This window comes from Spinacia oleracea, chromosome 2 (assembly GCF_020520425.1).
Source record: "Spinacia oleracea cultivar Varoflay chromosome 2, BTI_SOV_V1, whole genome shotgun sequence".
NCBI lineage: Eukaryota > Viridiplantae > Streptophyta > Magnoliopsida > Caryophyllales > Amaranthaceae > Spinacia > Spinacia oleracea.
The window spans coordinates 43,054,899-43,126,987 of NC_079488.1; the positions used below are offsets into that span (position 1 = coordinate 43,054,899).

General features: G+C 37.9%; 4 protein-coding genes across 7 annotated transcripts; 2 read left to right on the forward strand and 2 right to left on the reverse strand.

The window, feature by feature from the left end:
* Positions 1-25,439: 25,439 nt before the first annotated feature.
* LOC130467836 (uncharacterized) lies at positions 25,440-44,580 on the reverse strand. Of its 4 annotated transcripts, none has more exons than XM_056836746.1 (12): positions 43,964-44,580; positions 43,621-43,690; positions 40,441-40,611; positions 34,984-35,041; positions 32,599-33,608; positions 32,271-32,515; positions 31,740-31,952; positions 31,565-31,657; positions 28,608-28,709; positions 28,052-28,480; positions 27,883-27,957; positions 25,440-25,578 (listed from the first exon to the last, which is right to left on the reverse strand). In XM_056836746.1, the coding sequence occupies exons 5-11, from the start codon at positions 33,596-33,598 to the stop codon at positions 27,910-27,912; spliced, it is 2,130 nt and encodes a 709-aa protein (XP_056692724.1). In that variant the 5' UTR covers positions 33,599-33,608; positions 34,984-35,041; positions 40,441-40,611; positions 43,621-43,690; positions 43,964-44,580; the 3' UTR covers positions 25,440-25,578; positions 27,883-27,909. The 4 variants fall into 4 exon arrangements, with proteins under 4 accessions (XP_056692724.1, XP_056692722.1, XP_056692723.1 ...); XM_056836744.1 differs by having other exon boundaries at positions 43,617-43,690; XM_056836745.1 differs by having other exon boundaries at positions 43,617-43,703.
* Positions 25,776-26,816, forward strand: LOC130467837 (probable inorganic phosphate transporter 1-12). Its single transcript, XM_056836748.1, has 2 exons — positions 25,776-26,348; positions 26,481-26,816. Exons 1-2 carry the CDS (start codon positions 26,070-26,072, stop codon positions 26,565-26,567), a joined length of 366 nt encoding a protein of 121 aa, XP_056692726.1. The 5' UTR covers positions 25,776-26,069; the 3' UTR covers positions 26,568-26,816.
* Positions 26,984-27,413, forward strand: LOC130467379 (uncharacterized). Its single transcript, XM_056835879.1, has 2 exons — positions 26,984-27,056; positions 27,112-27,413. Exons 1-2 carry the CDS (start codon positions 26,984-26,986, stop codon positions 27,411-27,413), a joined length of 375 nt encoding a protein of 124 aa, XP_056691857.1.
* LOC130467380 (uncharacterized) lies at positions 35,713-39,584 on the reverse strand. The gene is made up of 3 exons (XM_056835880.1): positions 36,823-39,584; positions 36,638-36,743; positions 35,713-36,560 (listed from the first exon to the last, which is right to left on the reverse strand). Exons 1-3 carry the CDS (start codon positions 39,582-39,584, stop codon positions 36,051-36,053), a joined length of 3,378 nt encoding a protein of 1,125 aa, XP_056691858.1. The 3' UTR covers positions 35,713-36,050.
* Positions 44,581-72,089: the final 27,509 nt, after the last annotated feature.

Consider the following 72,089-nt stretch of genomic DNA (forward strand, 5'->3'; position numbering starts at 1 on the left):
TGTACCCTTTCTTATAGTCTTAAGAATTGACTTCTCTAGTGCTGACTTTTATACTTTGTTAGACATATCCAATTTCACTCCAACAAGGTTCTAACAATTTAATTTATGTTGAATATTTTTGCTTCAAGTAGATGATATTACCAGAAGCTTCTAAAGTTCTCTAAGCATCGATCTATTCGAATGTCTAGGGACTAGACTCATTCGAGAATTAAATGGACAAAGATATTAGGTTGTTAACCATTGGTAAAGCTGAGCTTTTAAACTTAATGCTTTATGATCTCAAAACTACATTGTATTTTGAATTCATAAGCACCGATCGGTTTGCCATTCGACTTTGATACTCGAAAACAACCATAAAAGTCGCTATAAGAAACGTACAATTAAATTGCTCAATTTCTCTCATTTTCCGTAAATCATTCTTGGATTCACTACCAATGGAGGAAATTTACTGTTACCCTTCTAAAAGGATTTACTGCAGTGCAAGATATTTAATTATAATAATCAAACATACATTGAAGAATGCAAAGTCTAAAAATTTATCATGAGTAATAACTTGGACATTAAAGAAATCATGCAATTGAAACAAGTCATTGACATTTTATTCAAATTATTGTTCGGCAGGTGTGAATAAAATGAATCCAAGATCCTTAAATCATTGAAGAATTAAGCACATTATGTATTTAGACTCAATTCTAAAATATTTTAGGTAAGAAAATCCTTTGCTAATAGTCTAGAAACTACTCTTGGTTGATAGGTACGTCTTAGAACTTATTAGGTAAACCTATCTCATTTGCCACGACATAAATGGACTCCTTACTTATATCGTTGAGTTTCACCAAAACTAACATGTACTCACAATTATTTGTGTACCTTACCCCTTTAGGATCAATAAGTAACACCTCGCTATGGCGGAAAACTATTACTAAGATTGATGTAAAGGTTATCCAAATAAGTGTTATTTTGGCATGGCACCTTTTAACTCAATTTTAAAGTTTGGAACCTAAGGCTCTTACTATGTTGGTTAGATTTTAAGTGAATTAAAATCCTTAATCATGCAACATAATCAAGCCATAATCTCATGCATAATTAAGACATATTTAAAGCAAAAAAAAACTTAAAGCATGCATAAGATATAAATGTGACCTAGTATGGCCCGACTTCATCTTGAAGCTTCAACTTCAAACTCCGTCTTGAAAATGGATTGGAAACTCCTTCTTGAATTTCACCATGGGAGGTGCCATTTTCTTTAAATAGGATAAGCTATAATTTAAACTAATTACAACTATTTGATGGTATGCAGACCATATTTAAATTAAAAACTTTGGTGCATTAGACCAATTTTACATTCAAATAAATGGTACGTAGACCATATTTTCTATCCTGTTTGGGTCATACTAGTCACTTTCCATAACCTGCAAAACATTATATTTACAATATACCATTCACCCATTCATTTAACAATGAATGGCCCACATAGCTGGTTAGTAGAACATATTATGCATCACATAAATATTGATTCTAGCCTAACCACAACCTCGGTTGTGAAGGAAATAATGCTATTGGTCAAAGTTTGCATTTAATGCATTTAATTATAAGTCTAATAAATGTGGTTCATTATTAATTAACAAGTTAATAATTCAGTGAGATCAAGTGATCTGAATGCCTAGTTAGAGGCCGCATCAGTTCAAGTGGAATTAATAATATTAATCCACGGATTACTCTTGACTTAACCCGTAGGGTCACACAACTAGTGTGAACTGATCAAGTTTTTTTTTTGGTGCAAATGAGCCACAAGGGCGGGGATGAGAATCGATCCCAGGATCACCTGGAACCGGGAAGGAAGCTCTAACCAACTGAGCTATCCATCACTCTCATTTGATCAAGTATTCAAGTGAACATAATATTCATTAAGTACTCTATTTATCTCATTCGGAAATGATGGATCTTGGTTCCAGTGGGATCTAAAACCATCAAAAGGAAAAGAAAGAATATTTTCCGGAAATGAAGATATTACCGGAAACAAAAATATGGTTCATGATGGAAATATAAATATTATTCAAGTCGAAGATATTGCCAGAAACGGAAATATGGTTCGTATCGGAAAATATTAATGGAAATAGAACTATTCCCGGAATCGGAAATATTGTCGGAAACATAAATATTATCGGAATCGGAAATATTTTCAAAAGCGGAAATATTGTCGGAATCGGAAATATTATCGGAAACGTGAATATTGTTCGAATCGGAAATAAATTCCAGAATCGGAAAACGAATCAGAAGCACGGCAAGCAACATGCCGGCAAGCGAGCCAACCAATCACTCGAATATTAGTTGGTGTGCAACTCTTAATTCTTTATCCAATGATTAATTGTAGTGCGACGTAATTTCTTGATTACCTATCTTATACGTTTACTATTCTGGGCAGGAGTTAAGCATAGCAGTTACTATAAATAGCGGCTACTAAAAATGGAAATATGGTTTCGGGATTGTCAGTAAGTCACGGGCTATTTGTCACATACTAGGAAAGCTTAGTCAAGCGATGTTTGGTTTCATCTGAAGGAAATAATGCCCTTGGTCCAAGTATGCATTCTATGTTAAGTCTAATAAATGCGGTTCAATATTAATTAACAAGTTAATAATTCAGTGAGATCAAGTGAGTTGAATGCCTAGCTAGAGGCCGCTTCAGTTCAAGTGGAATTAATGATATTAATCCACAGCTTACTCTTGACTGAACCCGTAGGGTCACACAAATAGTACGTAAACGGATCAAGTATTTAATGGCATTAAATACTCTATCTATGGATATTCGGAATCGGCGGATCTTGGTTTCAGTGGGAGATGAGATCGTCACAAGCAAGAAATGAATACTCCGGAAACGATGATATTGCCGGAAACGGAAATATGGATCGTATCGGAAATATAAATATTATCCAAGTCGTAGATGTTGCCGGAAACGGAAACATGGTACGTATCGGAAAATATTATCGGAAATGGAAATATTGCCGGAATCGGAAATATTGCCGGAAACGGAAATATTGTCAGAATCGGAAATATTATCGGAATCGGAAAATAATTCCGAAAACGGAAATATTAAATATTTGTTCGAAACGGAAATTAATTCTGGAATCGGAAATATTAAATATTGTTCGTATCAGAAATGAATTCCGGAATCGGGAATTTAATCGGAAGCGTATCGTACGAATTAGCATCGGACGATGCCCGCTAGACGAAGGCCCAGCACGAAGCCAGGCCATCGCCCAACGAGCCGCACGCAGCAACGCACGCCTCGACCAGGCCCAGTGCAAGGCCAGGCCCAGCCAAGGGCGCGCGCGCGCGCCGCACCGCACATGGGCTGTGCGTCTGTCGTGGGCCGCAAGGCCTGCGCGGGTGCACGGCTTGTACGATGCGTGTGCGGGAAATCCTAATCCTATTAGGATTTGTGCAAAGATTAAAATTCTAATCCTATTAGATATGCTTTGTTATTTAGAGTCCTAATAAAGTTCTAATTAGCAAATCCACATCCTAGTAGGATTACAATTCCTTTTCCATACTCCTATAAATAAGTGCCTAGGGTCACAATTTATGGGTACGATTGAAGTATTCAAAGGGTAAGTTTTTGAAATAAAATTAGCCATACACTTGCAAACACTAGCCAAAAATCCTAGCAACCTTAAGTGCGATTCTAGTTGGTCTAACTTGAGGCGGATCCGGACGTACTGTGGACTATCTACGGAGGTACGACATTTGGATTCCAAAAGACTTGTTCTTGTTCGGTTCGGGCGCATCTAGGGAAGGCACGCTACAACATGTATGCATCAATTCTATGCTAAATGATTATGTGAATATAATATGCTTTCCTGGCTTTATGGTTTTTCCGCATGATTTATGAATTTTCATATGTATCATAACCTAACATCATCATCAAACACACCGCTTTGGGCCTAGGGACAAATGTAGGCGTCTATTTTTAGCCTTCACTTTGATTGAGTCTGGGTAAGACGATGATCTAAGTATTGGTAGACGAGATGAGTCTGGAATTTAGTCTGGTTAGGACCAAATTTATGCGAGGGTCTCACGAGCCCCCGACAATTTTGTCAATTATGCTCTCGGCAATTTTATACATGGAGGGTGTTCACAAACATACGTGTCCCTTGGGTGGAGGTGCCTTGTTCCGAACTCCCCTCTTAGTCAAGGACCCTTTTGACACCCTAAATCGTCCATTGCATGCATCATCCAAAACTTAGACCGACCTTAGGTTTAGAACTCTGCATGTCGCATTCATATTCATGTTAGTGTTACAACGTGATTATTTATGCATATTGTGCGAGTGTCTTTGCACGTGTAAATGACTAACCACAAGTTCTATCTTTTTCGAAAACGTTTAGCTTCTAACTAGGAAACCCAAACCTGAAAATCCCCTAAAATAATACAAACACCAAATTCTAGAACGGGTTGAAAATCCCAAAAATATACAAATTCCAAGTTATATGTAGGGTTGAAACTCCCCTGAAATATTTATAGTTCAAATCCTCCAAATCAAATCTGGTTGAAATTCCCTTGATATATTCCTAGTTCAAATAAAAAATTCTATGCCTGGTTAAAATTCCTCTAAAATATTCCTAATTTTAATTTGGGTCTAAATCCCTTAAAATAGTCATACTTCAAATACAAAATTCTTTAAATATATCAAATAGTCCTAGTTGAAGTCTTCACTTTACAAAAGGATTAAGCCAAAGGGTTGTAAATCCCAATACAAGTACAAATTCCAATAGGTTGAAATTCCTCTTTAATATTTTCAATGGGTTGCAAATCCCGATACAAGTAAAAATTTCAATGGCTAGAAATTCCTCTAAATATTTCCAACAAGATGCAAATCCCGATAAGGCAGCATGCACGCCAAGGCTTCGTGAGCGCCAAGGCTGCGTGGACGGAAAGGCCAACCTTGTGCACCAAGCCACAAGTTCATACGGATGTCATCAACTTAAGCGCCAAGTTTACATGGGCCATAAGTCGTTTGTTTTCCTAAATCCTGCATAATTTGAATTATAGGATGAATCTAATAGTTATTTAGTATTTGATTATTCCTAGAATACTAAGTAGTTGCGTTTAACTAGAATCCTAATGGGTTTAGTTAATAAACTAATAGTAGGAATAAACTTCTCTATTTCAGCTCTATAAATATAAGGTTCATGATCACATATTTGAACAAATTTTTATAAGACATTAAATTCAAGAGAGGTTATTATTTACCTATCACATATTGTGAGTTCCCGAGTGTATAAAACCTTAGAGAATATTCTAGTTGGTTGAACCTAAGGCGGATCCAAATATGTTGTGGATTATCTAAGGAGGGGAGACATTTGGAGCTATTTACTTGTTCTTGTTAGGTTCGGGAGCAGCTAAGAAAGGCACGCATCACATAGTATGTATACTAAATTATGCTAATAGACTATGTGGAAATTAATTTGGATTCCTGGCTTTATGTTTTTTTCCGCATGAATTATATTGTTCGTAACCTTACAGTGGTATCACGAGCCTCTAATTAATTCCATAATCAATTATCGTTAACATGGATTAAATTTTATAAATTTGCAAAGAATGAAAGGGGTGAATTAATTTGGTGTAATTAATTGCAAATTCATGCAATTATTTTAATTATTGGTTCACATGATTTTCGGCGGCTTTTTCAATAATGATCTGAATCGTATGTTTTTATAGTGTATTAAAATTTTGACAAAATCACTATTTACCCAGAATTCCCAAATTCGAAACCTAACTATGACTTTTCGGAAGCTTTAGTTTTTCGAATGCAAAATTGTAATTTTTATGATGTTAAATTAAATATTTGCTAATCTTGTATGTAAATATTGAATTAATAATTGACCTACTGCTTATGATTAACAATTTAAAGGACTAAATTCGTTAATTATGCAACCTAATTTGTAATTATAATTAATTTGTTGAATTTCAAATAATTTGGAATTTGTTTTGATTTTCATAATTAATTGATAACTTAATTGGGATTCTATGATTAAAAACACCATAAAATTTGTGAAAATTGGAATTTTAAAATTTTTACGAACCTAGACTTTAGTCCCTAAATATCATGTAAACGAAAACTGTTTTAATTAATAAGTTTTTGATTTTTCGCCTAAATTTATGAAATTAATATGAATTATTATTTTGTCATTTAAAATTATAAAAGTTTAGATTTTTCTGTAAAACGTTCAAAAACTTGCATGCACGAAGCAACTGAAAGCCAAGTGTTACCCTTAAGGGATGTTGCAATGGTACTGGCATGCGACGACAAGCAAGGGAGCTTGTCGCCCATGCGGTGCTATGGAAACTAGCAAGGCACATGCGCGCGCGCTGGTTACGGCATGTGCAGTGTGTGCGGTGTGCGAGTGAGCGAGCAAGGCGAAAGGGGTAGCGCACGCACAAGACCAACGAGCGTTGCCCTCGTGCCACGCGCGCACGCCTAGCAGTGTTTGCGCGCCCAAAGAGCGCTAGTGCGAAACAGCGAGCGCTGGCCTAGGCGAGGCTATGCAATGGCCATGTGCCTTGCGCCCATGTGCCTTGCCTTGTCCCAATGGTTTGTTTTAATTTTTCGTAGAGCGACGAATTTAATTGATTTTAATTTCGTGCTTATAATTTTTCTCGGAATTTAATTTTGTTACTTTAATTATTATAATTTATTTTATACTAATTATTTAATAAAACCTTGATAAAATTATAATTAATTAATTTTAATCCACTTAAAAATAATTAAGGGATTTAAAATTATTTAATATAAGCTTTAAATTTTAGTTAAATTTGTAGTTTCCGGTTGAAATAGGAAATACATTTTATGTTTAAAATTGGTAAAGCATATAGTTCTTGGTTTGAGTGGGATCTTTTATTCATATTTATTAAACTCTTGATTAGGTCATTATTCCTTTAAGGTTAACAACTTGATTAAAACTAATAAGGTCAAATAATTTGTAGATTTTAGCTTTGATTAGTTGTTGCAAATGTTTATGTGATGCATATTTTCCTGCTAACTTGATAAGTAGGCCATTCATTGATAAATGAATGGGTGAATGGTATATTGCAAATATATTGTTTTGCAGGTTGTAGAAAGTGACTAGTATGGGCCAAATAGGATAGTAAATATGGTCTGCGTACCATTAATTTGAATGTAAATACGGTCTAATGCACCATTGTTTTTTTTATTTAAATATGTCTACGTAACATTAATTTGTTGTAATTAGTTTAATTATTGCAAGTCTTATTTGGAGAAAATGGCGCCTCCAATGGTGAAATTCGAGAACAAAGTTTCCAATACATTTCATGACAAAGTTTGAAGTTGAAGCTTCAAGATGAGGTCGGCCCATACTAGATCACACTTAAATCTTATGCATATTTTAAGACATTTATTGTTTTAAATATGTCTTGATATTATGCATGACATTGGGGCTTGATTATGTTGCATGATTAAGGATTTTAGTTCACTTAAAAACTAACCAACATAGTAAGAGCCTTAAGTTTCAAACTTTAAAATTGAGTTAAAATGTGTCATTCCAAGATAACACTTCTCACCTTTACATCAATCTAGTAATAGTTTTCCTCCAAAGCAAGGTGTTACTTATTGATTTTAAAGGCGCAAGGTACACATTAGTTGTGAGTACATGTTCATTTTGGTCGAACTCAACAATATAAGTAAGGAGTCCTTTTATGTCGTGGCAAATGGGATAGGTTTACCTAATAAGTTCTTAGACGTACCTATCAACCAGGAGTAGATTCTAGACTATTAGAAAAGGGTTTGCGTACCTAAAATATTTTAGAATGATTTTGAGGATCTTGGATTCATTTTATTCACACCTACCAGAACACAAAAACTCGAATAAAATTCTTAATAAAGTTTGAATTATGCATGTTTGCTAGAATTTAAATTTATTAAGAGCATGTATGAATGGTTATTTAATTGTATAATTCTTTGAAAACAAAAATCATTCAACATTCGATCATTTCTCGAAAAGGAGAAGTTGAACAGGAAAAACTTCCTTGACTGGCAAAGGAACTTGCAAATAGTTCTAATGCAGGAAGAAAAGGAGTGTGTCCTAGAAGAGGCGATGCCCGAAGCCGCTGATGACGGGGTTGAAGGAAATAATGCCCTTGGTCCAAGTATGAATTTAATGGTAAGTCTAATAAATGCGGTTCAGTGTTAATTATACAAGTTAATAATTCAGTGAGATCAAGTGAACTGTATGCCAAGCTAGAGGCCGCTTCAGTTCAAGTGGATTAATAATCCACAGCTTACTCTTGACTGAACCCGTAGGGTCACACAAATAGTACGTAAACGGATCAAGTATTTAATGGAATTAAATACTCCATCTATGGTTATTCGGAATCGACGGATCTGGGTTCCAGTGGGAGCTGAGATCGTCAAAGGAAAATTATGAATACTCCAGAAACGATGATATTGCCGGAAACGGAAATATGGATCGTATCGGAAATATAAATATTATCCAAGTCGTAGATGTTGCCGGAAACGGAAACATGGTACGTATCAGAAAATATTACCGGGAATGGAAATATTGCCAGAATCTGAAATATTGCCGAAAACGGAAATATTGTCGGAATCGGAAATATTACCGGAATCGGAAAATAATTCCGGAAACGGAAATATTAAATATTTGTTCGAAACGGAAATTTATTTCGGAATCGGAAATATTAAATATTGTTCGTATCGGAAATGAATTTTGGAATCGAAAAATTAATCGGAAGCGCGAGGTACGAAATAAAACATCGGACGAGCTTGCTAGACGCAAGGCCCAGCACGAAGCTAGGCCCAACGCCTAGCGAAGCCCGCGCGGCACAAGCACATAGACGCAGCCCGCTGCGACCAAGCAAGCAAGCCCAGCCGAGCGAGAAGCAAGGCCAGGCCCGCGAGCAAGGCCAGCAAGCTGGCGCGCCCTTCGTGGGATGCGATGAGCTGCTGGGCCGAGCTCAGCGCACGCGCACAGCGCCCTTCGTGGGCTATGCGTGTGGGTTTGTGTACAAAGCCTTGATCGATTAGGATTCGTTTAGATTAAATTCCTAAATCTACAAGAAATTAGGTGATTGAATTTAAGTTAAATTCAGATCAGCTAAATTGATTCCTAGTAGGATTCTAGAATCCGATTTCCCTGCCCTATAAATAGGTGATCATATTCATAATTTATGAATAATCTAATTCAAGTATTCATATAAGTTTTCGGCTTAAAACTCAGATTTTTATTTGCTATAAAATCCGAAAATTACATAGAACCTTAGGTGCAATTCTACTTAATTAAATCTAAGGCGGATCCGAGCGTGCTGTGGACTATCTTCGGAGGGACGACATTTGGAGTCTTAGAATTGTTCTTGTTTGGTTCGGGCGCAGCTAGGGAGGGCACGCTACAAAGTGTATGTGTCCTAAATTATGCTAATTGTTATGTGGCAATTAATTTGGATTCCTGGCTTTATGGTTTTTCCGCATGATTTATATTCAGTTATATGTATCATAACCTAACAGTGGTATCACAAGCCTCTAATTAATTCCATAATAATTAGTTAACATGGTTAAATTTATGAATTTGCAATGAATTAAAGGGATTTTTTGTAATTAATTGCAAATTCGTGCGATTATTTATTTATATGTTCGCAGAATTTTCGGCAGTTTAATCAATAATGGTCGATATCGTATAATTTTATAGTGTATTTCGCAAGTAAACGGCGTTTTAAAATTTTGACTAAAGTCAAATATTTGATGCCGAATCCAGAATTCCCAAATTCGAAGCATAATTATGACTTTTTGGAGGTTTTAGTTTTTCGAACGCAAAATTTGTAATTCTTGATTGACCTACTCTATATGTTTAACAAATTTTTAATTCCCAATTCTTGTTGATAAATCTTGAATTTTTTATTGACCTACTCTATATGTTTAACAAATTTATATGCCTAAGCTTGTTAATTATACAACCTAATTTGTAATTGTAATTAATTTGTTGAAATTCGAATAATTTAGAATTTGATTTGATTTTCATAATTAATTGACAATTTAATTAGGTATCCATGATTAAAAACCACCATAAAATTGTTAATTTTTGATAAATTTTAAATTTTTATGACCTAGATTTGAATCCATGATAATCGGAAATTAATTAAATAATAAATTTTTGATTTTTCGCCCTAAATTTATGAAATTAATATGATTTATTAATTTGTCTATAAGTTCGAATTAAAAGTTTTATTTTTTATATAATTTGCTCATGAACGTTGCACGCACAAAGCAATGGAAGCTACGTGTTACCCTTAAGGGGTGTTGTATAGTGCGGGCATGCGACGACGAGCAAGGGAGCTCGTCGCCCATGCGGTACGAATGCAACGAGCAACGAGCGTGGCGCGCGTGCAAGGGAGTGATGCCTGGGCGTGTGTGCTGCGCGCATGGGCGACGGGCGATGGGGGCAAGGCACAAGCCAAGCGAGCAGACGCGTGTGGGCAGCGATGGATGTTGCGCCTGAAGGAAATATGTCCTTCACCCAAGGTGAATTAAGTCTAATACCAAGGTTCAGATTAATTGCGAACAATTAATTCAGTGAGATCAAGTGATCGGAACAGCTAGCTGGAGCAATGCTTCCGATCAGTGAGTTCTAATGGATATTGAACTCACAACTTACTCTTGACTGAACCTACAAGGTCACATCAATGACACGTAACAGATCACCGGATTAAATGAATCGGAAATTCATTTAATAGCTTTTCGGGATTTAAGTTGGAAACGTATTATACGATACGACCTTGCATCGGAATCGTATATCGTATCGCGTATATTCGTAAGCTAGGCGAAACGAATAAATCGTACCGTACGACGGTGATTCGTCGTATACGAAACGATAAATAAATGTATCGGAAATATATTTAATCGCGAATACAAGGAGCGGCCCACGAGCCGAGTGCACGGAGCACTCGAGGCCCATGGGCGGGCGCATAGGCGAGCAAGCAAAGCAACGCAGCAGCAGCGAGGCCCTTGTGGTGCGGAGCTGTGCGCGTGCATGCGGGACGAGACCACGACACAGCAGCACCGCGGCCCATGGCCCACTGGCTGTGCGTGTCCGTGTGTTTTGGCTTGCGGGCTTGATAGCCGGCCTTGCCTCTTGGCTTGGTCGGTTAGTAAGGTTATGTAAATAACCTTGCAACCTAATTTCCAACTTAACACAATCACAATTCAGATTACACACAACCCTAGGAGAAAACAGAGAACCCTAATTCTCTCTGTGCCTCCATAGTGTGTTCATCCCAAAAGCAAATCTCTTGATCAATTGTCTAAGCTACGATAATCAAAACGGATCTGAACGTGTCGGTGAACCAAGTAGAGGAACGACAAGTGGAGTTCTTTGTTCGTGTTCATTGACAGATTATTGTGGAAAACACGCTTCGAATGTAAGTTTGCTTAATCTGTGCTTTATTCATGTTTCCTGGCTTTGGGGATTGTTCCTCACATGTTATTATGTTTAACTGTATTCCCCTACAGCGCCACAGCGCGTGTTGAGCAAGGCGGGCTGCGCGCATGCGTGGCTGGGCTGGCTGCGTATGCGTGTGGCCTGCTCGTGCATTGCCATGCGATCATTCGAGGGGCATTGATGCCTCGTGCATTCGATGGGGCATGGGCGCAAGCCCATGGCCTCGTCTTGATCTGATTGATGCGCTTTGAATTTAATTTTGAATTTTCAGTTCGGAAACGATTTTAATTAACTTTAAAATTCGTAATTAAAATTTTTTTTCTTCTCGGAATTTAATTTTGAATAATCTAATTATTATAAATTTTAATTTATACTAATTATTTTACTAAAATTAAAACCTTTAATAAATCTAAATTTATTTATTTAATTCAACTAAAAATAAATTAAAGGATTCAATTATTAATTTATATGAGCTTTAAATTTTAATTAAATTTGTATGTTTCCGGTTAGACTAGAAAATACAATTTTATGTTTAAAATTAGTAAAGCATGTAAATTTATTTTGTTTAAGTGGGAGCTTTTAGTCATAAACTCTTGATTAGGACTACATTCCTTTAAGGTTAAAACAACTTGATTAGAATTAATAAGGATTGAATAATTGGTAGATTATTGAAACCCTTGATTAATTGCTGCAAATGTTTATGTGATGCATAATATGTTCTACTAACCAGCTATGTGGGCCATTCATGATAATGAATGCGTGAATGGTATATATTGTATATGTACTGTTTTGCAGGTTATTGAAAAGTGACTAGTATGGCCCAAATAGGATAGAAAATATGGTCAGCGTACCATTAATTTGAATGTAAAATTGGTCTAATGCACCAAAGTTTTTTTTAATTTTAAAATGGTCTGCGTACCATCAAATAGTTGTAATTAGTTTAATTATAGCTTATCCTATTTGAAGAAAATGGCGCCTCACATGGTGAAATTCAAGCCGGAGTTTCCAATCCATTTTTAAGACAGAGTTTGAAGTTCAAGCTTTAAGATGAAGTCGGGCCATACTAGATCACATTTATATCTTACGCGTGTTTTAAGTTATTTATTGCTTTAAATATGTCTTAATTATGCATGAGATTATGGCTTGATTTTGTTGCATGATTAAGGATTTTAGTTCACTTAAAATCTAACCAACATAGTAAGAGCCTTAAGTTCCAAACTTTAAAATTGAGTTAAAAGGTGCCATGCCAAAATAACACTTACTTGGATAAACCTTTACATCAATCTTAGTAATAGTTTTCCGCCTAAGCGAGGTGTTACTTATAGATCCTAAAGGGGTAAGGTACACAAATAATTGTGAGTACATGTTAGTTTTGGTGAAACTCAACGATATAAGTAAGGAGTCCATTTATGTCGTGGCAAATGAGATAGGTTTACCTAATAAGTTCTTAGACGTACCTATCAACCAAGAGTAGTTTCTAGACTATTAGCAAAGGCTTTGCTTACCTAAAATATTTTAGAATTGAGTCTAAATACATAATGTGCTTAATTCATCAATGATTTAAGGATCTTGGAATCATTTTATTCACACCTGCCGGAACACATAACTTGAATAAAATGCTTAATAAATGATAAATTATGCATGTTTGCTAGAATTTAAGTTTATTAAGAGAAACTTTGAATGGTTATTTATTTGTTTATTCTTTTCGATTGTAGTTTTTACTATGGCAAAAAACAATTCATTCAACATCCGATCAATTCTCGAAAAGGAGAAGTTGAACGGGAAAAAATTCCTTGACTGGCAAAGGAACTTGCAAATAGTTCTTATGTAGGAAGAAAAGGAGTATGTCCTGGAAGAGGCGATCCCCGAAGCCGCAGGCGACGGGGTCACTCATGCAGCCCTCAATCGTTGGATTGATGCCAACAAGGATGTGGAATTTCTAATGCTTGCAACCTTGAGTGCAGATCTACAGAAAACGTTCATCAACTCAGATGCTTTCACGGTCATTAGTGAGCTAAAGAACATGTTCCAAGATCTGGCTCGAGTCGAAAGATTCGAGACTCATAGGCAAATTCTTGAGACTAACCTTAAGAAAGGCGAGCCCGTAAGTCCACATGTTCTCAAAATGATTGGACTCATTGAGAATATGAGTCGGCTGGATCAGCAGTTCTCTCAAGAAGTGGCTGTAGACACCATCCTCCATTCTCTTCATAATGGGTATGATCAGTTCAAGCTGAACTACATTATGAATAGTCTGGACAAAACGCTCACTGTGCTTCACGGTATGCTGAAGACCACTGAAAAGACGCTCAAAAGTGATAAGCAAGATGTGCTTATGGTGCGTGGGGGCAAGTTCAAGTAATCTGGCAAGAAGAGGAATGCTAAGAAAGGTGGCAAGAAGGCCAGCCCGACTAAGAAACCTGGCGGCACCAAGTCTGAAAAGAAGAAGGTGAGCCAACCCACTTCTGAATCTGAATGCTTCTACTACAAGAAGAAGGGGCATTGGAAGAGAGATTGCTTGAAGCTTAAGGAAGATCAGAAGAACGGAACAGTCGTTTCATCTTCAGGTATTTTCGTTATAGACTGTATACTTGCTAATTCAACTTCTTAGGTATTAGATACAGGTTGTGGCTCACACTTATGTTCCAATTCACAGGGACTAAGAAGAAGTAGAAGGTTAAGCAAGGGTGAAGTCGACCTACGAGTGGGAAATGGAGCACGGATTGCTGCATTAGCTGTAGGAACTTATTATTTGTCCTATGGGCTAGTATTGGAATTGGAAGATTGTTTCCATGTTCCAAGTCTTACTAAAACCATCATTTCTGTTTCTTGCTTAGATGCTAAGGGATTTTTCTTTTTAATAAAAGACAATAGTTGCTCGTTTTATTGTAAAGAGATGTTTTATGGATCTGCTAGATTAGTCAATGGACTTTATTTATTAGATCACGACAAACAAGTTTATAACATAAATACCAAAAAGGCCAAAAAGAATGATTCAGATCTCACCTATCTGTGGCATTGTCGATTAGGCCATATTAACTTGAAACGCATAGAAAGACTTCAAAAGGAAGGAATTCTAGAACCATTTTACTTAGAGGATTATGGTAAGTGTGAATCATGTTTACTTGGCAAAATGACAAAGCAACCTTTCTCTAACGTTGGAGAAAGAGCAACTGAACTACTGGGTTTAATCCATACAGATGTATGTGGACCAATGAGTACAAATGCTAAAGGTGGTTTCAGCTACTATATCACTTTCACTGATGACTTCAGTAGATATGGTTATGTCTACCTGATGAAGCATAAGTCTGAATCCTTTGACAAATTCAAGAAATTTCATTAGGCAAGAAGATTAAGGCACTGCGGTCTGATAGAGGCGGTGAATATCTGAGCTATGAATATTATGACCATCTGAAAGAACGTGGGATTCTATCAGAATTTACTCCTCCTGGAACACCTCAATGGAACGGTGTGTCGTAACGGAGGAATAGAACCTTGCTATACATGGTTTGATCAATGATGGGTCAGGCCGAACTTCCAATAGAATTTTGGGGACATGCACTAAACACAGCTGCACTCACTATAAATAGAGCTCCGTCTAAAGCTGTTGAAAAGACCCCATATGAGTTATGGTTTGGAAAGCCTCCAAAAGTGTATTTTCTTAAGATTTGGGGTTGTGAAGTATACGTCAAACGATTAATTTCAGACAAACTTCAACCGAAATCTGACAAATGTATCCTTGTGGGCTATCCAAAGGAGACAAAGGGGTATTACTTCTACAATACATCTGAGAACAAGGTGTTTGTTGCTCGAGATGGTATCTTTTTGGAAAGAGATCACATTTCCAAAATGACAAGTGGGAGAAAAGTAGACCTCGAAGAAATTCGAGTCGAACAACAAACTCTAGAGAATGCTGAAGATGACATTCGGGATGAAACTCAGAGATCTTTAGAAGTATCTGGTGAGAATCAAGGACCATCTATAAATGTAACCCCGTGTAGATCGCAGAGATATAGATCTCAACTGGAAAGGTACTTAGGTATTTTGACGAACGAGAGCTATGAAGTTCTATTACTTGAAAGTGATGAACCTGCGACATACAAACAAGCTATGACGAGCCCTAGATCCAAGCAATGGCAAGAAGCCATGCAATCTGAATTAGACTCCATGTCTGAAAACCAAGTTTGGGATTTGATCGATTTGCCAGATGGCTACCAAGCCATAGGAAGCAAATGGGTTTTCAAACTAAAAAAAGGACAAGGATGGGAAACTTGAAGTTTTCAAAGCTACATTTATTGCAAAAGGTTACAGGCAAGTCCACGGTGTGGATTATGATGAAACCTTTTCACAAGTTGCAATGCTAAAGTCTATTCGGATAATGTTAGCAATCGCTGCATATTACGATTATGAAATATGGCAGATGGATGTCAAAACCACTTTCTTAAACGGCGTTTTAACAGAAACTGTGTTTATGACACAGCCTGAGGGTTTTGAGGATCCAAAGAATTCTAAAAAGGTATGCAAGCTTAAGAAATCAATCTACGGATTGAAGCAAGCATCAAGGAGCTGGAATATACTTTTTGATGAAGCAGTTAGTGACTTTGGTTTCATCAAGAACGCAGAAGAATCTTGTGTATACAAGAAGGTCAATGGGAGCAAAATTTCTTTTCTAGTATTATATGTCGACGACATATTACTTATCGGAAATGACATTCCTATGTTGAACTCTGTCAAGATTTGGCTTGGGAAATGTTTTTCGATGAAGGATCTAGGAGAAGCACCGTACATACTGGGCATCAAGATTTACAGAGATGAATCTAAGAAGATGATTGGACTCAGTCAAAGCACTTATATCAATAAGGTGCTTGAAAGGTTCAATATGGCAGACTCCAAGCGAGGCTACCTACCCATGTCTCATGGAATGACTCTAAGCAAGACTCAGTGCCCAAAAACACTTGATGATCGTAGACGAATGAGTGGGATTCCATATGCATCATTGATTGGTTCAATAATGTATACTATGATATGTACACGCCCGGATGTTGCGTACGTACTCAGTGCTACGAGCAGATACCAGTCAGACCCAGGAGAGGCACATTGGACTGCTGCCATGAATATTCTAAAGTACCTGAAAAGGCACAAAGATGACTTCCTGGTCTATGGTGGAGATGATGAATTAATTGTTAAAGGCTATACGGACGCAAGTTTCCAAACCGACAAAGATGATTACAGATCACAATCTTGGTTTGTCTTCTGCCTCAACGGAGGTGCACTAAGCTGGAAAAGTCCTAAGCAAAGCACCATTGCGAATTCTACAACTGAAGTGGAGTCCATTCTTGCACATGAAGTAGCAAAGGAAGCTATATGGCTACGGAAGTTTATAGGTGAACTTGGTGTAGTCCCCTCCATTAAAGAACCAATAGCTCTGTATTGTGATAATAATGGAGCTATTGCACAGGCAAAGGAGCCTAGACACCACCAGAGAGTCAAGCATGTACTTCGTAGATTTCACCTTCTATGAGAGTTCGTTGAAAGAAAAGAAGTCGAGATAAGCAAGATTGGAACTGATGACAACATCTCAGATCCGTTGACTAAACCTCTGCCGCAAGCGAAGCACAACTCGCACACTGCAGCTATGGGATTCAAGCATGTTGGAGAATGGCCTTAATGTCCTTATTAAATGTTTTAAAGTTTTAGAGTTTAATACTTTGTAAAACGTTATTGGTTAACCATTCATATAAATGAATAAAATTCATTTTTGCATTTAATTTATGGTTTAGTAAATGATGAGTCCCTTCAATTTGACGATACATTCAAGATAGACTGTCAGGACCAGTCCTGTGACTAAGAAATGTGTATCAAGTTAACTTGAATGTCAAAAGTTAAAAATAGTCCCTGGTCGGAGTTTTCTATAAAGATGGACGCATAGAAAACGCTAGACGACTGGAATGCAAGATGACTAGTAGTTCTGTTTCTTGAACTATGTGGACATGGAAATGTCGCAATCATTTGCATAGATACTGTAGACACCTACTTTTGTCCCCATTCCCGCAAGGGAAAGGTTCGATGATGAAAGCATAAAAACTCCACTTGACAACGCATCTCCTATAAAATAAACGAATCTCGATTTCCCATTTCATTTCACCCGAAACCTGCTTTTTATGGAAACCTGCTAAAAATGGTAACTGCCGTAAAAGGTAGCTTCCTAAAAGTGGCAAATCATAAAAGATAGAAACCTGTCAGAATTAGGTGTTGCGTTCCAACATAAATCCTAAATGAGATAGAAAACTGCGAGAATCCTATTCCTAATAGGATTCGGAAATAAGAGTTACGTATTAATTAAAATCCTAACGAGCCTAGAGTTCGTAACGGGCCCAGACGCATTCCGTCACAAAATTGATACGCGCTAAAAGACTCGAATTAATCTCAAACTTTACGGATTTTAGGAAACCGAATCTGACTAAGCAAAACTGCCCAGACCCTATTTTCAAGGCCTGGCTCTGGGCGCCGAAATCTTCGGCGCCCAGGCCTGGGCGCTGAAAGTACCTGGGTACGTGTTTTTTCCTAATTCTTTGCGGATTAGAACTCTGCAATTCTATCTTTCCACGAACTCTTCCCTATAAATAGGCCCCTAGTTTCGACGTGAAATAACACACAACAACACATAATATATTCTGAGTATTGACTCTAAACCCCTTAGCCTAACCCTCTCGTTGCGAAACTGTTCACGCGTTCTGTCGCAATCGATCCATAAATCGAACAGAACGTATCCTGTCCCATAATTGAGATTCGTTAAATAAAAAGGAGAAATAGCAAAGTCAAAGTGGTTAGTTTTCTGAAAACCGTGACGCACCTCTCAAGGGTGCGTCATAATGTGTCCCTTTTCGATGATTTAGCTGCTTTCCTCGCCCTTTTTATGAACTGTTAAACTAACCTAATATGATTGTTCTATCACGCCTAACAAATACAATATTTTTGGGAAATCGGATTATCATGCTAGGTCCCTTAATGCTATTTAAATCAGATAATCACGATCGAATTAGTATTATATGTTGCATATTGCTAAAATCAATTCAGATTAGTTTAATAGTTCACGCATGTCCCTTCAATTATTTATGCTGAGCTAGTAAGGATATCCTGCCTCTGGAGTTATCGACGAGCGAATTACTCCTCTCGGTAGTTACAGTCCCCCGAACCCTCAATCTCTACCTTGCGGGTGTATATTGAGAGATCCCCACACCAGGGATCACAAGGGAACCTACGGCTGTCGTGGTCAAACATAATTGCACTCCCTTTATGTCACGATAACCGGGTTTTGTCAGTTTTTCTCATTGTTGTTAAAAACTGAATGGCGACTCCTATATTACTAGTCAATTGGGTGTATACTCACAGGAAATCCAATTACACTTGATTGAATAAAAAGAATCGTCACACCCACGAGGGACAAGGTCACGCATTAGCCTCGCGCTTTTTCGACCCCCTCACAGATACCTACTTTGGGAAGACTAGTATCGGACAGACCTATGAAACTTTACTGTAAGAGATGAAAATTTGTCATAAGTAAATTTCATTAAAATTATTAGACACTAATCCTCAATACCTGAGTGATTTGAGACTACTTCTTTGGGAACTGGTTACTTCGACGTTGTCAACCGTCGCACCGTAAAAGGAGGCTATAAAGGCAACGCTCGGGTAATCACCTATCAAACGAAGTCTAATCTCAAGATCGCAAGATTGGGATTTTCCTCCCATAAATCGGGATGAGATGCTGAAAGTTGTACAAGGCCACTTGAAGAGCTAGAAACTGTAAAATGCATGGCCGTGCTCAGATGAATCATAGGCTATGATTATCTGTTTATTTGATCAGTTGAATTCTGAAACCGAGAAACACCTCTGGACATAATAAGGATGACAACTCTTACCTTATGTTCAAGAGCAAGCATCAAGCGACAAAGGAATTAGGAAATGCACACTTGTCCCTAAGGACAAATGGGAGACTGAAGGAAATAATGCCCTTGGTCCAAGTATGCATTTAATGGTAAGTCTAATAAATGCGGTTCAGTGTTAATTATACAAGTTAATAATTCAGTGAGATCAAGTGAACTGTATGCCTAGCTAGAGGCCGCTTCAGTTCAAGTGGATTAATAATCCACAGCTTACTCTTGACTGAACCCGTAGGGTCACACAAATAGTACGTAAACGTATCAAGTATTTAATGGAATTAAATACTCCATCTATGGATATTCGGAATCGACGGAACTTGGTTCCAGCGGGAGCTGAGATCGTCAAAGGAAAATTATGAATACTCCGGAAACGATGATATTGCCGGAAACGGAAATATGGATCGTATCGGAAATATAAATATTATCCAAGTCGTAGATGTTGCCGGAAACGGAAACATGGTACGTATCGGAAAATATTATCGGAAATGGAAAATAGCCAGAATCTAAAATATTGCCGGACACGGAAATATTGTCGGAATCGGAAATATTATCGAATCGGAAAATAATTCCGGAAACGGAAATATTAAATATTTGTTCGAAACGGAATTTATTCCGGAATCGGAAATATTAAATATTGTTCGTATCGGAAATAAATTTCGGAATCGGAAAATTAATCGGAAGCGCGACGTACGAAATAAAACATCGGACGAGCTTGCTAGACGCAAGGCCCAGCACGAAGCTAGGCCCAACGCCTTGTGAATCCCGCGCGCACAAGCACATAGGCGCAGCCCGCTGCGAACAAGCAAGCAAGCCCAGCCAAGCAAGAAGCAAGACCAGGCCCTCGAGCAAGGCCAGCAAGCTGGCGCGCCCTTCGTGGGCTGTGATCAGCTGCAGGGCCGAGCTCAGCGCGCGCGCACAGCGCCCTTCGTGGGATGTGCGTGTGTGTTTGTGTTTATGTACGAAGCCTTGATCGATTAGGATTCGTTTAGATTAAATTCCTAAATCTACTATAGAAATTAGGTGATTGAATTTAAGTTAAATTGAGATTAGCTAAACTGATTCCTAGTAGGATTCTAGAATCCGATTTCCCTACCCTATAAATAGGTGATCATATTCACAATTTATGAATAATCTAATTCAAGTATTCATATAAGTTTTAGGCTTAATACTCAGATTTTTATTTGCTATTAAATCCGAAAATTACATAGAACCTTAGGTGCAATTCTAGTTAATTAAATCTAAGGCGGATTCGAGCGTGCTGTGGACTATCTACGAAGGGACGACATTTGGAGTCTTAGACTTGTTCTTGTTCTTGTTCTTGTTCGGGCGCAGCTAGAGAGGGCACTCTACAAAGTGTATGTGTCCTAAATTATGCTAATTGTTATGTGGCAATTAATTTGGATTCCTGACTTTATGGTTTTTCCGCATGATTTATATTCAGTTATATGTTTCATAACCTAACAGGGGTCACCCAGGCAGCCCTCGATCGTTGGATTGATGTCAACAAGGATGTTAAATGTCTAATTCTTGCAACCATGAGTGAAAATCTACGAAAAATGTTCATCAACTCAGATGCTTTCACGATCATTAGTGAGTTGAAGAATATGTTCCAAGATCTGGCTCGAGCCGAAAGATACCAAGCTCTTGACACCGAGCTCAGGAAAGGCGAACCCGTAAGTCCACATGTTCTCAATATAATTGGATTAATTGAGAATATGGGTAGGCTAGATCAGCAGTTCTCTCAAGAAATGAATGTAGACACCATCCTCCATTCTCTTCAAAGCGGGTATGATCAGTTCAAACTGAATTATAGCGTGAATAATCTTGACAAAATGCTCACTGAGCTTCAAGGTATGTTGAACACCGTTGAAAAGACGCTCAAAAGTGATAAGCAAGATGTGCTTATGGTGCGTGATGAAAGTTCCAGAAATCTGGTAAGAAGAGGAATGCTAAGAAAGGTGGCAAGAAAGCCAGCCCATCTAAGCAAACTGGCAACGCTAACTCTGAAAAGAAGAAGGTAAGATAACCCACTTCTAAATCTGAATGTTTCTACTGTAAGAAGGGGCATTGGAAGAGACATTTCTTGAAGCTAAAGGAAGATCAGAAGAACGGAATTGTCGTTCCATCTTCAGGTATTTTCGTTATAGACCGTAAACTTGCTATTCAACTTCTTGGATATTAGATACAGGTTGTGGCTCACACTTATGTTCCAATACATAGGGACTAAGAAGAATTAAAAGATTAATCAAGAGTAAAGTTGACCTACGAGTGGGAAATGGAGCAAGGATTGTTGCATTAGCTATAGGGACTTATTAATTGTCGTTACCCTCTAGGCTAGTTTTGGAAATGGAAGAGTGTTTCCATGTTCCAAGTATTACTAAAAACATCATTTCTGTTTCTTGCTTGGATGCTAAGGGATTTAACTTTTAAATAAAAGACAATAGTTGTTTGTTTTATTTTAAAGAGATGTTTTATGGATCTGCAAAATTAGTCAATGGAATTTATGTGCTAGATCACGAAAAAGAAGTTTATAACTTAAATACCAAAATGGCCAAAACAAATGATTCAGATCTCACTTATTTGTGGCATTTCGATTAGGCCATATTAGCATGAAACGCATGGAAAAGATTCAGAAAGAAGGAATTCTACAGCCATTTCACTTAGAGGATTTTGGCAAATGTGAATCATGCTTACTTGGCAAAATGACAAAGCAACCTTTCTCTAAACTTGGAGAAATAGAAAGTGATCTATTGGATTAATCCATACAGATGTATGTGGACCAATGAGTTCAAATGCTAGAGGTAGTTTCAACTACTTTATCACTTTCACTGATGACTTCAGTAGATATGGTTATGTCTACCTAATGAAGCATAAGTCTGAGTCATTTGAAAAATTTAAGGAATTTCAAGTGAAGTAGAGAATTAACTAGGCAAGAAGATTAAAGCACTGCGGTCTTATAGAGGCGGTGAATATCTAAGCTACGAATTTGATAACCATCTGAAATGTTGGGTTATGACAAATATAAAACATATATATTTCATGCGGAAAAACCATAAAGCTAGGAATCCAAATTAATTGCCACATAGCAATTAGCATAATTTAGGATGCATACATTTATAGCGTGCCCTCCCTAGCTGCTCCCGAACCGAACAAGAACAAGTTTAGGACTCCAAGTGTAGCCCCTCCATAGATAGTCCACAGCACGTTCGGATCCGCCTTAGATTCAATTAACTAGAATTTAGCCTAAGGTTTTATGTTTATTAGATTATAATTTTTGGAAAATTATTAACTCTAATTTTTAACTTAAAACTATATGAATACTTTTTGATATATTATAAATTATGATTGCCATCACCTATTTATTGGGTAGGATCATCGGAACTAGAAACCTACTAGGATTTAATTAACCTAATCTTATTAGAATTAGATACTAATTAAATCTATTAAGTTAGTGTTTAATTCAACAACTAACTCTAGTAGTTTTAGGAAAATAATAATTAATCGAATTAATCCTAAACGCTTAAGGATTTAATGCATGCACGAACTCAACGCACACACATGCACAGCCCACGAAGGGCGCTGGACACGCGTGCGCGGAGAGCTCGGCCCAGCAGCGCAGCAGCCCACGCTTTGGCGTGCCAGCCTGATGGCCTCGCTGGGCCTGGCCTTGCGTGTTGCTTGGCTGGGCCATGCGGTGCTTGCGGGCTGATTGCTTGCCTTGTTGCGCGCGGGCTTTTCTAGGCGCAGGCCTCGCTTCGTGCTGGGCCTTGCGTCTTGCAAGCTCGTCCGATGTTTATTTCGTACGACGCGCTTCCGATTAATTTTCCGATTCCGGTATTCATTTCCGATTAGAACAATATTTAATATTTCTGATTCCGGAATTAATTTCCGTTTCGAACAAATATTTAATATTTCCGATTCCGGATTTTTTTTCCAATTCCGATAATATTTCCGATTCCGACAATATTTCCGTTTCCGGCAATATTTCTGATTCCGACAATATTTCCATTTCCGATAATATTTTCTGATACGTACCATGTTTCCGTTTCCAGCAGCATCTACGACTTGGATAATATTTATATTTTCGATACGATCCATATTTTCGTTTCCGGCAATATCATCATATCCGGAGTATTAATAATGTGCCTTTTGACGATTTCAGCTCCCACTGGAACCGAGATCCGTCGATTCCGAATATCCATAAATGGAGTGTTTAATTCACTACTATTTGTGTGACCCTACGGGTTCAGTCAAGAGTAAGCTGTGGATTAATATTATTAATTCCACTTGAAATGAAGCGGCCTCTAGCTAGGCATACATTTCACTTGATCTCACTGAATTATTAACTTGTATAATTAATTAATACTAAACCGCATTTATTAGACTTAGCCTTCAATTCATACTTGGACCAAGGGCATTATTTCCTTCATGAAAGATTGTGGAATCTTGTCAGAAGTGACTCCTCCAAGAACACCTCAATGCAATGGTGTGTCGGAACGGAGAAGCAGAACCTTGCTAGACATGATTCGATCAATGATGGGTCAGGCCGAACTTCCAATAGAAATTTGGGGACATTCACTAAACAGAGCTGTAGTCACACTAAATAGAGCTCCGTTTAAAGCTGTCGAAAAGACTCCATATGATTTATTGTTTGGAAAGCCTCCAAAAGTGTATTTTCTTAAGATTTGTGGTTGTGAAGAATACGTCAAACGATTAATATTAAACAAACTTCAACCAAAATCTGACAAATGTGTCCTTCTATGATACCCAAAGGAAACAAAGAGGTATTACTTCTACAATACGTATGAGAACAAGGTGTTTGTTCCTTGAGATAGTATCTTTTTGGAAAGACAACACATTTCCAAAATTATAAGTGGGAGAAAAGTAGACCTTTAAGAAATACGAGTAGAACAACAAACTCTGGAGAATGATCACGATGACATTCACGTTGAAACTCAGAGATCTTTAGAAGTATCTGGTGAGAATCAAGAACCAACTAGAATTGTGACTCGCGTATATGGCAAAGGTATAGGTCTCAAACAGAAATATACGTATGTATTTTGATGAACGAGAGCCATGAAGTTCTATTACTGGAAAACGATGAGCGTGCGACCTACAAACAAGCTATGATGAGCCTTAGATCCAAGCAATGGCTGGAAGCCATGCAATCTGAATTAGACTCCATGTCTGAAAATCAAGTTTAGGATTTGGTCGATTTGTTAGATGGCTACCAAGCCATAGGCAGCAAATGGGTTTTCAAGTTGAAAAAGGACACTACAAAAAAACGCGGCACATTGTGACGCTTTTTGGGACAAATTGTGACGCTCTACAGTGTCGCTATTTCACATAGCGACGCTTTGGGAGAGGGTCGCTATTTTCATTGCCGCTATTTACCGACGCTTTAGAGCGTCACAATTTGCAAAATATCGACATATTTCTCCGTCGCTATTTGGGATATAGTGACTCTTTAGAGAGTCGCAATATTTAGACTGTATAAAGCGTCACTATTTGCACGTGTATAGACACATTTTTCCGCCACTATAAACCACATAGAGACGCTTTAGACACCCGAAATATATAGACTCTTATTAGAGTCACTATATGTTCACTTTCGTGCGAGGTCCCCCCATTCCCTCCAAAATAATTTAGACCCTTTGGAGCGTCACAATTTGCATCATATTATTTTTCATATATACATAATAATTTAGACGCTTTGGAGCGTCACAATTTGCATCATATTTTTTTCATATATATATATATATATATATAAATCTAAAATCATGAATTATCTATAAAAATATATATCGACCATAGATAATTAATCATAATCAAATACATTAACTTACTACGTACGTACACTATATATCTTAAAGCAACATATTAACTTGCTATGATTCATATATACTTAAGTAGTTAATTTAGGAAAAGTGATAAAAATCATCTATACATTAAATTAATTCGCAGAGTCTAGTCAAACTGAAATAAAAGCGATATTTTAAAACAAATAACTTTCTAACTAGCATTATCATTTTTTCTACAAGATAGTCCAAAACTAAATAAAAACAACTTCCTGACTACGAACAAGTAAACATATCGTTATGCTAGCTTAGCTTCAAGATAACTTGTTCATCTCTTGATCTACATTTACTATTACCACTTGAATCATCAATAATCTGCAAAGAAAATTTAATGTCAAATATAGTATGATGAACATTCCATAAAATCAAGGGAAAATTAACAGTAATCCTAACCAGCTTGATCCTAACTACTAGTCGTCTTCTCAAAATAATATCAACTATTAATCAAGGGAAAAATGCATGACTATTAGAAATATAGACATGAACAATGAATATATATATATATATATATATATATTATTGGTAAATTAGTTAACTTAATTACCAAAGGTAGAAACCCAAACAACAACCAACAGAAAACAACAAGGGAAACAAAAGCTAAGGGAGCACAGCCCGCACCCAAGCAAAAACAAAAAACACTAAAACATTCTACAACGACACCAGCCAAACTCGCAAAATTTGAGTTATAAAAGGTCATTTTTTACAAATTTGCAATGCTTGTATAATAACACTTTAAACATTAACATTTGATTTTTGCCTTGTTTTTTCCCTGTATGAATTAAAGGTTAGTTCCTACTTCCTAATCAATGGCGAAGAGACAAAAGTTAAAAGTGCTAAGTGTACTTGACGTAGCAAAGACACAATGGTACCACTTGAAAGTTTTCATGATTCTTGGTATGGGCTTCTTTACTAATGTCTATGAGCTTTTCTCCATATCTGTGGTGACCAAAATCTTAGGCCGTCTCTATTACACTGAGCCAAATCCAACTAGCCCAGGGTTTATACCCATGAATGTGGCCTTGTGTGGTACCTTTGCTGGGCAACTCATCTTTGGGTGGTTAGGTGACAAGTTAGGAAGGAAAAAGGTATATAGTCTTACCTTAGTCATAATGGCTTTCTTATCCTTAGCCTCTGATGTTCATTAACTTGCTGCTTAAACTGTGACTTTCTTTAATTATCACGCTTGCCCATTTGAAAACCAAAAAAAAAAAAACAAGACACCAGCCCAACAAGCTACACAGCAGAACCAGACTGAACAACACAAGGTTTGCACAAAAGAACTGCACAACAGCAAGCCAGCCTGAGCAGAACAGTATGCCTGACTGACTGCAAACCTGCAAAACTACGCAACACCAAGACTGAGCAGTAGCAGCAGCTACAACAGCAGGACCTCAAGAACTTTCAGTTTTCAGATTCAGTAGCAGTAGCAGGACCTCAACATCAGGACCTCAACAACAGTAGCAGTAGCAGCAGATTCAGTTTTCTCATGTTATCAAAGCTGTAGATTCTTAATCTTTCGAGTTTAGTTCCTCTTGTCAGTTATAGATTTAGATTAAGACCCAAAGAACTTTCTTTTTTCCTTTGATATAATATTCAGGCGTGATGAGAAGCAAAGCAAGTGATGCTTACAAGTACAATAGCTAAAGAATTTGTACTTGGTATTCATTTATTGGTAATTGGTATTCATTTCTTATGATTTTCTTTTTACTGGTGATTTTAGATGGATGAGGAAATGCTAGAGGAGGAAGTTGGGGAAACAGAAGAAGAGACAAGTACCAAGAATATGTGGGAAAGTGTGGAAACTCTCACTAAATATTATAAGGAGGCTGTTTAACTGGGGATTATCAGACCATTATAGAATAGAGATCGCTGTTTACCGACTAGAAACAGAAAAGAACGAGTTGGTTGAGAAATTATCAACTTTGACAGAAGAGATAACTTCTGGAAAGGATAGATTTATCCGCCTGCAAGCTGACTTTGATAACTTTAGAAGGAGATCAGGTAAAGAGAGACTATCAGTTCGAAGCGATGCACAGGGAGAAGTAATTGAGAGTCTTCTTCCAATGGTGGACAACTTTGAGAGGGCGAAGCAACAGTTACAACCAGAAACGGATAAGGAAAAACAGATTGATACGATTTTTCTAAGATAGTACTATGAGTGAACAGACCAAAAACGAAACAGACTATAGAAGTCAATCAAACAGAAAACAAGCTTATACTATGAGCAATTTCTATGGCAACTAAAACTTTTTATAGTAGTTGATTTCAGACTTATCTCTCACTCATGGTCAGAGTTTGAATGAGGTTTTATTAGGAGAGTAAGTCGGAGTCGCTGCTGTCTTGGATTGACATTTAACACTGTGTTTTCTTTACGCGTTACAGAAGGAGCATCATAAATTAACTAACAGAAACCATAGTTTGTTAACAACCCAGACCTAACACCAAACTCGTGTTTCAGCTAATATCAACATAATACCTTATTATGATAATACTAAATCTAAACATCTACCTTCTAATCTCACCATCATCCATAAATAATCGACAACTATAAAGCTTGTTTCAGCTATAAGTTTATCTATAAAGCATGAAATGCAGTTAATTAATTCCATATGAAATTACCTTGCATTTGGCAATAGTGTCAAAGTCTCATTTCTCGGCCTGGTTGTCACCATTGCCACCAGAATCATCAGTAATCTACAAAAAGCATTTTAATATGTAAATTAGATATGCCACATTTCAGGTAATGATACATGATGCTCAATCAGAATAATTTCCAGAAATAACTAACCATATTTATTGCTGATTCCGCACCATCTAAAAGGTTCGATGAAACATTCCCTTTGCGTACTTCCTTCAAAACTTGTCCCAAAAAAGAAGCAATCATTTTAAATGATTGTGTTGTTTCTTCAAACTTGGTGTTTAGAACTTGATTTTGTTGCGCAAGGTCCTCATTTTGCTTCTTGACAACTGATATTTCACCTTTCATGTTCTCCACTTCCATAGCATTGTTGTTAACATAGCTTGACCCTTCTTTCCTCAGCAAACCTTCCACTCCAAAGATGTCGCTTTGCTTCACTCCAAATCCATAATTCAGAGGACGTTTAGGTACTTCACCTTTATACATGAGCTCATTAAAGACTGCATTCTCAATTTCAATTACGGGCTTTGAAGAAGAGGAACTCGCAAGATTTTCTTGGACCTTTTTGTTGGCATCCTCCTGTTATATAATATGAAAAGATCACTCAAAATCTATTAACCAAGAATACTATGTACAAGCAAAGAAAAAAATAAATAGACTTCAAGAGACAAGATTGATTTATAGAATTAGCTCAATGCAATGATACCACAAATTGATGAGGAAGTGTGCCCTCTTTAAAGCTTCCATCTTCTTTGGCGTAAACTGATTTGAAAAATGCCAATTCGCTAAACACTCCTTTCTTCTCTTTCTGCAATTTCAGGAAAAAAATAAATTGAAAACTGAAATTTTGAAGTTCTTAAACCGACTATCACTATATTTGTTTAACACTTTGAGTTGTTATCCCCGTAGTAGGGTTGCTGGGTGCATTGCCACTTTGCAAGGGGTGACAGAGTCGGCAACAGAGGCAGTGACATCAGCAAGCTCTCTGCTAATTGTGTCAGGCTAAGGGGAATTCAGGAGTACGTTTCCGTGTAGATGCAGGGAAGATAATAAACAGAAGAAATATCAGCCAATAGTTGCTTTATACCTGTATTCAGTTTGTTTTGTTTCTGTAACAAGTGGCAAATATTAGTTCTAGTTATTAAGATATTAGGTAAATAAGTTTTTGCAAACTTGTTTGCAGGTACATTTTCTTTGCATTGTTTTTAGTTTATCTTACATGATCCAATAATTAAAATCAATATGGACATTGATGAATCCCATGATCCCAGCTGGCCTCTATGCTTTTGACAGAGGACTAATAGATAATCTATCGATTCTTATAATCTGATAATGTAAACATTGACAGATAATTTGACTACTAAGTGAGTAAATAAAATGAAAACCCAGACCAATTGGACGACTTCGACGCTGTCCCACGGGCACCATAGGGTTCCGATTTCCCCTCATAAGAAGGAGAAGGAGAAGGAAAAGCCTAACTCTTTGAAGGTTGTGAGGGCAGCGCCGAAGGCAGAGTCGAATACCGATGCTAAGAGTGGAGTTCAGAAGTTTAGGGTCAAGCTGTTGCCTGAAAGTGGTGGCCAAGAGTGTCATGGATGTTCTCTGTATGGTATGTTGTTCTTGCAGCCGTTTACATACGTTTTATTCTGTTATTGTTGTGTTTATTGATTTTGGCTTCTGTATATCCTTTAGCGAGCTTGGATTTCCTGTTGGTTTTCAGTTCTAGAACAATGTATTGTCATCATGAAGGGGATTAGAATTTCCTGGAACATATATGGTTTCCTGAATGAATACTTTATTGGTTTCGAGTCAGATGTTTGGGAAAGAACCGGATTAGTTGGTTGTTAACTTTTTATGTCAGCTAGAATTTAGCTAAATTAGTGAGTTTTAGTGCTGAATGGCTTGATCAATTATCAAAAGTTCTAGAACAATGTATGTCATCATGAAGGGGATTAGAATTTCCTGGAACATATATGGTTTGCTGAATGAATACTTAATTGGTTTCGAGTGAGATGTTTAGGAAAGAACCATATTAGTTAGTTGGTTGTTAACTTTTGATGTCAGCTAGAATTTAGCTAAATTAGTGAGTTTTAGTGCTGAATGGCTTGACCAATTATCAAAAACTCATTTTAAAGGATCAAAGACATTATTTCGGGAATAAATTATATGGTGGACTGGTGGTGGTGAGGTGAAGCTTTGTTATTTTGGTTGAAATGTTAATAGAGAAAGGAATGTTGTTGGTTGTTTGTTGATTGGATAGGTTTGAATTTGTGTAATTGATTTACTCTTGAATTAGTCATGTTTAGGCTGTTGTGCTTGATTAATCTCAAATTAGAAATAATAATGGTGTTGATTTGCAACATTTGCAGCTCACAAGGCCGCACTTCACATCATCTCTAATTTTATTTACATTATGCTATGCTCTTATTAATGCTGGTTTTGATGTCTCAGCCTTACTTCAATAGCTGGGAATATCATCAACTGAAACAAGTGAGAAAGTTGGGACATTTTCACTTGCATATGCAGCTCACAAGGCCGCATCTCCGATAAAGTTTCTGCCTACAGTTGCCCTAACTCCATTGTTGATTCCTGGATTTCAAGAAAGTAGATAAAGATAACTAATCCCAGAATATATGACTACTCTGTATATGACTTTTCTTCCATTTGTGTAATACCAGAATATGTTATTGGATACGTAGCAGAATCAACTCTTTGTCATTTCATTGTGAATTTGCATTTTAGTGTGTTCAGAGCAAATGCAAGAACCATTAATTGCTGGCCTATCTCAAACATAGATCTCCATAACAATTTATCTGTTAACAGCTACTTACTTGATCTGTTCTCACTAAGACCAACAATGTAATTTACAGGCTACACCTACAGACTAACAGCTAAACATGTTTCGTTCACAATTAATTGATTATCATTGCAGGGTTTTTGTTGTAAAAATGCAGATCGAATAATGATTAGTTATGCTTAATTATGCATAATTTTTATTCTTTGTTATTGACTTTTAGTTAGAACTTTGTGAACAATTTTTTATCGCCTTAAGTTTATGGGGATAATGTAATAGAATGAAATACTGCCTTTGTTGTTTAAATTGAATAGTTTTTGCAGCTTCATGCACTGCAGATGGACTTCATTGCCTCTGCTTTCTGATTTTTTCTACTTTAAACTTGGAGTAGCCACGCACACCCGCTCCCATCCCCAGACCACCCTCCAGAATCATACTTCTTAGTTCCTGTTAAAAAGTTGACTCTATTTGACAGTAATAGTGTCAGGTAACCCCGTTTCCTGATCCTAAAAGCTCTAAGTTCATGAGAATCTAGGACAACTATCTCCAAAACGTTTGAAGAGTCACATAATGTATACTTCTGCAACATGGTTTATAACAGAAACGGAAAGTAGGAAGATTTTCCCAGCTGCTGCTTTCAATTCCATTTGCCCGCATAGCCAACTTTTCTACATTTCTCTACTTTAACATTAGAAAACTAAAGAATGTCCTTATGTGTGAGATTAGATATGCATATACGAGTAAATATTACTCTTATTTGTTTATGAATTTTAGACTTTTATATCACTCTTATTTGTTTATGAATTTTAGACTTAGCACCTATAGCAATTGAAATGCTACAAACCAAATAGCTAGGTTGAAAAGCATACCATATCAACTCTTCGATTAGCAAAGCTTGTAGCACCACTGTTGTGCTTATTGCCTTGTAAAGCTCGAGCATTTTTTCCCATTTCAGATTTTTCCTAGTTTCATGAAACCAATGTTAGCATATATAGGTGAAACAAATAAAACTTACTAAATTTAGGATATTTTGGGGTCACAAACCATGGCCTCTGGTAAAAGCCAATAATCTACCAATTCCGTCCAACTCCTAGTGGACACTCCATCAGGCACGTTGGCATAGTTCTCTTCTCGAGATTTATTCACTGGATCGAAAAAATCCCTCTTCAATTTGTATCGATGATTGTTCCATGGTTTGTCAATACGCATCACTAGTGCCTTGTTAACTAGAGGTCCATCAGGTAACACAAAATGTTTCTTCAAAAAAAAAAGGAAAAATTAAGTTACAATGTTAACAAAATAATTTGCCTAGCTAGTTCTGATCAGATCAGATCAGACTGATCTGTCTGATCTGATCAGCACTGATCTGATCAGAACTAGCTAGGTGAACTTAGTGATTCTACAGAAACTTAACCCGGGGTCGGAACCCCCATGACCAAATAAAAACCTGAAAAACGGGCAACTGATTGATGAACACAGATGGAAACAGAATAAATTTAAAGCTAATTACACAGTTAACCAAGCTAAAATAAAACTACAATTAACATAAGTGTTAAGAACAATAAATCCACATACCCGAATCATTGTAACAACATTAGTTTTTAACTGATTGTTCACAGCACGCCAACTTGGGACTCCCACTGGACAAAGTGAATCATTTTTTGCAATATCTCCAAGGAAGCTCACAAGGATCTTCCCACCTTTTCGAATAGGTTGGTTGAATTCATTGAGCTTGACAATGTATCTGAACCCCTTTGCATCATGCCAAACGTCTCGAGGCAGAACTGGTCCCTTTACCAGATGTCGTATTCCATCAGCATCTGTCACAGGAGCTAAATCAGACTAAAAAATCACCAAGATCGATAATTTACAGTTTGCATATTTGATGTAGAGACATGTTTACCTATAGCTATAGCCTCCACCTTCTCATCAAACTCCCTCGATTCTGGCCAATTTGGAATAATGATTCGATGTCGAAGTGTTGCTTTCTTCACAGCAGTATCACTTCCTTCTCCTTGATCAAATTCATTTTCACTCTCAGAAGCCGATTCTTCAAATTCGTCCCAGTTGTAGTTTGGCATAACTTCACTCTCAACCTGATTGGATGGAGGAGATCGCAGAGGTTGAAATGCATTCTCACTCACATGCATGTATGTTGGAGGCAACTGACCTTCTTGCTTCCCGGTTCTCTTTTTCATTGCCATGGTGTCTGGTGGTGTAGGAGATTGTGACATCACATGTTTTGTTGCTCCCAAAGGTGCAACAAATGCTCTTTTCTCTAAATGTGGTTTGACACTTGTAAAAGAAGATACCGGCTGTTGTGTAGCTTTTTGAGGCTGTTGTGTAGCTTTGTGAAGCTGATGGGTAGTTTTTTGAGGCTGATTGGTAGCTGTTTGAGGCTGTTGGGAAGCTTTGAAAGGCTGCAAAGAAGGCTGCAAGGTAGCTTTGAAAGGCTGCAACACAGGCTGCATAGTAGGCTGGTGTGGATTCGGTGTTGACGCTTTTTGTGTTGCAATTTCAGTCAGATTGGGAAACGTAGGTCCTTTATACCATCTACTTTGTGTTGTTCCTGTAAGAGTGGGCGGAATTGGTTGTTGTAATGGGTTAGAGGATGGTTTTGTCTGGGTAAAGGATGGTTTTGATAATGCCTTCAGTTGTGGCTTTGAAACCATGGAAGTAGGCCGAGGCAAGGATGATTGTGGTGCAACCATGGTTTTTTTAGCAGCTACTGGTTGCTTAATGGGTTGTGATACCGTCCCAAATGTCTGTGACACTCCAAGTGTTGGAGGACTGAACGGTCCCCAGTTTTGGGTGGATGGATCAGAAGATTTTGGGGACTTGGATGCAGCAATGCTCGACCCTTCGTCAATAGCTACCAATGTTCTTTTAGTCCTGTAACTCATATTTTAGTTCCTGTTCAGAAAGTAAGAAACACAATCAGCCATGAATAAAAAGGTCATTAAACCAACTCAATTTCTACAAGAATGAATCACTAAATAGGATAATAGGTATTCACTCAAAGTGACAATCATACACGTTAAATCAGTTTAACATTTTCACATAAACAAGAATTACAATGAGCAGAAAACTCCGTAAATATAGAAGCAAAGTGCAAATCTGATTGAGAAAAAGAAATTCATCCTGGCTCTAATTGGTCGTTAGCTCACTAAGTGATCTAGAGTCTAGAATATACAAGTCATAGACTCAAAAGTCTGAAACCTTCAAGGAACTTGAAAACTTTATATTGGAAGGCCTTTTGCTCCGTTCATCCCTTTATTAAGTTTCATTATAACCTGTCACATTACAAGCATAAGCACGAAACAAGATAGAGAAGGCAAACCAGAAAGGAAACAACTAACGGAAATGCACTGAAGATATTATCAGAAAGTGAAGATATTAGCACTATGGAAACAACCAACCTCCAGGTGGCTACCAAATCTCCCTGGAGGTCGAATTAGCACTATGGCCCCTACGAATGTGGATGCGAATGAGTGTGTAGCAGCTTGGTGGAATGAGGAGGGTGATGGATGGCATTTGGAGGGATTGATCTCACATCTTTGGGTGCACGAACAGGAAGCTATCAAGATAATGAGGGTAGCAAGAATTTTGTTTATCTCCCTTGAACTCAAATTATCCCTTTATTGGTTTTAACATGTATTTTGTTTCTGCAGAGATACTTGAAATTTGAAGAATCTGCAGGTGACCCTGCGCGTGTTCAGATTCTATATGAACGTGCTATCACTGAGTTTCCTATATCTAGTGATTTGTGGACTGACTATGCACGCTATATAGAAAAGAAGCTCAAGGTACTTTCTCAATTTCTGATTTTAACTGTTTTGGTTGAGAAATCTGCTAGCTAGCTTATTGTCAGTTGCCAAAAAACAATTTTTTCAGTTCTGATGGATCAAAGAGATGATCTCATAGCTGGCACACTTCCTTTTTTTTTGGTGTAGTTTAGACTGAAGTTATAAGCAATATTTTAGTTGGCCTACACTCATTTACTACACTTTTGCTCTACAGTTATGAGGGAAAGGGCAAGATGAACCTGCTACACCCTCCTTTTCTGAGATTCAGACTACAGTGAAAACTCTCAATTTTTATATTATCATGGCACCAGGAAAAAGCTAAAGAACAATCTAAAACAAGTCATCAAACAAATCAGGAAGCTGTAAACCAGCAAAACAACATCAAGCAACAGTTGCATGTCTGACATGTATTAACAAAATGATTTGGCTACCTTATTAGTTATTCCCCATTCTGTTTTGAAAAGAAAGGAGGGGAACCATACCTAGAATAAAGATCTTTGCTGCTTGATTCAGAGAGCCTAAATCAGTAATATCCTGAGCCTGTAGTTTTAAGAAAATGATTATCAAGAGAGTTATACATTCCATAGGAGAGAAAACAGGCGATAAAAGGATCAATATTACAATACAAATGAGCTTAGAGAAGCTTGAAAAAAGCTAGCTATAATTATATAAAGTCGGTGGTCACATATGATTCTCAAAGTCAAAAGACATAGAAAGAGGATCCAATGGGTGATCCAGCAGCTTAGTATAGTAGTAAATGGCAGCTTTGAAGAGGTGGATGCACATTGTTAATTGTTAACATGAATGCAGAACACAAACATCTAAGGGAGAATCAAGCCTAAATTGCAGAACTCGAAACAGACAGAAACATAAATGAAGAAGTAAAGAGGTAACGTGTTGATACTTGTGTAATATTGGAAACTACTGGAGTGATGTTTACTGTTATAAACAATGAAATCTAGTGAATTGTTTTTAGCAATATTTTACATTGGAGTCATTTCATGATTAACTCACAGCATTTCACTAATCTTACAGATTCAAAACCGGTTTGTCTGTGTGGTTCTCCTTAGATAGCCAGGCATAATATTTTGGCAACTCTGACAGATACGCTTTGTCAAAGGGGGGTAAAACTTTCAGAACCAAGACAGATGCATACAAACAAGAATCAATCTTTTCCCAATAAACCTTATTGTTTAGTTATAATGGACCAACCCACCCCTGACACACATTTTCTTGTGTACCACAGGCGCAACAAAAAAGGGAAGAAAAGCAACAACAACACTGCAACAACAATGAACCAAATCAAATACAAAAGGGGGAAATCACAAAAAATAAAGATAAATTGCCCCCTTTTCACGGAATAACGGTATAAAAATATCTGTATCACCATCAAAGAAACTAGTAGTAGGGTACTTGGACATTAGTAGACAATAAAATAAGTGAGTATAGATTAAGTATATAACTCATTATTCAACCAGATTAAACAATATGACTCACAATGTCATGAACAAATACAAATCCAAAGCAAAACAATAAAAAATAAGCATGATCAATTGGTCCCACCCTCTTCCTCTACTGGTAAAGAATCCCCTAAATCAAACACATCTCTAGGCTTGTTCTTAACAACATGCAACCATCCCTTTTGTATCTCATCTTCTATGTAAAAAACTTGTTTTGCTTGAGATGAGAATACAAATGGATCATCTTGCAACAATCGTCCAGAATGCATCAATTTAGAGAAATTGACACATACTCCGCCATTTGGATATGCTTTTACACCCCTATGAATGTCTACCCAATCACAACGAAACAATACAACTTTGTAATCTCCGTAATAATCTAATTCATAGATATGTTTCACTTTTCCATAGTAGGCATCTCCATCCGCTTCGACCATAATTCCAGAATTTTGTGTCAAAAGACGAGAATCGCGATCCGTGGAAAGGAATTTGTATCCATTGATTATGTATCCTTTTAATTTTCTACCATAAGAATGCAAACCACCCGCCAAAGCTTTTCTTAGTTTCCCATCTTCGGTGGTTGCATCTATGTAATGTACCTACGATGATACATCATTAAATCAAATACATTTTTTTTAAAAGAAGTATGTATTCACATTAAAAGAACTTAAGTAACCTTATTTTGCAGCCACCCTCCAAACTCATTGATGATCCAGTTACTTTCATCACTCTCCGTGACAGGATTTTGTAAGTTCATTTGACGTTTCTCGGTTAAAAATTCACTTCATGGAAGAAGAACAAAATTAAAAATCATCTATTATAACAATTGATAATTCAAAAGAAAACCAACATAATACTTACTCCAGATCCCCTTTTATCTCATCAGAGTGAAGCAAAATGTAGCGATGAGCTTGTTTTAAGCTTTTGTCATCAAGGCGAATGCTGACCTCCTTCCCAATAACTCGACCACCAGAATTAAACAAGTAATCATTGGGATTTGGAATGTCATCATCCATCCTTTTAGGTATGTTGAAAATGGTCTTAACACCTTGAAGATATCTCGAACAAAACCTAATTGTCTCCTCTAAAAGGAAGCCTTCTGCAATAGATCCTTCAGGTTGGGCTTTATTGGTTACATGTGATTTCAAATGGGACAAGTACCTTTCAAATAAAACATTTGTACTTAATATATGATAAATGTGAAATATTAAATAAAAAGAATATAATTTAGACGTGTAAGATATTAACCTTTCAATGGGATACATCCATCTGTATTGCACTGGTCCACCAAGTTTAACCTCCTCCACTAAGTGAATCAACAAATGGACCATGATTGTGAAAAATGAAGGCAGAAACTCCTTTTCCAACTCACAAAGAGTTAAAATAATTTCATTTTGAAGACCATCTAAATCATCTGGATCAATAGTTGTAGAGCACAACTTCTTGAAAAAGGAAGACAATCTAGCCAACAAGTCAATTACTTTTGTAGCTTTAGAGGCCCTTAAGGCAACGGGAAGGATATCCTGCATTAGAACATGGTTGTCATGACTTTTGAGGTTAATCAACTTCCTTTGCTTCATATTCACACAACTAGAAAGGTTGGATCCATATCCATCAGGAACTTTAATTTTCTGCAAAACATTTAGGAACCTCTCCTTCTCCTCCGTAGACATAGAATAGGAAGCCGGAGGCATGCATTCACCTCCGTTAGGATTAGTACTCAGCCAAAGGTGAGACTTTATTCTCCATGCTTCAAGGGCTTCTCGATCATTCCTACTATCTCTACTCTTATCCATGCTAAGAAGAGTTCCCAAAATATTCTCAGACACGTTTTTCTCAATGTGCATCACATCTAAATTATGCCTTAGAAGATTATGCTCCCAATACACCAAATCAAAGAATATGCTTCTCTTGGTACCAAAGTCACTTTCATCTTGGACATCATCGTCATCATCGTGTCCTCTTTGCCTCTTTTTCGGTGGTGCCTTCGACTTTCCGTAAACATGCTTCACCTTTTCTTGCTGCCTCAATATATCAGTGCCGCTAGGACGAGATGGGGCTTTACCCCACTCATTAGTTCCAAACTTCTCACAAAACTTGTCACCTTGACATCGATATGGGTGATCTGCAGGTAACCATTTTCTATAGCTACAATAGCAAATCTTGCTCCCAAATCTATCAGAAGGCGTGGAATCTAAGCATATAGGACATGCATTGTAACCTTTTGTGCTCAAACCAGAGAGCATTGCATAGCCGGGAAAGTCATTAATAGTCCAAAGCAAAGCCGCACGCAAATTAAATTTCTCTCCGGCAAAAGCATCAAAAGCTTCAACCCCTGTCCACAGCAATTTCAATTCATGCACTAATGGCTGCAGATACACGTCAATATCATTTCCGGGACCTGATTTTCCAGGAATAAGCGTGGACAGAATGAAAGAAGACGGTTTCATACATAACCATGGTGGAAGATTATAAGGAATCAACATCACTGGCCACGTACTATAAGTGGTGTTCATTAAACGGTAAGGATTAAAACCATCACTCGCAAGACCTAATCGAACACTACGAGGGTCTAATGCAAAATCACTGTGACGCTCATCAAATTCCTTCCATGCTAAGCCATCTGAAGGATGCCTTAAAATCTTCTTATCATCTTCACCCAATCGCTCTGTATCATGCCATCTCATATCTTCTGCTGTTGATGATGACATGTAGATTCTTTTTAGTCTCGGTATAAGAGGGAAATATCGCATTACCTTAGCTGGCACACCTTTCTTACAAGTATCCGTACCTTGATCACTTACAACGTTGCCCCTATCCTTAGTTTTCTTCCACCTCGATGTACCACAAACATGACACTTGTCTTTCTTTAAAAATTCACCCCAATACAACATGCAATTATTCGGACAAGCATCAATCTTTTCATACCCAAGGCCCAAGTCTTTTATCATTTTCTTACTGTAATAATAAGATGAGGGAAAATCAAGTATTTGAGGAAATGCATCTAGAATTAGCTTCAACAACATATTGAAAGATTCTATGGACCAGTGATTCATACACTTCAAGTGAAACAAGTGTAACAGAAAAGATAACTTTGAAAAATTGATACACCCCTCGTACAATTTCTCCTCAGAAGCTTCAAGCAACTTCTTATATGTCACATCTTCTTCTATTGTAGAATAATCATATTCTACATCTGTGTCATAGGCCAAGGGCTCCTCAATCCATTCATCATCCTCTCGTGCTTCTAAATTTGGGCAATTGGGAGGCATATTAACACTAAATGCTGATCTTAATAGCCCTCCCATATTATCTCGACCTACGAACCCACTTTGGTTATCAAGGGATCCTTCACTAGTAATCCCTCCATCACTCTCAAACATACGCTGAAACGTATCCCCTTTACCATGAAAAATCCAATCCTTATATGGCTTATAAAATCCCTTAAACAAAATATGCCTCTCCACTTCATTTACGGAGAACCATTTCTCTACCTTACAGTTCTTACATGGACATCTAATTTTTCCTTCGACTAGATCTTGCTTGGCAAACTCAATAAATTCCATACAACCGTCGATATATTCATGATGACCAGTGGGTAGATCGATCCAACTTTTATCCATATCTATACGAAATTAGTTGAGTAATTAGTAATATACGTCGGTCGCAGAATAGGAAATTTTTATATGTACTTATTAAAATATTATAATCATTCTTAGAACCTTGATATATCACACGAGATTAATTTAAGTCACATAACACCTCCGTACACAACTCTTCTTAATTCATACCATAACTTATGGTTTTTTGTTTAATCATTCTTCCTTAGTGACTAATATTTGTGATCTATCTTCATCTTCTAAAAGTTATTACCCTATATCACTTCCATATTATATTTTCTTTTTGCGTACAAGATCATACTTTCAACTTCACATGAATTTGCAAGGAAAATAAAGCATGTGATTTTAGCGCACAAGGTGATATTTTCAACTTCACACGAAGACAACAATATAAATCCATTTTTTAAAAAGAGTAAGAGTACCTTAAGTAACGTGGCATCACATAATCAGAATTTATGGTAAAATTTCTTGGATTAAATGTAATTAAGCTAAGCAAAATTATGTAGTGGGGATAATGTAATTAGACAAACAATACCAACACAAAATGCCAAAGCTAACAAAAATACGTACTTACAAATTTGAAGCTATTATATCAAAACATTTGAAATTAAATCAACAGGAATACAATAGAAAGATCCAACTTTTGCATGATTGACGTAAGTTATGATAGCACAATAAACGTCGGTATATGCTCATTGTATATATATTGGACATCGAGGAAATGTAAAGCCACGGAAATTATATTCTAACACTTAACAAACCTAACTTGCAGAGTTGTAGCCCACCCTTGTCCATACAAAATTAGGGAAATAACAATTGTCCAATAAAAAACCTAAAAGGGACTTTATAGTATACATACCTCTAGTATCAAAGAGCATATGCAACGTACGAACCGATGCAGAACCTACGAACAACGCTAAAGACTTGCAGGAAACCTTGAACCGGTGTAGCAACGCACGAACTGATGCACGAACCTACGAACAACGCTAAAGAATCACAGGAAACCTTGAACCGGTGTGGTCGGCGAAACCTGATAATGTTGATAAATTATGGTCAAAATATAAGGACAACAACATTATCAGGAATTTAAAATCTAAAAAATATAGTAGATGAAGTTATCAACTTAAACAGAAAACACTACAAACATATCAATTCATGACCATGAATGCTCCATGAAAATGAACAAATGTAGGGAAGCAATGTGCTAAGCGCAGGTCAAAGAAGGGTGTTTTTTCTACATGGAAAGTAAAAGCAAATATTATCTGCAATCTACTCCGCGATAAGGGGATCAAGCAATTGAGTTTACGAAAGTCGTTATTGTGGGGCGACAAAAATACCAGAGGAGAGAGAAAGGAGATAGTGGTGAACGTAGAGGGACAGGAGAAGAAGTGAACTGATCAGAAGTGAACTGATCAGAAGTGAACTGATCAGAAGTGAACTGATCAGAAGTGAACTGATCAGAAATGAACTGATCAGAAGTGAACTGATCAGAAGTGAACTGATCAGAAGTGAACTGATCAGGACTGATCAGGATTGATCAGTAAGGACTGTTCAGAACTGATCTGATCAGGACTGATCTGGACTGATCTGATCAGGACTGATCTGATCAGGACTGATCTATTTTCTATGTCGTCTGAGAGTGCAAGTGTCACCGTCCATAGAAAGCTAGCTATTCCATTTATTACTCAAAAGTGATCACCATACTCCGTATTAAGTAGCCATATTATCTCATATTCAAGGAAGTTGACAGAACACAACACATAATTAAAAAGACTCCCAAAAGTTTTATAATAATATTAATCCTACCTTGTTATGTCTAATCTAAATATTAGTCATTATAGATTACTCTTCTATTATGACTCATCAATTCCACGATCAATTATTTATAACTTGTACACCGTAGCAATCAGTATGTATTACTCCACTTCTTAAGCTCTTAGCTAGTGTTTGTTTGAATAATGAAATAAGAATAGTAATCACAATTTTGGATTAGATTCTATTAATTTGTTAAGAATAGAGTTATTCAAATAGAACGATAATCTCATGATTGAGCTTGAACTGATTTAGTGAAACACTCCTATCCGGTGCAATTGCATAGCCTCTAAAATGTTTTCTGTTAATGTTTCCCATTTTTTCCCGGTTATGCGCAACACATGATGTATATAGTTAAGGTTCGATAGTTATATTAGCAAACCAACATAAATTGGGATGTTTTCCAATTCCAATTACATTATTTATGTGTGGGATAAAGTAATTAAACCTAAACAACACCAACACAAATCAGGAGAAGAAGTGAACTGATCAGAAGTGAACTTATCAGAACTGATCAGGATGGATCAGTAAGGATTGATCAGGACTGATTTGATCAGGAATGATCCGATCAGGACTGATCTGATCAGGATTGATCAGAGCAGGACTGATCTATTTTCTATGTCGTAAATAGCCTAGGACTGATCTATTGTCATGTAATGCATGATCTATTGTCATGTAATGCATGATCTATTTTCTAAAATCAATAGAGATAAAAAGTTCAGGTATGTAATAAAAAATACTCTAAACAACTCTATAGAGAAGCACTAAAAAAAGCTAGGTAACGACTCTTTACTATAATTCCATAAACCCTTACTCGCAAGTTCAAAATAATTCAACAGAAGAATACAATGTCGTTCTTTCTAACAATAGAACCTAAAGTGTAGCCAAACCATCCATCTCAAAAATTTGCTACTGTTACTTTTAACTCGATACATGTTGAAACTAACTGATATGTTATTATCAAAGCTCGTAGTCATAAAAACCATTTATGCATGCTGTAGTTTATCGGGGCAAAGATGGGGGCCTCAGGACTACAAATACAAACAGAAAGTGGCCTAATTAGCATCCCTAGTAATATCTGATGTGTTGTTGTGAAATATCTTCCTAGAGGTGCCCTAAAGAAATACCTCATTGATAATCGAAGGAAGAAGCTAGCTTTTAAGGTTGTCCACCAGTTGGCGCTTGATCTTTCTAGAGTGACAAATAATTTTGCAAACTCAGATAAATAATACCGGATGATAAGCTATAGTTCAAAGCTACTCTCAACTTGGCATGATAAACCCAGATAAACAATAAGCTAGTGCTGATAAGATAATATTTGGTTAGCTATGACAGTTCAAAACCGGATGATAGAAACTCAGAAATGGTTATCTGAGTTTATCATCCCAGCTATGACAGTTCAAAAATCAAAACCGGATGTTCTATCCCTTAACTCAGTTAAGCTATAGTTCAAAGCTACTCTCACTTCTCTGTGTTTTGAACTGCATATATTCAGATTAGGGTGCTTACTGCATAGGTTTATTCCTTACTCCATACAACTGGTAGTCAAACCTATATTTGGTGCCAACTAAAGCAGGGAAAGGCAAAGAAATTTATAATAAAGACAAGCAAAGTGCTGATAAGATAAGATATTTAACACTGCGATACACTGCCACTACCTAATACTACAGTTATGACATATAGAAAGCATGCAGTAGCTTAACATAACGATGACAGACAGACAATGAGCTTATCAGTCGCCTAATACTAAGTTCTGCTTTGTAAAGCTCAGTTCTGTTTTGTGCAAAGTTTGTTCAGTTCTTTTCTACTTACAGTCAGTCAATCGGTCACACATTTCACATAATCAGTCACAGAAAACAGTGTAGCCTCAAAAGAAGTTATAGATAACAGTAGAAAATGCTAAGTGAAAGGGTTCAAATAATTAGTATAAGTTCTATAGCGACAAATAATTTTGCAAACTCATCCAACATGCTCATTTGATGCACCAAGTTTCTCACTAAAGACAACCTAAACTAACCAAGTACAGCTAGGTGTCTTAAAGATTGACAACAGATTTTTCATACTAAGTACCAGATATCTTGGTCAGAGATTATCACCTAAATCTCACTAAATGTCTGTGTGTCTTTATACAAAGCATTGCCATGTATCCAAATTTCAAAGATTCTAGGCCAACTAAAAGTTGCAAATTTAAAACTATGAAAATTAGAAATAGATAGACAATACCTACAGTAGTAACAACACGGAAGAAGAAGTCAGACGTTCACCACTTTCCAACTATCGTCCAAATTACCAACTATCTGCAATTGAAAACTAAAATAAATGAAATAGCAAACACTCTGTAAGCGGTATATAGAAAATCACAGAAACTAAGAAGACCCATTCTAGTTTTTTTCTTGAATTAAGGATGCAATATAACATGGAAAACTTAAAGGCATATGATTGACATTAGAAATTGACATGAAAAAACGTGAATTAACAATATATGACGGAAATTAAAATAGTGAATCAAACCTAAACATTGTTATATGATAAAAATCAAATAGTGAAGGCGTGAAGCAGACCAAAAATACCTGGCGAATATATCCGGCAACACCGAGGATGAAGCAGCAATTAAGAAACCAGAGTATGCTTGAATTTCTCCAATTAAAAACCAGAGAGAGCAACGAATTTATCTTGAATTTGTTGAGCGAATTGTGAATTCAATAATTGGGCTTTTTCATGAATTTATAGGATGAGGAGTGAGATAGCTTATACTGGGAGATTTGACTTTGCTAACGTAAAGGTTGAAGACGGAATTCATGGAATTCGTTAATGGCCGGTGCTGAAGGTGAGGAGGAGAGATACGAATTCATCGGAAATCTGACGAGGGTGGTTAGTTTCAGCAAGGTATGTCGGTGGGAGGAGGTTGAGAGAAACGTGGGAGGTGGGTTGAGAGTTAGGCGGGATTCTGCGAAAAAAACAGAGAGTTAGGCGGGATTTTTTGCCCAAAAATTCAGTTGCATTGCTGCCTCACAAACACGTGCAACACACGTGTCTTTTTTTTTGTAAATAGCGACGCTTTAGAACGTCGAAATATTTTGCGGCTCTCTAAAGCGTCGCAATTTACAAATTAATATTCGCGCCCCAATTTCCTTGCGACTCTTTGTTAGACCGTCACAATAATTCCGTCTCAATATGTACCTCTTTTTTGTAGTGCCGGATAAGGATGGGAAACTAAAAGTTTTCAAAGCTAGATTGGTTGCAAAAGGATATAGGCAAGTCCACGGTGTTAATTACGATGAAACCTTTTCCCCAGTTGCAATGCTAAAGTCTATTCGAATAATGTTTGCAATCACTGCATATTAGGATTGCGAAATATGACAAATGGATGTCAAAACCACTTTCTTAAATGGTGTTTTAACAGAAATCGTGTTTATGACACAGCCTGAGGGTTTTGAGGATCCAAAGAATGCTAAATAAGTATGCAAGATTAAGAAACCCATTTATGGATTGAAGCAAGCATCGAGGAGTTGGAATGTACGTTTTGATGAAGTAGTCATTGACTTTGCTTCTTCAAGAACGAAGACGAATCTTGTGTATACAAGAAGGTTAGTGGGAGAAGGATTGCTTTCCTAGTATTGTATGTCGATGACATATTACTTATCGGAAACGAAATTCCTATGTTGAACTCTGTAAAGATTTGGCTTGGGAAATGTTTTTCGATGAAGGATCTAGGAGAAGCAAAGTACATATTTGGCAGCAAGATCTACAGAGATAGATTTAAGAACATGATTGGACTTAGTCAAAGCATGTATATCAATAATGTGCTTGACAGGTTCAAGATGGATTACTCCAAGAGAGGCTACTGTTAGGTTATGATACATATAAAGCATATATATTTCATGCGGAAAAACCATAAAGCCAGGAATCCAAATTAATTGCCACATAACAATTAGCATAGTTTAGGATGCATACATTTGTAGCGTTCCCTCCCTTGCTGCTCCCGAACCGAACAAGAACAAGTTTAGGACTCCAAGTGTAGTCTCTCCCTAGATAGTCCACATCAAGTTCGGATCCGCCTTAGATTTAATTAACTAGAAATCAACCTAAGGTTTTAAGTTATTCGAATATAATTTGTGGCAAATTATTAACTTTAGTTTTAACCTTAAAAATATATGAATACTTGAATTGGGTGATTATAAATTGTGAATGCCATCACCTATTTATAGGGTTGGATTATTGGAACTAGAAGCCTACTTGGTTTCAATTAATCTAATCCTATTAGAATTAAACATTAATTAAAACTATTAAGTTAATGTTTAATTTAACAACTAACTCTAGTAGCTTTAGGAAATTAATCTTTAATCTAATCCTAATTGCTTAAGGATTCGACGCATGTACGAACTCAACGCACACACGCACGTTTCCGGCAATATCATCGTTTCCGGAGTATTCATAATTTACCTTTTGACTATTTCAGCTCCCACTGGAACCGAGATCCGTCGATTCTGAATATCCATAAATGGAGTATTTAATGTACTTAAATACTTTATCCGTTCACGTACTATTTGTGTGACCCACGGGTTCAGTCAAGAGTAAGATGTGGATTAATTTTATTAATTCCACTTGAACTGAAGCGGCCTCTAGCTAGGCATATAGTTCACTTGATCTCACTGAATTATTAACTTGTATAATTAATTAATACTGAACCGCATTTATTAGACTTACCATTAAATGCATACTTGGACCAAGGGCATTATTTCCTTCAGTCTCCCATTTGTGCTTAAGGACAAGTGTGCATTTCCTAATTCCTTTGTCGCTCGATGCTTGCTCTTGAACATAAGATAAGAGTTGTCATCCTTATTATGTCCAGAGGTGTTTCTCGGTTTCAGAGTTCAACTGATCAAATAAACAGATAATCGTAGCCTATGATTCATCTGAGCACGGCCATGTATTTTACAATTTCTAGCTCTTCGAGTGGCCTTGTACAACTTTCTGCATCTCATCCCGATTTATGGGAGGACAATCCCAATCTTGCGATCTTGAGATTAGACTTCGTTTGATAGGTGATTACCCGAGCGTTGCCTTTATAGCCTCCTTTTACGGTGCGACGGTTGACAACGTCGAAGTAACCAGTTCTCAAACAAGTAGTCTCAAATCACTCAGGTATTGAGGATTAGTGTCTAATAATTTTAATGAAATTTACTTATGAAAAATTTTCATCTCTTACAGTAAAGTTTCATAGGTCTGTCCGATACTAGTCTTCCCAAAGTAAGTATCTATGCAAATGATTGCGACATTTCCATGTCCACATAGTTCAAGAAACAGAACTACTAGTCATCTTGCATTCTAGTCATCTAGCGTTTTCTATGCGTCCATCTTTATAGAAAACTCCGACCAGGGACTATTTTCAACTTTTGACATTCAAGTTAACTTGATAGACATTTCTTAGTCACAAGACTAATCCTGACAGTCTATCTTGAATATATCGTCAAATTGAAGGGACTCATCATTTAATAAACCACAAATTAAATGGAAAAATGAATTTTATTCATTTATATGAATTGTTAACCAATAACGTTTTACAAAGTATTAAACTCTAAAACTTTAAAACATTAAATAAGGACATTAAGGCCATTCTCCAACATGCTTGATTCCTATAGCTGCAGTGTGCGAGTTGTGCTTCGCTTGCGGCAGAGGTTTAGTCAATGGATCTTGGATGTTGTCATCAGTTCCAATCTTGCTTATCTCGACTTCTTTTCTTTCAACGAACTCTCGTAGAAGGTGAAATCTACAAAGTACATGCTTGACTCTCTGGTGGTGTCTAGGCTCCTTTGCCTGTGCAATAACTCCGTTATTATCACAATATAAAGCTATGGGTCCTTTAATGGAGGGGACTACACCAAGTTCACCTATGAACTTCCTTAGCCATATAGCTTCCTTTGCTGCTTCATGTGCAGCAATGTACTCCGCTTCAGTTGTAGAATCCACAATGGTGCTTTGCTTAGCACTTTTCCAGCTTACTGCTCCTCCGTTGAGGAAGAAGACAAACCCAGACTGTGATCTGAAATCATCCTTGTCGATTTAGGAACTTACGTCCGTATAGCCTTTAACAATTAATTCATCATCTCCACCATAGACCAGGAAATCATCTTTGTGCCTTTTCAGGTACATCAGAATATTCTTGGCAGCAGTCAAATGTGCCTCTCCTGGGTCTGACTGGTATCTGCTCGTAGCACTGAGTGCGTACGCAACATCCGCGCGTGTACATATCATAGCATACATTATTGAACCAATCAATGATGCATATGGAATCCCACTCACTCGTCTACGCTCATCTAGTGTTTTTGGGCACTGAGTCTCGCTTAGAGTCATTCCATGAGACATGGGTAGGTATCCTCGCTTGGAGTCTTCCATATTGAACCTTTCAAGAACCTTATTCATTGACTGAGTCCAATCATCTTTTTAGATCTATCTCTGTAAATCTTGATGCCCAGTATGTACTGTGCTTCTCCTAGATCCTTCATCGAAAAACATTTCCCAAGCTAAACCTTGACAGAGTTCAACATAGGAATGTCATTTCCGATAAGTAATATGTCGTCGACATTGAATACTAGAAAAGAAATTTTGCTCCCATTGACCTTCTTGTATACACAAGATTCGTCTGCGTTCTTGATGAAACCAAAGTCACTGACTGCTTCATCAAAACGTATATTCCACCTCCTTGATGCTTGCTTCAATCCGTAGATTGATTTCTTAAGCTTGCATTCCTTTTTAGCATTCTTTGGATCCTCCAAACCCTCAGGCTGTGTCATAAACACAATTTCTATTAAAACGCCGTTTAAGAAATCGGTTTTGACATCCATCTGCCATATATCCTAATCGTAATATGCAGCGATTGCTAACATTATCCGAATAGACTTTAGCATTGCAACTGGTGAAAAGGTTTCATCGTAATCCACACCGTGGACTTGCATGTAACCTTTTGCAACCAATCTAGCTTTGAAAACTTCTAGTTTCCCATCCTTGTCCTCTTTTAGTTTAAAAACCCATTTTCTTCCTATGGCTTGGTAGCCATCGGGCAAATCGACCAAATCCCAAACTTGGTTTTCAGACATGGAGTCTAATTCAGATTGCATGGCTTCTTGCCATTGCTTGGAGCTAGGGCTCGTCATAGCTTATTTGTAAGTCGCAGGTTCATCACTTTCAAGTAATAGAACTTCATAGCTCTCGTTCGTCAAAATACCTAAGTACCTTTCCGGTTGAGATCTATATCTCTGCGATCTACGCGGGGTTACATTTCTAGATGGTCCATGATTCTTACCAGATACTTCTAATTTAAAGATCTTTGAGTTTCATCCTGAATGTAATCTTGAGCATTCTTTAGAGTTTGTTGTTTGACTCGAATTTCTTCGAGTTATACTTTTCTCCCACTTGTCATTTTGGAAATGTGATCTCTTTCCAAAAAGATACCATCTCGAGCAACAAACACCTTGTTCTCAGATGTATTATAGAAGTAATACCCCTTTGTTTCCTTTGGATAGCCCACAAGGATACATTTGTCAGATTTCGGTTGAAGTTTGTCTGAAATTAATCGTTTAACGTATACTTCACAACCCCAAATCTTAAGAAAAGACACATTTGGAGGCTTTCCAAACCATAACTCATATGGAGTCTTTTCGACAGCTTTATACGGAGCTCTATTTATAGTGAGTGCAGCTGTGTTTAGTGCATGCCCCCAAAATTCTATTGGAAGTTCGGCCTGACCCATCATTGATTTAACCATGTCTAGCAAGGTTCTATTCCTCCGTTCTGACACACCGTTCCATTGAGGTGTTCCTGGAGGAGTCAATTCTGATAGAATTCCACATTCTTTCAGATGGTCATCAAATTCATAGCTTAGAATTCACCGCCTCTATTAGACCGCAGTGCCTTAATCTTCTTCCTAATTGATTCTCTACTTCACTCTAAAATTCCTTGAATTTGTCAAAGGATTCAGACTTATTCTTCATTAGGTAGACATAACCATATCTACTGAAGTCATCAGTGAAAGTGATAAAGTAGCTGAAACCACCTCTAGCATTTGTACTCATTGGTCCATTTACATCTGCATGGATTAAACCCAATAGTTCAGTTGCTCTTTCTCCAACTTTAGAGAATGGTTGCTTTGTCATTTTGCCAAGTAAACATGATTCGCGCTTACCATAATCCTCTAAGTCAAGCGGTTCTAGAATTCCTTCCTTTTGAAGTCTTTCGATGCGCTTTATGTTTATATGGCCTAATCGACAATGCCACAGATAGGTGAGATCCGAATCATTCTTTTTGGCCTTTTTGGTATTTATGTTATAAACTTGTTTGTCGTGATCTAATAAATAAATTCCATTGACTAATCTAGCACATCCATAAAACATCTCTTTAAAATAAAACGAGCAACTATTGTCTTTTATTAAAAAGGAAAATCCCTTAGCATCTAAGCAAGAAACAGAAATGATGTTTTTATTAAGACTTGGAACATGGAAACACTCTTCCAGTTCCAAAACTAGCCCAGAGGGCAATGACAAATAATAAGTTCCTACAGCTAATGCAGCAATCCGTGCTCCATTTCCCACTCGTAGGTCGACTTCACCCTTGCTTAACCTTCTACTTCTTCTTAGTCCCTGTGAATTGGAACATAAGTGTGAGCCACAACTTGTATCTAATACCCAAGAAGTTGAATTAGCAAGTATACAGTCTATAACAAAAATACCTGAAGATGGAACAACTGTTCCGTTCTTCTGATCTTCCTTAAGCTTCAAGCAATCTCTCTTTCAATGCCCCTTCTTTTTGCAGTAGAAGCATTCAGATTCAGAAGTGGGTTGGCTGACCTTCTTCTTTTCAGACTTGGTGCCGCCAGTTTGCTTAGTCGGGCTTGCCTTCTTGCCACCTTTCTTAGCATTCCTCTTCTTGCCAGATTTCTTGAACTTGCCCCCACGCACCATAAGCACATCTTGCTTATCACTTTTGAGCGTCTTTTCAGTGGTCTTCAGCATACCGTGAAGCTCAGGGAGCATTTTGTCCAGACTATTTATATTGTAGTTCAGCTTGAACTGGTCATACCCGCTATGAAGAGAATGGAGGATGTTGTCTACAGCCATTTCCTGAGAGAATTTCTGATCCAGTCGACTCATATTCTCAATGACTCCAATCATTTTGAGAACATGAGGACTTACGGGCTCACCTTTCTTAAGCTTAGTCTCAAGAATTTGCCTATGAGTCTCGAATCTTTCGACTCGAGCCAGATCTTGGAACATGTTCTTTAACTCACTGATGATCGTGAAAGCATCTGAGTTGATGAACGTTTTCTGTAGATCTGCACTCATGGTTGCAAGCATTAGACATTTTACATCCTTGTTGGCATCAATCCAACGATTGAGGGTTGCCTGAGTGACCCCGTCGCCTGCGGCTTCGGGCATCGCCTCTTCCAGGACATACTCCTTTTCTTCCTGCATAAGAACTATTTGCAAATTCCTTTGCCAGTCAAGGAAGTATTTCCCGCTCAACTTCTCCTTTTGGAGAATTGATCGGATGTTGAATGAATTGTTGTTTGCCATAGTTAAAACTACAATTGAAAAAGAATAAACAAATAAATAACCATTCACAGTTTCTCTTAATAAACTTAAATTCTAGCATACATGCATAATTTATCATTTATTAAGCATTTTATTCAAATTATGTGTTCCGACAGGTGTGAATAAAATGATTCCAAGATCCTTAAATCATTGAAGAATTAAGCACATTATGTGTTTAGACTCAATTCTAAAATATTTTACGTAAGCTAAGCCTTTGCTAATAGTCTAGAAACTACTCTTGGTTGATAGGTACGTCGAAGAACTTATTAGGTAAACCTATCTCATTTGCCACGACATAAAAGGACTCCTTACGTATATCGTTGAGTTTCACCAAAACTAACATGTACTCACAATTATTTGTGTACCTTACCCCTTTAGGATTAATAGGTAACACCTCGCTTAGGCGGAAAACTATTACTAAGATTGATGTAAAGGTTATCCAAGTAAGTGTTATTTTGACATGGCACCTTTTAACTCAATTTTTAAAGTTTGGAACTTAAGGCTCTTAATTACTATGTTGGTTAGATTTTAAGTGAACTAAAATCCTTAATCATGCAACATAATCAAGCCACAATCTCATGCATAGTTAAGACATATTTAAAGCAATAAATAACTTAAAGCATGCATAAGATATAATTGTGATCTAGTATGGCCCGACTTCATCTTGAAGCTTCAACTTCAAACTCCGTCTTGAAAATGGATTGGAAACTCCGTCTTGAATTTCACCATGGGAGGCACCATTTTCTACAAATAGGATAAACTATAATTGAAACTAATTACAACTATTTAATGGTACGCAGACCATATTTAAATTAAAAAAAAACTTTGGTGCATTAGACCAATTTTACATTCAAATTAATGGTACGCAGACCATATTTTCTATCCTATTTGGGCCATACTAGTCACTTTCCATAACCTGCAAAACAGTACATTTAAAATATACCATTCACCCATTCATTTATCAATGAATGGCCCACATAGCTGATAGTAGAACATATTATGCATCACATAAATATTTGCATTATTTAATCAAGGGTTCCAATAATCTACCAATTATTCAATCCTTATTAATTCTAATCAAGTTGTTTAACCTTAAAGGAATGTAGACCTAATCAAGAGTTTATGACTAAAACGCTCCCACTTAAACCAAGAAATTTACATGCTTTACTAATTTTAAACATAAAATTGTATTTCCTAGTCTAACTGGAAACATACAAATTTAATTAAAATTTAAAGCTCAAATAAATTATTATTTGAATCCTTTAATTTATTTTCAGTTTATTAAATTTATTAATTTAAATTTAATCAAGGTTTTAATTTTAGTAAAATAATTAGTATAAATAAAATTTATAATAATTAAATTATTCAAAATAAAATTCCGAGAAAAAATTAAATTACGAATTTTAAAATTAATTAAAATCGTTTTCCAACTGAAACTCAAAATTAAATTAAAGTGTATCAATCGGGTGAAGACGAGGCCATGGGATTGCGCCCATGCCCCGTCGAGTCCACGAGGCAGCATCGCCCCACTCTAGTGATCGCACAGCAAGGCACGAGCAGCCACGCGTAGACGCAGCAAGCCGAGCCACGCCTACGCGCAGCAGCAGTTTGCTCGTTGTGGGCAAGGCATCCCTCGCTGGGCGAGGCAGCGCTCGATGGTGCGGGGCAGCACTCGCTGGTCGAGCAAGCTCTAGCTCCCCCCGCGCGCGCGCCTCTGCTTGCTTGCCTTGCTTCTTTTCCCCACCCGCCCACTCGTCGCAGCAATCGACGCAAGGCAGGGCTACTGCCTTGTGCTCGTGTGCCACATGCTTGCTCGCTGCATTCGTACCGCATGGGCGACAAGCTCCTTTGCTTGTCGTCGCATGCCCGTGTAGGGGAATAAAGTTAAACATAATAACATGTGCGGAAACAATCCCCAAAGCCGGGAAGCATGTATAAAGCACAGATTAAGAAGACTTACGTTTGAAGCGTGTTTTCCACAAATTGTCAACGAACACGAACTTAGAACTCCAGTTGTCGTTCCTCTACTTGGTTCACCGACACGATCAGATCCTTCTTGATTATCGTAGCTTAGACAATCGATCAAGAGTTTGTGGTTTTGGGATGAACACACTTTGGAGGCACAGAGAGAATTAGGGTTCTCTGTTTTCTCCTAGGGTTGTGTGTAAACTGAATTGTGTTATGTTGGAAAGTGGTTAGAAGGTTATTTACATAACCTTACTAACCGACCAAGCCATAAGGCAAGGCCGGCTAGCAAGCCCGCACAACACCACACGGACACGCTGTAGACACCTACTTTTGTCCCCATTCCCGAAAGGGAAGGTTCGATGATGAGAACATAAATCTCCACTTTGCAACGCATCTCCTATAAAATAACGGATCTCAATCACCCTTTCATTTCAGCCAAAGCTGCTATTTATAGAAACCTGCTAAGAATAGTAACTACCGTAAAAGGTAGTTGTTAAAAGCGGCAAAGTCATAAAAGATAGAAACCTGTCAGAATTAGGTGTTGCACTCCAACATAAATCCTAAAAGAGATAGAATTTGCATTCCTGATATAATTCGAAAAAGAGTTACGTGTTAATTAAATTCCTAACAGACCTAGAGTTCGTAACGGGCCCAGACGCATTCCGTCATAAGTTAATACGCACTAAAAGACTCGGATAAATCTCAGAAGCTCCGTGTTCTAAGAGTCCAAATCTGACAAAGAACTCGGCCCATATCCCATTTTCAACGCCTGGATCTAGGCGCCGAAATTTTCGGCGCCCAGCCCTAGGCGCTGAAAGTGCCTGGGGCCGTTTTATCTCCGGATTCTTTTTGGATTCGTATCTTAAAATCTATCTTTCCACACACTCTTTTCCTATAAATACAACCTAAAACCGACGTGAAAAGAGGACACAATTCAATAATCTGAGTATTGACTCTAGCCTTAAGCCTAAGCCTCACGCTGCGAAATTGATCCAGCGTTCTGTCGCAATCGACCCAGAAGTCGAACAGAACGCATCCTGCCCCTTGTAGCTTGATGAATTAAGCCTAAATACTGGAACATTGCTTGGAAACCCGAGATTCGTTAAATAAAAGGAGAAATAGCAAAGCCAAGTGGTTAGTTTTCTGAGAACCACCACAATGTGTCCCTCATGTGATTTAATCGCTTTCATCACCCTTTTATAAAATTGTCAAACTATTAACTTGATTGATCTATCAGCCCTAATAAGATAATACCTTGGATAATTGAATTATCATGCTAGGTACCTTAAATCAATCTAAATAAGATAATCACGATCGATTTAGTGTTATGTGTTGCATATTGCAAAATCAATTCAGAATAGTTTAATAGTTTAACGCATGTCCCTTAATTAATTTATGCTGAGCTAGTAAGGATAACCTGCCTCTGGAGTATTATCGATGAGCACTCCTCTCGGTAGTTACAGTCCCCCGAACTCTCAATCTCTGCCCTACGGGTGTACGTTGAGCGATCCCCACACCAGGGATCACAAGGGAACCTATGTCCGTCGTGGTCGAACATAATGGCACTCCCTTTATGTCACGATAACCGGGTTTTGATAGTTTTCTCATTGTCGTTAAAAACTGAATGGCGACTCCTACATTACTAGTCGATTGGGTGTAAACTCACAGGAAATCCAATTACACTTGATCTGACAACGTCACGTCCACGAGGGACGAGGTCACGCATTAGCCTCATGCTTTTTCGACCCCCTCACAGTGGCGACTCAACTGGGGACGTTAATGAAATACTCGTGCTCGTAGGTAATCAAAATAGCCGAAGGGTGAAACGATCCTACCCCGCGTTTATTTCCCTATCAAGTTGGGACGACCTGAAAATCAGCATATTAATGTGAACGGACAGAACCGCATAACGAATCTTGTCTCCCTTTGCATGTTTCATCTCGGGAGTTGGGAATAAGGATACCCATCGCTACCCGGGGGGTGCAACGCTTCGAATGTTGTCCACTCGGCACTTTCTCTAGTAGTACACCTATCCCAAACCCAATCGCTCGCCCACTAGGTCCCTCTCATTGGTGCATGCCCCCTTGTCCTACATCGTGATTGGCCTCTTGGGACGAAATTCGCTCGTGAATGCACTTCCCCGACCGGGGCATGTGTTGGATCGACGATAGAGGAGGTTTCTAGCCGGCGCAAATATTACCCATAGAAGCCTATCATAAACTACGTGACATTTTATTTTGCTTCATGTTGTAATGTTAGTTATGTGTAGCGAATTATGTGATTGTGTGTGACAAATAATACTAGAAAACCAACAACCCTAAAAATTTCCCAAACATTCATAAACACCAATTGTCCAAAGAGTTATACCAAAATACGTGTTCCGCAGCCCCGGGCGATCGCCACAAAAATAAGCGACGCCTAGGACAGCCTGTAACGGATTCCACAACGCTGCACAACGCGTAAAGGACGTTATTAGGCAAGCACGCAAAATTAAGTCGTATGTACGAAAAAAGGATAGACGAACAGAATACGAGTACCAGTCAGGGACGCATTTTCAGCGCCCCTGGCTGGGCGCCAATCATTTTCAACGCCCCTGCTGGGCGCTGAAGTTGCTGCCTGGCCTTTTGGTCTGGCACAGCAGCCTCTGTACCCGCGCATAAAGTATACGTAGCAATAAAAAAAAATTCGTAACAAATTTGCTACGAGGACGTATGAAAAAAGGGACTCGATTCTAAGAACGACTTGTAAACTAAACAACTCATTGTGTCGTCACTAGGCCTCCTATGACGACTATGTTCGGCACTAAACCGAGCTCGCTGATTAAATGACCTTGAATGTCACATGGGCAAAGTGTTCAAAAAATAATGTTCGAATAAAAATAAATAAATCCGAGTCTAGACTAGGCTATACCATAGTACAATCTAAATCCTAAGTCTTAGTTGTCTTATACGTAGAATCGGTCCTAATGCTTGGTGTCGTTCTGCAAGTTAAAAGGTTAAACCATATTGAGTCTCCTTTCCTAACATTTAAAAGAAATCAATAAGCACCCATATGTAATTGTCAACCCTTGCTAAGAATCTACGGCCTCAATACTCTCTCTCACCAATAAAGAATATATTATGTAATTCAAGTATTTGCAAAATGGAAACAGTCACATTCTGAAAATCATTCCTCCATAGTCGCACAACCCCCAAAGTGAGCCTAAGGTGTCAATACCATTGGCAAACAAAAAAAAACTAATGGCCTCAAGGCTTATGATCACATTGGGTCACGACTATCATAGTCCTCTCGAGCCACTCGCTCCTTGAAGTACTCCTAAGTACGGACTAAAAGATTTTCCATGAATGCAACATGACGAAGCATGAAAATACCCGAATCGGCATGCCATAAGGCTACCATTGGGGTAAAGCAATACACACTAAGAGGGAAGCCGCACTAATGATTCTAGTCTTGCAAAAATGAAAATTCGATCTCCCCAACTAACTACCTTTCCAACATTAAGCAAAATGGCGCATGACAAATGAACACCCAAGGGTTAAAATCTAAAGTGTCAACCAACGAAAGTTATGGTCCAATTAGCCCAAGTCTGAAAGTTTCTTGGTAAAGTATTATAGGCTTACGCCACGTCATTATTTTGAGTCTAGGCCACCTCCTTGTATTCATACACGGGTTATAATCAGAAAAATTAATGAAAGTTCGAGTCTAAATCACAACTTCCAATTAAATCCCAGAAACTGGAATCTGAAAAGAAGCAAAAAAAAATTATTTTCGATGTAATTCTTTCGTTAAGTTTCAATAAAGTAAAAACAACATTTTGAATCTACGCTATTTGCACATTTTAAGAAACGACTAAATACGCTTGCAAAGTAAGACAATTTAAAGGTCCACCCTAGGCCTACTAAAATTAAAGGTCCACTATAGGCCTACCAAACGAGGCTCACTCAGTCTCGCCTCGTGACTCAAAGACCACAACCATCTACCTTTTAGCCCAAATAAAAAGAGGGAGAAATCCCAAGCAAGAAAAAGAAAAAAGAGAAAGAGAAAAGGGGGAGCGAAAAGAGCGAGCCATGAAATACTTAGCCCGTACCTCCCAAAGTGCGAAATTTACCCAAGTAAACGAAGGAAAAGAATTGAGTCAACCAATCCAAATCATACCACAAAAACTACATAAAGTTCTACGATCTTCTACCCTTTCCAATCCTCATGCTTGACTAATACCTATACAAATTATCCTATCTCATTCAACCCATCTTTCAAGCCGTCTTAAGTCACGAATAAAAAAAAAAAGACAAATGAAAAGTACATTCTACGCTTAACGTAAAAAAAAATTAAAAAAAAAAAAAAAAAAAAAGAAACTTTGCAAAGCGCCTTTAAAGTTCGTCAAAAAAAAAAGCATTTAGCGCACAAAAAAGATTCGCAAATATTTGGCACAAAACGAAAAGGAGTAGCACAAAAAGGCAGCCCAGAACACATTTTCAACGACCAGACCTGGGCGCCAAAAATAATAACGCCCATCCATGGGCGCCGTTCTTGCTTATCACTTTTCAACTCCCAATTCCTAAAAGTGTTCGTATATTTTCCTATATACATGCGGAAGAATAACGAACACTTGGGGGGTAGAAGATCATATAAAATACGCAAAATACTCGCGCTCCAAAATTTTCGTACACTTATTTCACCCTATTTCAAACATTACGATTCCACTCGAACGTACTTCTTTAAAATCGGCATTCTAAGAAACCATTTTCTGGCTAAGAACTACGCAAGACCTGATTCCAAATTAAATATATTTAAGGCGGATACGTAGGCAATCCATGATTCGGTCCAACCAATTTGCAAAAATGTTAAAGCCTATAGAATAACAAGAATAAAAGATAGAGTCCCTTATTGAAATTTAATTACTTGCAATCCAAAGCGAAAGAAAAATTTAAGTCAAAGGAAGAATCCAAGTCATCAAGATGCCAAAATGAGCACACATCAAAAAATAATAAGGGCACGTACCCTTGCCAGAAGGAGCACTCACACTCCTAGGCACTTAGCCAATACTCAAAAGATCGCTTTGCCTCAATTGAATGGGGGCTAGCGCAAGCGTCCATGACCTCTAAAGTTCTCGACTTGACCCTCCCTAAAGCAAAGTAACTCACTTAAAGACCTTCTTTCACCACTAGACACAGTCATAATCGCCAACAAGTAGTAAAGGCAGTAAGCTTGCAATAAAGAGGATTGTTCTACGGCATCGCCCCATCGTTCCTTCGAACTCAGGGCACCCGTTCATGGTAATTCAAATGCTTGCGAATCCCCTTTTGAAAAAATCAGACATTGTCAATAGGACTTGGCACTTAACCAAGGCTCACCCTACTCGGACATATGACACGGGCATCTAAAATCGAAATCTGAAAGCATCATTAATGAGAAGACATAATAGCAACTGGGGGCTTGTAGACACCTACTTTTGTCCCCATTCCCGAAAGGGAAAAGTTCGATGATGAAAGCATAAATCTCCACTTGACAACGCATCTCCTATAAAATGAACGAATCTTAATTCCCCTTTTCATTTCACCCGAAACCTGATATTTATAGAAAACTGCTATTTATGGAAACCTGCTAAAAATAGTAACTACCGTAAAAGGTAGCTGTTAAAAGTGGCAAGTCATAAAAGATAGAAACCTGTCAGAATTAGGCGTTGCACTCCAACATAAATCCTAAATGAGATAGAAAACTGCGAGAATCCTATTCCTAATATGATTCGGAAATAAGAGTTACGTATTAATTAAAATCCTAACGAGCCTAGAGTTCGTAACGGGCCCAGACGCATCCCGTCGCAAGGTTAATACGCACTAAAACACTCGATTAAGTCTCAAACTCTACGGATTTCAGGAATCCGAATCTAACTAAAGAAAACAGCCCAGACCCTATTTTCAACGCCTGGCTATGGGCGCCGAAATCTTCGGCGCCCAGGCCTGGGCGCTGAAAATACCTAGGTACGTGTTTTTTCCTAATTCTTTATGGATTATAACTCTGCAATTCTATCTTTCCACGAACTCTTCCCTATAAATACAGCCCCAAATTCGACGTGAAAAACACACACAACACAATTATATTCTGAGTATTGACTCCAACCCTTAGCCTAAGCCTCACGCTGCGAAATTGTTCACGCGTTCTGTCGCAATCGATCCATAAATCGAACAGAACGTATCCTGTCCCATAATTGAGATTCGTTAAATAAAAAGGAGAAATAGCAAAGTCAAAGTGGTTAGTTTTCTGAGAACCGTGACGCACCCCTCAAGGGTGCGTCGTAATGTGCCCCTTCTCGATGATTTAATTGCTTTCCAATCCCTTTTTATGAACTGTTAAACTAACTAAATCTGATTGTTCTATCACGCCTAACAAATATAATATTTTCGGGAAATTGGATTATCATGCTAGGTCCTTTAATGCTATTTAAAACAAATAAACGCGATCGATCTAGTATTATATGTTGCATATTGCTAAAATCAATTCAGATTAGTTTAATAGTTAACGCATGTCCATTCAATTATTTATGCTGAGCTAGTAAGGATATCCTGCCTCTGGAGTTATCGACGAGCGAAGTACTCCTCTCGGTAGTTACAGTCCCCCGAACCCTCAATCTCTACCTTGCGGGTGTATGTTGAGAGATCCCCATACCAGGGATCACAAGGGAACCTACGGCCGTCGTGGTCAAACATAATTGCACTCCCTTTATGTCACGATAACCGGGTTTTGTCAGTTTTTCTCATTGTTGTTAAAAACTGAATGGCGACTCCTATATTACTAGTCAATTGGGTGTAAACTCAAAGGAAATCCAATTACACTTGATTGAATAAAAAAGAATCGTCACACCCACGAGGGACGAGGTCACGCATTAGCCTCGTGCTTTTTCGACCCCCTCACAGGGCTAAAAAATGAAATGAAAGAGCTAGGGAAAGTACTAAGTATACCTTGACCTTTTGTGCAGACATACACCAAGTAAATCTAAGTCAATTTGAAAGCAGTTTATATTCCCGTAATTCTGGAAAAGATGGCCCTAAAAGCCTAAAGCATGTGCCACACGGGCACAAGTAATATCTTGATGCCTGCACCCTGGCTTCCAGCAAATCCTTAGACAGCATTCCGAAAATCGTAACAGTATTTTCATTCACTCATGTAATCCTGTACGAACCCTTCTATAAGTCAACTTACTTAGGACACCTTGGATTGTACACAGTAGGACTCGGATTTCAAATAATTTTCAAAGACTTCTTCGAACATAATAAAGTGTCGTTGGTTTAAGCTAAGTATGCGTTTATCTCAATGTTGCAAGTGAGTCAAAAATATTTCTAAATATGATTATGGGTAGAGAAAGGCACCTAGCTTTTGGTCAAGGCACACTTCAACATGTGACTACCTTGACCTTAGCAATGTCGCACAATACGACATTTACAAGAGAAGTAGCAAATCACTACTCAAACGTACCTCGCACTAAACGAGTCTGGTTCAAACTATTCATGATTCATGTCACCATGAATGCATAAAAACGTATGCCAAGCATTATAACACCAAGCCAATCCTGTATCTACAATTGAGGGCTTGAGAAAGACACTCTAAAAATGCTCGAAATGACGATTTTATCGCAAATTCTTGACGCTAATGCTATACACACGTCATAGGGGCACAATCCTAAGGTTTGATCGTGTAAAACGAACCTTAGAATGGATACAACCCCTCCCAAATTCTAAGCGCTACTTAGAATATATAAAGTCACCCCACTAACAAGGGTAACTGAAAATCGCGAGTCACCAAAACTCCGATCGAACTACTGCAGATAACGCTCGCCCTACAAGCGCCCGTTACACAGTCTACGTCGTTCCAAAGCAAAAGCGAAAGAAAAATCAAGGATAAAAAAAAAAAAAAAAAAACGTCTATGAATCCTCGCATCGAACGAAGTAAGAAGCCGTGCACACCCACGCAGAAGGTGCTACACTTGTTCGAGCACCTGAACGAGGCGTGATGAAGTACTCCAATGCAAAAAATAATAATGATATCCCAACACCTGGAGGAATGTTCTAAGACACGCTGTTAGGCCACACAAGCCTACGTCGCACCATAAGTTCAACCATCCCACGGTACAAGTCCAAAAAAAAAAAAAAAAGAGTAAGGCATATTGCACTAATGCGGGCACGACCAAGAGTATGAGGCAAAGACTACTTATCGCCCAAATTCAAAATGCAAGCCACACGACTTCTACATTAAGGATTAAAGGTAGCAAAATATTACCTACTACGGAAGGGATAGCTCGCACCTACACAAGCGGGACCCCAAGGAATCTTTCTCGAAAGAACCTACAAAAATCGTACGCCAAAAGGAAGCATCCCAACATGCATACTTGGGGGCTCCAAGCTACGAAACGACCGTAGCAAAATAAAAAAATATATACGCGATTAAAGTCTTACGCCTCAAGGTATGTTCCTCGGGCCATATAGACTCGCCCAACTATTGCAATAACTGTACGCCTTAAGAGCGACAGTTCCTTTAAATAATCGCCCCAAAGCGACAAACACCGTAGTCCACCAATCGGCTACGGCTTCTTGAGAAATCATCACGATCACTCAACTCATTGTGATCTCTCATAAAATTCTACGTTCCAAAAATAAAGAAAAACAAAAGAGAAGAGAATACGTAGAATTTCCAAGTGAAATAAACGAACGAACAAGAGGCCAACTGTGTCATCAAAAGACCACCCAAAACAATATTTTCAACGCCCCACTTGGGCGTGAATTATTTCTAACGCCCAGGCCTGGGCGCCGAAAATGAGCCCAGGCCCAAAAGAAGCCCTGACTTCTATTGGGCCCTGCCGTATCCATCCGACTCGAAAATTGCCGATTTCTTTACTGAAAGTCGCACCTCACGGATTTGTTAGGAGTAGCACACCGCTACAAAGATCGCTCGCACTTACAAGCACGATTCCAAAAACGATCAAGGACATTACAAAATGCGTATCCCCAAGGAACCTCTTTGACAAGAAATGACCGTCAAGCACGAGTGCTTGGGGGGCTCGAAAGAAAATATATATTTCAAAAGAGAGTATGCAAACTTAAAACAATATTCTCAGACTACGCTGTACGAAGTTCCGTGTTTGGATAATCTCAAAAGATAAAACTAGATTACGACCTCAAGACAAAGATCGTCGTTGATACTTATACATAGTCCCCTAATCTAGGACCCATGTAGTGGCAAAATTGAGTCGTAAAGACTAGCTCAAAACCATGAAAGATGATGACCACAAGACAATGGTCCGTCTAAGCACGTTGTCAACCCACATTCAGGTTGCAACTAAATCCGAGCATCCCTCGAAAGAATTCGCCCTTACAAGAATGAATAAAAAGAAATTCTCAAAAGAAATCACAAAAACAAATGAAATAGGGACTTGCCCACCTCAATCGGGCAAGATCGCGGCACGTACCACGCGAGTCCCAAATCGAAAAGACGAATTCAGGTTTGCTCACCTCCAGCGGGCGGGGCGTCCACCCTTAGCGGACAAGGCTCACCCACCTTCAGCGGGCGGGGTCTGCGTCACTGACCGCGCAGGTCCTCAGTTTTCGAAAATGAAAAGAAAATAAAATCTTCAAAAACAGGCTCGCCATCTTCAGCCACGGGGGTCTACGTCACAAACCGCGTAGGTCCATATTTTCAAAAAACATCAAAACAGATTCGTCCACTTCTATCGGACGGGGCGTCCACCCTCAGCGGACAGGCTCGCCATCTTCAGCCGGCGGGGTCTGCGTCACAAACCGCGTAGGTCCTTATTTTCAAAAAACATCAAAACAGATTCGTCCACTTCAATCGGACGGGGCGTCCAGCCTCAGCGGACAGGCTCGCCCACCTTCAGCGGGCGGGGTCTGTGCCACTAACCGTGCAGGTCCTTAGTCGTTGCAGCGATAACTTTTTCTGGTTTCCCTTTTCCAAAAATCAAAGGATTGGTTTTCCGTTTTTCCAAAAAAGAGCGATGTGCTGGATTTTCCTTCGTTTTATGTCCTATAAAAACAAGGGGTTTTGCTCGTTTAGCTAACCCTGAAAATGAGAATCTTTAAAACATTTTACATCGTGATTAGGCTTGGCCAGGCCTAGTTATACTTTATAGCTTTGATTTCGAAAACATCTTTAGGCACTTCCAATGAAAAAGTCAGGAGTTTCTATACTATCAGTTAACAAATTCCAATGACGCGTGAGGAATGTGTTAACACTTCAAGTGATGACCCTTAAGTCAAATGTTATCACTCGGGGGCTCGTGAGACCCTCGCAATACAGGTCACATACGCCATGGCTTGTAGGACGCACAACGTCTAGTACTTTGACCATCGTCTCATCTCGAGACTCAATCAAAGTGGGGGCTAACTGTAGACACCTACTTTTATCCCCATTCCCGAAAGGGAAGGTTCGATGATGAGAACATAAATCTCCACTTGGCAACGCATCTCCTATAAAATAACGGATCTCAATCACCCTTTCATTTCAGCCAAAGCTGCTATTTATAGAAACCTGTTAAGAATAGTAACTGCAGTAAAAGGTAGTTGTTAAAAGTGGCTAAGTCATAAAAGATAGAAACCTGTCAGAATTAGGTGTTGCACTCCAACATAAATCCTAAAAGAGATAGAATTTGCATTCCTGATATAATTCGAAAAAGAGTTACGTATTAATTAAATTCCTAACGAACCTAGAGTTCTTAACGGGCCCAGACGCATTCCGTCATAAGTTAATACGCACTAAAAGACTCGGATAAATCTCAGAAGCTCCGTGTTCTAAGAGTCCAAATCTGACAAAGAACTCGGCCCAGATCCCATTTTCAACGCCTGGATCTGGGCGCCGAAATCTTCGGCGCCCACCCCTGGGCGCTGAAAGTGTCTGGGGCTGTTTTATCTCCGGATTCTTTTTGGATTCGTATCTTAAAATCTATCTTTCCACACACTCTTTTCCTATAAATACAGCCTAAAACAGACGTGAAAAGAGGACACAATTCCATAATTTGAGTATTGACTCTAGCCTTAAGCCTAAGCCTCACACTGCGAAATTGATCTAGTGTTCTGTCGCAATCGACCCAAAAGTCGAACAGAACGCATCCTGCCCCTTGTAGCTTGATGAATTAAGCCTAAATACTGGAACATTGCTTCGAAACCCGAGATTCGTTAAATAAAAGGAGAAATAGCAAAGCCAAGTGGTTAGTTTTATGAGAACCACAACGCACCTCTCAAGGGTGCGTTGTAATGTGTCCCTCATGTGATTTAATCGCTTTCATCACCCTTTTATAAAATTGTCAAACTATTAACTTGATTGATCTATCACGCCTAATAAGATAATACCTTGGACAATTGAATTATCATGCTAGGTACCTTAAATCAATCTAAATAAGATAATCACGATCGATTTAGTGTTATGTGTTGCATATTGCTAAAATCAATTCAGAATAGTTTAATAGTTTAACGCATGTCCCTTCAATTATTTATGCTGAGCTAGTACGGATAACCTGCCTCTGGAGTATTATCGATGAGCACTCCTCTCGGTAGTTATAGTCCCCCGAACTCTCAATCTCTGCCCTGCGGGTGTACGTTGAGCGATCCCCACACCAGGGATCACAAGGGAACCTATGGCCGTCGTGGTCGAACATAATGGCACTCCCTTTATGTCACGATAACCGGGTTTTGTCAATTTTTCTCATTGTCGTTAAAAACTGAATGGCGACTCCTATATTACTAGTCGATTGGGTGTAAACTCACAGGAAATCCAATTACACTTGATCTGACAATGTCACGGCCACGAGGGACGAGGTCACGCATTAGCCTCGTGCTTTTTCGACCCCCTCACACACACATAGCGAGCTGGGTCGTGGGCCGCGCTGCTGCTGCTGTGTCGTGGCCTTGGCCCGCGCGCACACAGCTCCTTGGCCATGGGCCAGCGCTGCTGCGTCGTTGCCTTGCTTGCTTGCCTAGCGCGCGCGCCCATGGGCCTTGAGTGCTTCGTGCACTCGGCTCGTGGGCCGCTCTTCGTATTCGCGATTAATATATTTCCGATATATTATTTATCGTTTTATATACGACGAATCACCGTCGTACGATACGATTTATTCGTTTCTCCTAGCTTACGAATATTCGCGATACGATATACGATTTCGATGCAAGGTCGTATCGTATAATACGTTTTCCAACTAATTCCCGAAAAGCTATTAAATGAGTTTCCGATTCATTTAATCCGGTGATCTGTTACGTGTCATTGGTGTGACCTTGTAGGTTCAGTCAAGAGAAAGCTGTGAGTTTAATATTCATTAGAACTCACTGATCGGAAGCATTGCTCCACCTAGCTGTTCCGATCACTTGATCTCACTGAATTAATTGTTCGCAATTAATCTGAACCTTGGTATTAGACTTAATGCACCTTGGGTGAAGGACATATTTCCTTCAGTCTCCCACTTGTCATTCAGACAAGTGTGCGTTCACATTCCTTTGTCGCTTAGTGTTACTTACTAAACATAAGGTAAGATCCAAGCCATTCTTATTAGGTCCAGAAGTGTTTCTCGGATTACAGAGTTCAACTGGCAAACTTTTGCAGAAGGTTAATCCTTAACCATTCTGAGCACGGCCATGCATTTTACAGTATCTAACTCTCCGAAAGGCCTTGTTACACAACAACACCATATCCTATCAAAGATAGGAGGACAATCCATTCTTGCAATCTATGAACACTCACTTTGATTCATAGTACGCCTAATAACTGTTTTTATAGCCTCCTTTTACGGTGCGACGTTTAGCTAGCATCAAAGCGAACTAATTCTCAAACGAGAAGACATAATCGCTCATGTTCTGAGGAACGGTTTCTAATCACCATTAATGAGAACTGCCTTTGACATGACTTTAATCTCTTAAAGTGTTCTCGTGGTCAATTCGATACAAGATCCAATAAGTATCTATGCAAAAGATTCTGACATCCAGTCACTCTAGTTCAAGAAACAGAACTAAGTAATCTTCTTGCAATCTAATCTTCATTAGTCATTGGTCGTCCACCTTTCAATGACCTGGATTAAGGATCCTTTGTGACTTCAATATTCAAGTTCACTTATGGGTGTTTCTTTGTCGAAGAATCCATCTTGACATCCCATTTGAATGATTTGAATCACATGGACTTATCATTTAATACTAAACCAAGATTAAATGATCTATGAAATATGATTTCATAAATGATAAATGTTTAAACCAAATGCTTACCAATTTGTGGGCCTCTAACCCAAAATCAAGCATTTAATGTCTTACAGATATAGGCCTTTCACCCAATACTTAAAACATTCATGGAACTCAAACTTGATTCCATATCTGCATATGATCGAATGCTGTGTATCATTCAATGCAGAGGTTTAGTTTATCATACTTTGCTATCCTTAGCATCTTTTCTATCGAAAGCCCTTCAATGTAAGATGAAAGGATCTTTGAATATGTTTCTAGAATGACCTAGTCTTTCGTTGCTGTTTAGAATGATAATCATATCTAAAATAGAAAATCAACCAGGTAGCAGACTTGTGATCAACCTGAGTTCATTGAAGAACTCCCACTAAAAACAATTCCCTTTTATTTCTTCTTAGGCAACAATGAATTCATTTCAACTATGTAGAATTTCAAATGATGCTTCCCTCTTGGAATACTCCAACCAGCTCACATAGATGTGGGAGATACATCTTTCAACTGAGAACTTGGAAACTAATCATTGATTCAGTTTCCCATGCATCACATATGGTTTAGAACATATGTAACCACCTTTTAATCACGACGCCTAATTGCCCGTGTTTGTTTGTGGTTTGCCTAACAACAAGATTCAACTTTTGCTTAGGCAAATGCATGTAGCATCAAAACTTTAGTTATCTTCACTTCCTCTTATCAAGTGCTCATCCTACATATCCAAATGTATTGGATGTTCTTGATACTGTTCCAATGATCTTTTATCCAGATCAATAAAGATTGGTATAAACTCGTCACGATCCAATGTTCACGACTTATCTTGGCGATCTATATATCACATTATACATGATTAATTGTAATGCAAAAACCATTCGCATTTCAAAATTCATCCATGTAACTTTTAGCTTCATTCTGTTTCAAGAGACACTGAATCTTACTAAAATCTTGGCATTGCCATGTGATATGAGGTGAAGGCACCTCTTCAAGGTCCTTCATGCTTAACTCTAGTGATAACAGCCTAGCTTTATACTTAGTTAAAGCATTCATAACTTAGACTTACTCATATGGGTTGAGAGTCTCTTTTGAGTCTCTCCATTGTGTTTGATTTAGTAATTACTTTTACAGAATCCAAACAACGCTTTAGATCCTATCCAATAGATCTTTAATCCAATATGTTCTAAGTTTCGCCATGGTTCTAATATTGACAAATACTTTCAAATCTAACCATTTAGAATTTGAATGTCTAGAAACCTCTAACAATAGTCCATTTCTATGTCATGTTCAACAAGCAAGACCCACGTGTCTTAAATTAACCAACTTTCAGAAATCCATGCCATGGAATCTTAGAATGTTGACTTGTTGATATGGTCGTATGACATGGCCAAAGATATGTGGAACACAAATAAAAATGTTTGATTTGAACCTTCTGAAGTTTGAGTGTGAAGAGATTCGTTTGTTTATTAATCAATCATATGACTCAACCCTTAAATGACCATTTCATTCAAATAAACACTCAACGAATGTTTTTGTTTACTTTGAATGTGAGTCTTTCCGTTGTCCTAACAGAAATTGATTATGATGATTAATGGAACATAATACCATTAAGTTCTAGCCTTTAGAAGGACTTTAAAACAAACACGATGACCCTACAATTAATGTAACACAACTTTGCTTCATTTCCTACTTGTAGGTCAATAACCAGACTTAGCTCCCGGAATTTGAGTTCTTAACAAGAGTTTAGAACCTCAAGCGGTAATCTAATACCGTAGGAGTTTATTTGCTAAGTCATTTCTCTTTAACACAAACTTTTAGGTAGAAATTGAATATTTAATTCATTTCTTTTGTTCCCCTTTCCTATCCTTTCTAGCACGTTTTCTTATAGTCCTAAAGATTTTACTCTTTGCTTGATCTTCTTGCTTTGTTATGCGTACAAAGTCCCTTTCTTTCATTCACTTTGAATGACAACATCCAATGAGTCTAATTCATCATCGAATCAAAAGAAAATTGGTTGTTAACCATTGGTTATACATGAGTCTTTAACTCAATACTTCATTATTTCAAAACTACCCAGTATTCTGAATATATGAGGTCCAATTGGTCTACCATTCAAATTCTAGTTTGAAAACAACCATGAAGATCACTATAAGAAAATAGCATTCAAGTTACGCTCTCACTCTCCTTTTCTTTGAGAATCGCTCTCAAAAATAGTTACCAATCGATCGAGGAAATATCGCAGTTCTATTGTCCGAACGCAATAAGGTTGAAGATTTACTATTCTACAAAATGAACTAGCAAAGAAAAAACATTTATCATACTTTAATAACTTGAAATAAAAGCATTCACGCAATCATCAAAGCTATTAAACATTTCATTCATGCAAAAAGCAAAAACATGGTCCAAAAATGAATGAAACGATTCCAATACCCTAAAAGTCCTAAATCCTTAAGCAGCTTTGGCATGTCTTAAGTAGTTTAAGATTCCGGGTAAGCAAAACCTATTGCTAGTAATCTCCAAATTACTCTTAGTTAATAAATTAATACCATAATTTATCCCATTGCCACAACATAATGCCATTGTTGTTTGATTTGAAACCACAATCAACGTCCTCCTTTGGGACGCCTTACCACCTAAGTCAACTAAAATAGCACCTCGCTTTGGCGGAAACCTACTATCTTAGATCCTTAGATTTTTGTAAGTGCTTGATTTGGAAGGCAACTTTTGAACTCAATATTACTTTGGACCTAGTTGTTTCTATGTTGGTTCGATTATTTAGTGAACTTAATCTAATCGACTCATATGAAACAACCTATTCATGCAAAGCATACATACATTCATACATTCACGCATAATATATATATATATATATATATATATATATATATATATATATATATATATATATATATATATATATATATATATATATATATATATATATATATATATATATATATATTAATTGGATAAATAAATGGTGATCTAGTATGGCCCAAAACATCTTGTCTTGAAGCATCCACTCTTCATCACCTCCTTGTTAGCTTGGCTTCGTCTTGAATCTTCGTTCAAATGCTAACTTAAAGTTCTAAACTTAGAAATACTTGAAAATAATAAAATTACATCAAAATTTCCTTGGTACGCAGACCATATTTAAAACTTTACATTCAAAGATAGAACGGTTCGCAGACCGTATTTAACTATCCTAAATGGCCATACTAGTCATTTGGAGTACATGCATTACATAAAATATACATTCTATGCATTCACCCATTCGTGTGCTAAAACGAATGGCCCATATAAATATGCAAGTATTTACGTCAATTAATTAAAATTCACATTCACATAAACGCGTCCTAAAAGATTAATCAATTTCCAAATTATTAATCCTTAGACTTTATTTTAATTAAAATCGAATTTAATTAAAATAATGCGACCTACGAAAATAATTATTTCATTTTAATTTCATTTAGTGGCTCCCACTCAAACCAATAATTATTCCGGATAATTAATTATGAAATATTAAATTAAAACTCGCGGCCCGGCCCAAGCAAATAAAATATTAAATTAAATATCCCGTTAGCCCAAATTAATGCAAATATGCGAAGCCCAACGAAATAAACAATTTTCAATGAAAAAGTTCAATTACGTAGTTGGTCTAGGCTTGCGCCCAGCCCCATAGCCCTTGCGTGTGGCTTACGAGGCGCACGAGCAAGCTCGCACACCCCGCAGCCTTCGCGCGCGCGCGTGCCCGCAGCAATAGCAGCCCCTGCGCTGCGTCGTCGTGCATCGCTGCACTGGACGTCGCATGGCCTTGCGCCTTGCTTCGTCGCAGCCCCTTTCCTCGCCCAGCGCGCACGAGGCACGCAGCACGCTTGCTGCTGCCCGTGTCGCTGCTGGTCGGCCATCGTATAGCAGCCCGCATGGCTCGTCGAGCCATACGTCCACCACACATCGTGTTCGTGCCTTTGGTTCGTGCCTACGGACCAACTTAATTAAAATAAATTTAATTTCACGAACTTGCATTAATATTATTTTTCGAAAAGTTACGATATTTATTTTCAAAAAACAACGATTTTAACGATTTTAACGATTTAATAAACTTCAACGACAATCCAATTTCGTAAAATATTAAATCAAAGGCTAACATTATTCAAATTTTTATGAACGAACGAATCAACATTAAAATTTGAACTTTTAATTAATAAAATCCGAAGCTTTAAATCTTTCATTAACATTTAAATTTCAGATTTTTAATAATTAGGTTTAAGTGCGATTAAAATTAACAACCCATGAAATTATATCCCCTTTCCTAATTAACCAAATTATTAAACTAAAATTAATTAAAATTCAATTAGGGTTTCAAATTTTACGAATTGGGGAAAGGAAATATTAGGGGTTATACTTATCGGAAAAATCTGAAATTTTTACCATAGATCAATAATATACCCAGAAACATTATGTCAAAATATCACGCAATTCCGAGTAGTTTAGGTCTACCTTTTAATTGAATTATTGTCCGACACTTTTAATTTTTAATGAAAAATTAACAAAAACGCCCATAAAACGACATTTCGAGGCCTGTTTTTGCAATTCCGTTCTCATGAGTTGATCTTAGAAAATCCTTTTCAATCAGATTAGGGTTTTAAATCTCAAAAAAACGAATATTTTTTATTTCGGACGTGATTATTACGCAATTCATCCAATAATTCGTAAAAACTCCGAAAATTCAACAAAAAATTCAAAATTTTCAACAGATGCAAAAACAATTAAATCATGCTAAAAGATTCTTTGAATACATAAGGCTCTGATACCACTGTAGGGGAATACAGTTAAACATAATAACATGTGCGGAAACAATCCCCAAAGCCAAGAAGCATGTATAAAGCACAGATTAAGCAGACTTACGTTTGAAGCGTGTTTTCCACAAATTGTCAACGAACACGAACTTAGAACTCCAGTTGTCGTTCCTCTACTTGGTTCACCGACACGATCAGATCCGTCTTGATTATCGTAGCTTAGACAATCGATCAAGAGTTTGTGCTTTTGGGATGAACACACTTTGGAGGAACAGAGAGAATTAGGGTTCTCTGTTTTCTCCTAGGGTTGTGTGTAAACTGAATTGTGTTATGTTGGAAAGTGGTTAGAAGGTTATTTACATAACCTTACTAACCGACCAAGCCATAAGGCAAGGTCGGCTAGCAAGCCCGCGCAACACCACACGGACACGCACAACGAGATGGGTCGTGGGCCGCGCTGCTGCTGCTGTGTCGTGGCCTTGGCCCGCGCGCACACAGCTCCTCGGCCATGGGCCAGCGCTGCTGCGTCGTTGCCTTGCTTGCTTGCCTAGCGCGCGCCCATGGGCCTTGAGTGCTTCGTGCACTCGGCTCGTGGGCCGCTCTTCGTATTCGCGATTAATATATTTCCGATATATTACTTATCGTTTCGAGTACGACGAATCACCGTCGTACTATACGATTTATTCGTTTCGCCTAGCTTACGAATATTCGCGATACAATATACGATTCCGATGCACGGTAGTATCGTATAATACGTTTTCCAACTAATTCCCGGAAAGCTATTAAATGAATTTCCGATTCATTTAATCCGGTGATCTGTTACGTGTCATTGGTGTGACCTTGTAGGTTCAGTCAAGAGTAAGCTTTGAGTTTAATATTCATTAGAACTCACTGATCGGAAACATTGCTCCAGCTAGCTGTTCCGATCACTTGATCTCACTGAATTAATTGTTCGCAATTAATCTGAACCTTGGTATTATACTTAATGCACCTTGGGTGAAGGACATATTTCCTTCAGCCCGCACTATACAACACCCCTTAAGGGTAACACTTAGCGTCCATTACTATATGCGTGCAAGATTCGTGAGCGGATTTTATAAAAATCAAAACTTTATAATTTAAATTTATCGATGG

Coding starts and splice junctions, on each gene's coding strand:
- LOC130467837 (XM_056836748.1), top strand. CDS start 26,070: ATGGCGAAGAGACAAAAGTTAAAAGTGCTAAGTGTACTTGACGTAGCA. Junction 26,349..26,480: donor ACAAGTTAGGAAGGAAAAAG/GTATATAGTCTT, acceptor AAAAAAAACAAG/ACACCAGCCCAACAAGCTAC.
- LOC130467379 (XM_056835879.1), top strand. CDS start 26,984: ATGGATGAGGAAATGCTAGAGGAGGAAGTTGGGGAAACAGAAGAAGAG. Junction 27,057..27,111: donor TACCAAGAATATGTGGGAAA/GTGTGGAAACTC, acceptor GGGGATTATCAG/ACCATTATAGAATAGAGATC.
- LOC130467836 (XM_056836746.1), bottom strand. CDS start 33,598: ATGAGTTACAGGACTAAAAGAACATTGGTAGCTATTGACGAAGGGTCG. Junction 31,658..31,739: donor GGCTTTTACCAGAGGCCATG/GTTTGTGACCCC, acceptor TCATGAAACTAG/GAAAAATCTGAAATGGGAAA. Junction 28,481..28,607: donor CACTTCCTCATCAATTTGTG/GTATCATTGCAT, acceptor ATTATATAACAG/GAGGATGCCAACAAAAAGGT.
- LOC130467380 (XM_056835880.1), bottom strand. CDS start 39,584: ATGGATAAAAGTTGGATCGATCTACCCACTGGTCATCATGAATATATC. Junction 36,744..36,822: donor GAGATAAAAGGGGATCTGGA/GTAAGTATTATG, acceptor TCTTCCATGAAG/TGAATTTTTAACCGAGAAAC. Junction 36,561..36,637: donor GAGGGTGGCTGCAAAATAAG/GTTACTTAAGTT, acceptor GTATCATCGTAG/GTACATTACATAGATGCAAC.